The following is a 72089-nucleotide window of genomic DNA, read 5'->3' as shown; positions in this document are numbered from 1 at the left end:
AAAAATGCTGCTAGTGTATTGCCTCGGAAGTAATTTCTGAACTGAATAATACGCACAAGAAGAACCTGCTTTTCCAAAAATGCTGCTTTTATTTATCTTTTAGCATACGACCAAATCAACAGAACCAGAAGCTTATTTGAAAAGGAGTGGAGCGGAGCGGAACCCAACAACTGCCGCGAGAATGAAACTGATGAAGAGAGCTGACTGTCCAACAACACTAACAACAGAGGTGTTTTTGTCCGCGTTTGCAGCAGCGTCAGAGAAGTGACTGAATTGGAAATTTCCTACACGAACAGCAACGACGAAACTGAGAAAGTAATCACCACGGATCATAGTCGAGCTCAGCTGTCCACGGGCGGAGAGATGGAGGAAGAATGTACTACCAATTAAAACATATGTACTGCCTGTACTGTCTAGAAAACGAAACTTGTACTGCCCATAGAAGAGAGAATTGAGAGAGTAGAAGAAACAGGCATCAGCCATGGTCGGGCCCCCTGCAGTTAGGCAGTCGAGATCCCCATGGTGTCTGCGCAGTTGGGGAGGCGGCGGCGAAACTGGCCGGCACAGGCGGCAAGGACTCACGCCGCCGGCCGCGAGACGCGCCAGCCAAAGAGAGCCATGCCGGCCGCCGCGCATCACGAAGACGCCGGAGGTTGCAGGTTGTAGGTGGTGATTTATGAAGGAGAAAATAGAGCAGCTCCGTTCGTGGCCGGCCGCGCCCAACCCGGACGGTGGATCAAATTCTACACGCACGGCGGCCGAGCAGTTGCCCAGCAGTCTCAGTTTTTCTTGCATGCTGATGCGCGTGGAAGACCAGTACGCCATGGAAGCTCAAAGAAACTGGCCAGCGCATCGCGTGAAGGAAGTTCAACCTTCTTATCTCAGCAAGTACAACCATGTTTAGAAACAAACTCATCGGCTAGCTCGGAGGCCTCATCTCAGGTGGAAGTTTCTCGCGGGGTAGCGTTTCTCGATCTCCTTACAGGACACGAGCATCCACGGCAACAAAAGAGATGAGCAGGAGGGGCTTCACGGGAGGAGATGCCAGGGACAACGGACGAAGGAGCAGGGGAGGTAAGGTAATTCGGGGCATGGCTAGCGCCACCCGCAAGAAAGGAGGCCGTTCGGCCACAGCGGATGAAGCAGGCCCTCGGCGGCGGAGGTTCTAGGCGGCAGCAGAGGTTCCAGGCGAGACCGGAACATGCGGCGGAGCTTCCAGGCGAGGCTGGACCTTGCGGCGGCGGCCGGTGAGGAGGTTGGGGAGGGGCGGAGGCACATGCGAGGAGGGGGTAGCAGCGGCGCGTGGCCGGCCGGCCGGCCGGCCGGTCGGCGAGGAGCTTCAGGTGGGATGCGTGGGAACTGGGACATTTCGATGGGGATTGGATCGTGCGGGTGGGTGGGTAGAATCTGGGCATTTTTTTTCCTAAATCCCGTCCGTTCACAATAGATAGATAGATAGATATATATATATATTCTGCACCCGGGTCGAACCGTGCTGGAGAAACCGGCCAACGCATCCGCGTCCCGCTATTTGACTCCCAGGTGCAGAATATTATTCTGCACCCGGGTCGAACCGTGCTGGAGAAACCGGCCAACGCATCCGCGTCCCGCACCCAATCCCGCGTGTTGTAAGAAAATTGCACCGGCCGTAAGAAAATTGCGTTCAAAGACCGAGCGGCCGAACTGCCCCAGGCATCCACGACCCGCACCCAAATCGCTGTGGCCTGAGAAAACTGCATGCAGCTTAAGAAAATTACCAGATGGAACGCTACCCTTCCCTCAAAAAAAGATGGAACGCTACCCTTCGTAACAACTTTTTCTTTTTTTCTAAACAAAAGTAGGTCCAACTTGATGCGATAATTAAGCCCAGCTCCATGAGCCATCAACCATATTAAAATACTGTCAATCTGTGCAAATCGACATAAGAAAATTGTTATTAAGTGAACGTAAGAGAACTTATTTTTAGCAATTGGCCTAAGTTTATTTGTAGGAATCATCTACGGCTTTTTTCCAATCAACCTTTAGCTCCACAAAAGAAAACTTTTGATCTGCTAGCAGATAGAGGTCTTCTAAAATTGGCCGACTTAAGAATTCTGAGAACCTAGACTTGTACATCGGTTCCTTCTTCCAAAGATATTATCATGTCACACAAACGTCCGGCCACATCAAACATGGTATACAGTTGGACATAAAAAAAGGTAGTACAACAATTTAGGATATGTTTTGACGGACCACACTAATACAAGGATCAGATCATGACCCAAGTACATTGGCGGATGTAGAGGGTGGCCAGGGTGGTCCATGGACCACCCTGGAATTTCGATTTGGCCCATATACCATATAGGAAAAAAATGGAAAAGCCCATCTGAGCAAAATTTTGACCCAACAAAGACCACCCAAGCGAGCCCCCATCTTTGGTTCGTTTCTGGACCAGAACGAGCCCCCGTCGCTCGTCCCGTCGCCGCGAGCGCCAGGTGCCCGCCCTGCTCGCCTCGCGCCCTCACCGCCGGCTCGCCTCCAGCACGCCAACGGCCAACCTCCGGCCGGCCGCCGCCACTCCTCGCTGCAATCAGCCTGTCCCGGCCGCGCTTCCCCTGATCCCTTCCCCAGCTCCCCTGCCCCGAAGGCCTGAACCCTAGCAATTAAGAAATTTCAGATTTTTCTCACTGTTATGCCTAATTGTCTAAATGTAAAGTTATGGATAATGAATTGATAAGCTAGAAACAAGGAGGTATATCGTTCATAATTTGGTGTACTTGTTTCTTAAATTGGTATTGCTTTTTCCAGTGACAACAACAAATATTGAAAGAGCATTTTCTACAATGAGTTTTGTCAAGAGCAAGTTGAGAAACAAGATAGGTGTTAGTCTCTTGGACGATTGTCTCCAAAGTAATACCAATGGTCTCAATTACATTTGTTTGTTTGTGTCCAATTTTCTTTTGAAGATGGACCACCCTGATTTAAAATCCTAGATCCGCCAATGCCCAAGTACATTGCAGGGACGGGGACACATGAATATTCAGCTATATACAGAAGTGGCACTTAAGGCTAGAGAGATCTACTACGAAAAGAATACACAGGATATGGGTGTATACCCAGTAATTACATGTGAAGCTACTTAGTGCATACACAATTCAAGTCAGAGATAACTATAGCTCACGCATTAGTGATGTTAAACCCTGACAGAAGAAACTTCAGCTTCATATCACTTTGCTTACCACCGTCTTCCTTCACATCAGTAGATGCATAAAATGGAAATTCATTTGACACTCAATGGAGGGGGACATACGCAGCAGTAGGTTGGGTCAAATCCAATTGTAAATATACCCTGTTTCTTCCATGCCCAACAACGCTCAAAGATAACCGAGATGGGGTCATCCAGATCAGCAACACGCTTTTTCAAAACATGCCAATGACTAGCTGCACAATGAAAAGAAAAACACATAACGTACCTAAGGTATTTTAAAAGATGAAATTTCAGTAAAATTTTGCTGCGCCACATGTACCTTGTTCATTACATAAAAAGTCAAAACTTACAATGATACAAATAATCGTTATATATTTTTATTAACAGATGTTTCTTTCATACACCAAGACAAGGCAATTAACAATACATAAATCCAATTAAAAGACGCAGAGTTTAAACATCTACATTTGTTTTAACCAGCACACCTCAAAAGGCTAAAATATGCTAGTGTTGCCAAAATATTTATATACACCGTTACATGGGACCTAGCTACTGCTGAACTACAAAATTCAGAATATAATCTTCCAATACAGAATAAATAGATTGAGTTATACAGAAACTGTCATATGATTCCGTTCTTTATTACCCAAGCAATCTATAGACTATGATGCACGTGAAGACATGACATCTAGATTCAGAATTTAGTTAATTGATAAGCTTCTAGTCCAAAATAAAAGCATTGATAAGCTAAACAGAAATTGACAAATGAAAAATAATAACATAACCTTAGCTCAAAAAAGGCACAATGGATCAAAATGTTACATGGGCAACAGATGCAATGGATGAACAGCCCGAAAACCCTTTCCCCATGAATACTTATCACAGCATGCATATGAATCCTGCGCAGTGTCACACACAAAATCTGACTCTGTCTCGTAGTGTTGTAACTACTAGGCATACACAAATATTGGTACTTTAACATAGAACCCAGCTGAGCATGCCCACTAGACTGGAGCCAATAAAATAAAAATTATGCAGAAATACTTATCTCAAATTCACTTTTTACAGTAACAAAATTACGTCAAGTAAAACTGAACAATTACGAAGCGAAAAAAGGATGAACAATGGCAGAGAAAACCCATTATAAGTAAACCTACCACTGAACACAAACCATCAAACCAAAATGCGCAAACGAGTCTCTATGGAAAGCTTGAAAATGCAAATATATTTGCAATTTGTTTTTTTAAGAGCAAATTTGCAATTTGCACTTAGGGACTAACTCGAAATTATGGACGCAATAAGCCAAGCTCACTGCACGAAAGCATTACTACTACCAGATATCTGAAGCTGAAATTATAAATAATAGATCATCATGCACACTTCTGATTGCCCATTCCACCCGCCAACCACTCGCCGCTGAGAACGACTGCTATCTCTCCTTGATTTTCCATTTATTGTTATGTAGAGTGTGGGAATTTTACCATGTATCCATGTTGTTAACTTGTTATTGTAATGAAACTGTTCACAGATACATGTATTTGAGGATTATGGCATAGGCTATGGTTTGCTTATGTAATTTTTGTGCGACTGAATAATGAAATCCAAGCGCTGCAACTAAGGGTGATGTGTTGAAAATAGTAGGAACGAGAATTCTGTATTTCACGATGAATGCAACATCAGAGAAATTTCAAAGTGCAAGTTCAGTAGAAATGACAAAACCTAAGCTTGCGTTCAAGGATTGGACTAGGTGCTAATGAAGACGGCAGAAATCTATACCTAATAATAAAGGAAGAAGCGTTTCCGTGGTTCGGTACGTCGTCGTCCGTCCGCAGTGTTTCGTCCGTCGATTGTACGCCTCAACACAAACCCATGAGCCCCGATCGATCACGGTTGCATCGATCGATTGTGAGTACCCGTAGGAGCCCTGACCGGTGACGGCTGTGTACCGTACACGTCCCATACTCCTGTCCCTATATAATCTACACGAACTCAAAGCGAATCGCACAGCACCCATCAAAAAGCAGCCAACACGCGAGCGGACAATCTCTCGGCCTCGCCGCGATCTTCATGAAAACCTGAGAAAAACCCTCGCTTGCTCGTGGCTGCAGCCTTCCTGTCCTCGATCTCTCGTCCTTCCGCGATGCAGCCGCACTCCCGTCCTCCTGCGGCGAGTCACGGCCTCGTTGCAGTCTACCTGATCTTTGGCGTCCCTCCATCTGTGGGTGCAGGAGCTCAAGGACATCGTGATGCCCAGCGGCGACGAGGTCCAATGGTGGTTCGCGGCGGCGCTCCCTGGTTCGTTCGGCGGAAGAGGGCACGCCAGCACGAGGTAATAGATGTAGAAGGAGCAGGAGATCAGCAAGAACACGCCAGAAGTGTTGGAGAATGCATGGAACCACGATAGCAAAGGCTCGTCGTCGGCAGCGATCGACCTAGCGAGCTCAGCTCCAGACGTGCGGGCTTGAGGCGCAACTCCAAAAGGCGAAAGCTTCATGACGTCGTATAGAATGCGAGAAAGTATATGAGGTTGACCAGGACTGAGTGGCAGAAAAGATCAACGACCGGCGGCTGGTCCGCCACCCGTCGCCTAGACGACCACACCCGGAACGGCGACGAAGTTGGGCGGGGAGGTAGAGGCAGAGGAATACAACCCATGGCCGATGCAGTATATCGTGAGGGGTGGATGGAACCCTCTTCCACTCACTGCTCCCGTAATCGTTGAGGGGCGTCAAGCAGATTGGATTCATTAGATGGTTCTCTGAATTCAGTGCTTACTTTGCTTGAATTAGCGCTGATCAGTGGTCAAAAGCAGTGACTGGTTTCACACAGGTTCAGAAATAGAGTTTCATCTGTGTTTGCAAGTCAGTTAACTATAATGGAGCATGGCGAGATTTTGCAGGTCCGACACAGGCAAAACACATAACCAGAGATTCTTTGGATGAGATCAACTTGGACATTGTTACCAAGGTTAGCTATTCGCATACACCACTCTCCCAGAATTAAACATTGTGCTGGCGTTTCTATATGATAATCGTGTGCCAAGTTGGCTCGAAGTTTGTTAAAAAAAAGAAGCTGGCTTGGCAATGGCACCTTGGGAGTTATATATGGGAAACTGTATCATGTAGTGATCTCCATATTACCGATGCTTAATGGGATTTTGTGTTGGTGCTTCAGGCCTTGCGGGCTTGGCGCCGACGCCAATGACGCACTCGACGCGTAGACTATCTTGACCTGAATAGCCGCCGCCATAACCTCCACTTTGCAAGAGGTCCCCGGTCTGGAGCGAGGGCGGACCGAATCCGCAACTTTTAAGCCATTCAACACTATTTTCTGAAATACTCCCTCCGTTTCAATCTATAGTGCCTATAGATTTTCTGCATTTGTTTCATAATATAATAGTATATCTATGTTTATTTGCAAAGAACCCCTTCCACCGAGATGAGCTGAATTGCCGAAAATAAGGAAACAAACTAATCCCGTGCTTCCGTTTTCACTTTTCTTATTTCTCTCCTATTTAAAAAATGACTTGCGCTAATTACCGTGCAGAAAATCTATAGGCACTATAGATTGAAACAAAGGGAGTATTATTTATGTTGACTATTTATAGTACATGTTATGATGAGAAAGTGACTCTTTAGTTATAAGAAACTGATCAAATATACGTTAGTGTAATTTTTAATCACATTTTCACAGCAACAAGCTGCACCCTTTGACGTGCTGAAACTTGGCTGGTTTCTGCGACACGTCATGGTTGTATCAATAAAAACACAGTGTGGTATAACTTTTCTATCCCGTTGCAACGCACGGGTATTTTTCCTAGTATACGACTCATGTAGCATCAGGTGCAAGAAGAAAGTATTCTGCGATCATTTAGAATTCTTTCATATTTCAGATTGGAGTCAAGAAATTATCTCTTCAAAATCCTAGAATATCATCTGGATAATTTCCTTATATCAGCTGGATTTCAGTTTTGGTGATAATATAATGCATTCGTTTCAAGGAAAAAGTAAGGAAGTGTGATGCATATTTAAATGTAAAAAGCAGCTTAATCTGCATCTTCAGCAATTGAAGCTAACCACTAAGCAGGGCATTATTTTGGGGGGCAAAAATAATTTGTTAGTTTTGATCCCTGTCGTCATATCTTGTAATTAACATCCAAAATTTAGTGAAGTTATGAACGCATTGACAAATCCATGTAGTGCAACATAAAAAGACAGGAAGAAGTGCAAGAATGCTAACTAGAAGAAAATAAATGGAAAAAGAGAGGATTGCAGGAATACTGGGAGATGGAAACAGATTCACTAGCGAGACCCAATTCTATCTAGAACGGAATAGCTGCGCACAGGCAATGGAAGAAGTGTGGGCACCATACCTTAATTCGAGACTCACGAGCGTATTCCAGCCATCGTCAATCTCACGCAGGGCTGAGGCCGTACACCGCGATGCCGAGGCCGCTCGCAGCGCCGTCCGCAACCACCACCGCTGAGCTTTGCGAAGAAGATGGCGAATCAGTCCTTTGCCACCACCCGCGGATCAGCACGCCGCCGATTCAGCCGGCTAACCACGGCGCCGCCGATTCCGTCGAAGAAACCAGAGAGGAGAGCACACTCAACCACCACCCGCCGAGCTGTCCGACCAAGATGCCGAATCAGCCCTTTGCCACCACCCGCAGATCAGCACGCCACCATTGCCGCCGATTCAGCCGGTTGACCACGGCGCCGCCGATTCCGTCAGCGGACCACAGCGTCGCCGATTCCGTCGAGGAGACCAGTGCGCAGAGCGCACTCGCAGTTTACCCGCTCGCCCCCTCGCCGCTGCATCGCGCAATTTCAACTGCTCGCCGCCGTATGGGACGATGGAGAAAAAAAGGTGAGGTGACGGGGTTAGTGGGCACCTCCGAAACCCCACGACCGAATCTCTATCTCTATCTCTACCTCTACTATCTAAAAAGGAGGAACTTGTTCTGTTTCCTCCGATCAAAGATTTCGTTCTACATACTTTTCATATGACCATTATACCCTCCCACCAAATCTCTGTATACTACTCCCTCCGTCCTCTCCCCAAAATACCCCTTCGCTCAGTCTTTCCTCCTCCTCGAAAACCTAGCGCCGCCGCCCCGTTGCTTGAATTCTGAGCAACTTCTTTACTGCTCATCTTCCGTCCAGTGGAAGAAGAGGATGGCTTTCCTCCATGTTGTCGTCCGAGCGTGCACCAACCGGAGTTGTGGGCTTGCAGGGAGAGCGTTGCCACGTTCCCGCGATGGTAGGCGAGTGCAGCGGCCTTCCCGCGCTGGTGGGCGACCTTCCCGTGGTGCTTGGCGAGCGCGACGTCCAGCATCGCGTGCACGGCGACCATCCCGTGTTGGGCAAGGACGGCAGCGTCCGTGTGCTTCTGGACGACTGCCGTGGCCTGCCTGACATGGGCGCCGTCCTTCCCGACTTCCCATCCTTGCCGAGTGCGGAGGCCTATCGGTGGCTCTGGAAGGAGCACGAGGCACTACATGGTGTTACCGGCAACGGCGACGGCGTTGACGTGACAGGCGAGCGCGGATCGCGGAGGCGTCCTCGTGGTGCTAGAAGAGCACAACAGTCTGCATGGTGTTGCCGGCGGTGGCGTTGGTGTGTTGGGCGAGCGCGGCGGCCTTCCCATGGTGCCGCACGAGCACGAGGGCCTCCCTTTCATGGATGTAGGGCACGTGCAGGAGGACTGGTTCCTCACGGATTGGGCAAAAAAATCGCAGCGGATCGCCATGCTCATATAATGTTGCATCCTACACGAGAGAGAGGGCACGTTCGAGGAAGGAAATTTGAGGCACCAAGGCAACTTGGGAGAGAATTAAGGAGGAATTAAGGGCTGCATGCAGCACCATGTTTGACTGAACATCAGATGACTACAAATCTCCAGCAATGAGAACTTCGTTGAGTAAGACCATTCGGTTAACTTGGCAGATTGTTTCCCTTGATGTGTTGTTACTTGTTAGTATGGTTCCGATTTGTTTATCGGGCATTCTTTTGGAGAATGCAAAAGCTATGGTACAGTACAGTAGAGCATATGTGCACAATAGATGCTTTGTAACTCTGAAAAATGACGCGACTTGATATCGGTATGCATGTAAATTAATAGCATTTCCAGAAATATGACCTTCAACTTATACATGTACATAGCACTTTCAGATATTGGTATACGCGTGCACGCATACTTTAAAACGTCTCAAAGTGATGTTTATTACCCTTTACAACCTGTAGGCTGTTGGTAGCTTTCTCACAGAAAAGAGGAAGCCAGATAAAGGTTAGCTTGTGCAATATATATAAACTTTTATGGACGTATGTTTCTATTGCTATCCATTTGTACTCCTTCTGGCCTGCCTTTTTCTTTTACCGCAGAAGAACTTGAGGGAATTTTGGTCTGGCATTTAGATTTGCTGCATCTCAACCATTGGAAGATAATGTATAGCCTCCTGGAATTAGGAGGTTAGCTTGGTTCATTATTATTCTATATTGTACATTTTTCATTTGTGACAACTCTTCATTATTTGATAAAACAAATGCGACCTCATGGTATGGCATGTCACATTTTTCAGCCATTATGTAGCTTTTAGGATGCAATTTGAGATGTATTTTCGTCGACACTTGTTTTCACAGCTTATTCGTGTATAATCCTATTGCGCGCAGCAGCGCACCAAATGATTTGTTTTACTACAATTTTCACATACGTTACTAGAAGGTGGCACATAAATATGCAGGATACAACATTGATGTCGCTTATTATGTGATGGGTACCTTACCCATCACAGATTCTGTCAAAATGCACGTTTGACATTCTTTTCCTCCGAAAAGGCTTTGAAATTGCGCGCAGCCACGCACCACTTGATTGATTTTACTACAATTTGCACATACGTTGCTAGAAGGTGGCACATAAATATTCATGATACAACAATGATGACACTTATTGTGTGATGGCTATCTTGCCCATCACAAATTTTGTCAAAATGCACGCTTGCCATCCTTTTCTGTTCTGAAAAAGGTTTTGATCTCTATGTCCACCTCCCGCAATAAACTCTGCTGAGATCTGTGCATGTGTTTTGGTTTTACATGTTTGAGAAATTAACAAGCAATGTAGGACAGCTTCTTGAGAGTCGTCTGTGAGTGACCGGGCCAATCCTGAGCCCTCCCCGGCGGCGCGGCCGGCCGGAGTTGGCAGAGGAACGGCGCCGGAGCCCTGTACATAGTAGGAGTAGGTTGTCTTCCCGTGTTGCTGGTTTTTGGCCTTGTGCTGGTTTGGAGTAGAGCCCCAGGTCTTCTGGGCCAGATCTGGTGCACTTCGGCGATCTCTGCCATCTTTCTCCTTATGTGTTCTAATGCTCTGTGTGTTCTAATGCTATGTTGAATAGAAGACTGTGTAAAACATGTCAGGAGGGAGGTACATGAGATGGATTACGTCGCGCTAGCTCGATCTGTTACGATTGTCAACCTCACTACTGTAGTACTGCTCCTTAAAACTTCTTGCTTTCCCCTCTAATTGCTAAGCAGGGTAGCAGGGCGTCTGGCCGGGTAAGAATAAGATGATGACGTGATGGGATGGTGGATGGGTGGTGTGTGTGCGCCATTCAGCACCATGGGAATTATCTGGATACGAGATTGTTTTAGGTTTTTTTAAATTGGCTATCATGTCTCAACTGCAATTAAGTATGTGTTCTCTCTTCTACCTTTTGAGGCTGATCTTTCCTTGATTGGACAGGTTAATTCAAGAGCATCACTTGCACTCTCGAGTACGTTAGTAGGGATTTGTGTAACCAAGCTAAGGTTCACCAAGGTGAGCTTGGTTTTCTTCTCCTCCCGTATGGATGAAATTATGTCGTGTTTGTTGTATAGCTCATGTCACCTGATTACTCTACCCAGCAGGCTCACATCATGTTTGCGGCGTGATCATATTTGTGCAATAGCATGATATTTCTGAATGGCATGATTACTTTCCCCAATTTATGATTCTAGATCCTATGTTATCTACTACATGGAAGTGGAGTAGGCCAAAGCTTTCCTATATTCTCACAAATTGTAGCGCATTTTGAAGGAGATATGCCCTAGAGGCAATAATAAAGTGGTTATTATTTATATCTTCATGTTTATGATAAATGTTTATATATCATGCTATAATTGTATTAACCGAAACATTAGTACATGTGTGATATGTAGACAAACAAAGAAGTCCCTAGTATGCTTCTTAACTAGCTTGTTGATTAATGGATGATTAGTTTCATAATCATGAACATTGGATGTTATTAATAACAAGGTTATATCATTGTATGAATGATGTAATGGACACACCCAATTAAGCGTAGCATAAGATCTCGTCATTAAGTTATTTGCTATAAGCTTTCGATACATAGTTACCTAGTCCTTATGACCATGAGATCATGTAAATCACTTATACCGGAAAGGTACTTTGATTACACCAAACGCCACTGCGTAAATGGGTGGTTATAAAGGTGGGATTAAGTATCCAGAAAGTATGAGTTGAGGCATATGCATCAACAGTGGGATTTGTCCATCCCGATGACGGATAGATATACTCTGGGCCCTCTCGGTGGAATGTCGTCTAATGTCTTGCAAGCATATGAATGAGTTCATAAGAGACCACATACCACGATACGAGTAAAGAGTACTTGTCAGGAGACGAGGTTGAACAAGGTATAGAGTGATACCGAAGATCAAACCTCGGACAAGTAAAATATCGCGTGACAAAGGGAATTGGTATCGTATGTGAATGGTTCATTCGATCACTAAAGTCATCGTTGAATATGTGGGAGCCATTATGGATCTCCAGATCCCGCTATTGGTTATTGGTCGGAGTGAGTACTCAACCATGTCCACATAGTTCACGAACCGTAGGGTGACACACTTAAAGTTGGATGTTGAAATGGTAGAACTTGAATATGGAATGGAGTTCGAATATTTGTTCGGAGTCCCGGATGAGATCCCGGACATCACGGGGAGTTCCGGAATGGTCCGAAGAATAAGATTCATATATAGGATGTCATTTTATGTGAATTAAAAAGACGCGGAAGGTTCTATGGAAGGTTCTAGAAGGTTCTAGAAAAGTCCGGAAGAAACCACCAAGGAAGGTGGAGTCCACATGGGACTCCACCTCCATGGCCGGCCAACCCTAGTGGGGGTGGAGTCCCAAGTGGACTCCCCCTTAGGGGGCCGGCCACCCCCCCATATGGGAGGTGGAACTCCCACCTCTAGTGGGAGTCCTAGCTTGGGTAGGTTTCCCCACCATATGGAAGGTTTTTGGTTCGGGTCTTATTCGAAGACTTGGAGACCAACACTTGGGGTTCCACCTATATAATGAGGGGCCAAGGGGAGGGGGCCGGCCACCCAAGAACCACAAGGTGGCCGCACCCCTATAGTGGCCGGCGCCCCCTCTCCCCAAACCCTAGCGGCCTCTCTCCTCCACCACGTCCCGCACGCTTAGCGAAGCTCCACCGGACTTCTCCACCACCACCGACACCACGCCGTCGTGTTGTCGGATTCAAGAGGAGCTACTACTTCCGCTGCCCGCTGAAACGGGGAGGTGGACGTCGTCTTCATCAACAACCGAACGTGTGACCGAGTACGGAGGTGCTGCCCGTTCGTGGCGCCGGAAGCGATCGTGATCAAGATCTTCTACGCGCTTTTGCAAGCAGCAAGTGAACGTCTACCGCAGCAACAAGAGCCTCATCTTGTAGGCTTTGGAATCTCTTCAAGGGTGAGACTCGATACCCCCCTCGTTGCTACCGTCTTCTAGATTGCATCTTGGCTTGGATTGCGTGTTCGCGGTAGGAAATTTTTTGTTTTCTATGCAACGTTATCCTACAGATTTCTGCACCATCGGGCTCTTTTCCTTGTTTAAATGTAAGAGATACAGTGCATGGTTGTTGGGGTATGTTACATTTGCTTTGAAAAAAATGATACGCTTCATGGAACAAAACATAATTAACACCTTGCAAATACATGTTTCATGTCTTCAGGCATCTTTCAATGTCCTGGTTATGATATTTTTTCTTAAGTTGGTGGCAAACTTGAGTGACATGTCCAAGTTATTTATTTACTGCGACTGGAACTATGAAGAACTGTAATCCAACGTGACATACAATGGTACAACACATAAGGGTGCTTCTCAACGCGCGAGTTGCCGAAAGATGGTGCCACAACTCGGCTAGCTATCAGCGAACGACGTGGTGACAACCCTTCTGATGGAAATTTGCTTGCCGCCCGATATTAGTGCTTCACATCTGTTGCTTATATTGTCTCACTGCAACTAATTGACTTTATATTTGCTTATGTTGCCTCACTCTTTGTATTTGCATACTGGTTTGCTGCAATTTTGCCTTTTCTAGGTGTCTAGGTAGTTTACAGTATTAGTGTCAAAGGGATGAGCAATTTCTCCGTTAGTTTTTTGCGCTTATTAAAGCCAGTTACTACTCCCATCTGCTAATAAAGCCATACCAAGAGTACATTCTTTCATTATTTAATTTTTTTAAAATAGAAGCATGATATTTGGGACTTACCATTAAATAGGTAAATACATACAAGTTTGAATCTCAACTCCATCCAGCATTTTGCATCAAGAGGCACTCTTTTGAAAACCATCACCCCTCCAGGTACCTTTTTTGTTGGAATGTTTCTTTCCTTTTCTCTTCTGTTTAACTTCCTTTTCACTAAGGTTGTGTTTGGCAACAATGTTCTCTAAAAGTATTCTTTCAGAAATACCATGGTATTGAATACTTTGAGGTGTTCGATTTCAGCAAAAACTACACTTTTGTATACTTCGTTTTTTCACAAAACTGCACTAATTTTGCAGTATAGAAAAAAAGAGCTCTTGACCTCTTTTTCGAAAACTGAAGTATTTATTGCTTAGATAGAAAATACTACAGTTTTACATTACTTTGGTTTTATAAAAGCTTAGATGCCAAACTTAGCCTAATTTTTTTCTGTTGGTAGGTTATCATCTGAAGCTGACTTGGATCATCCAGCCAATACAGGTTACACTTCAGGCCATATATTTCACTTCTGATGTGTATTCTGCCAACAACAGTCTTTTGATGTTTGACTTTTTTTCTACCAAATAGACATTGTGCAAACAAGGTGATTAGTGGTTTCCATTTTCCTACAAGCTTCTGGACTAAAACTTCCCGGTGGATACTAACCCACACCTTACTTCCTACATGCTTGCAAATTTCTTTGAAAAGATGCTGATAATATTTTCTCTATAACACTAGCCTTATTAGGACCTCTTCTTCTCTGATCACCTATTTTCTTGTAATTAACGTATACAATACTTAAATTTCCTAGGATTTTGGAACAATGCGTTGAGTATACCAATCCATGAAAATTACAGGCTGGACAATGTTGTTATGTTACTGCATTCAGTATTATCATGTTGTAGTACATTATGATATCCTTTATTTGTTTTAGAAAAATAGTTAGTTGTTAATTATATATGTGCATTGAGAAAAGAAATTTGAGTACCCGTGGCAACGCACGGGCATTTATACTAGTTAAGAAAAAAGTAAAAAAAAAATGACGTTCGGTGGTGCGAGTCGGTTCGATGGAACAGGTCGTGGTTCGGCTCAGTCGACCGACCCGGGAGTAGAATGACTTATAGCGATTCGTGCTGGCGTTTGTCTCCGTCAACTTCCATTACAACTTGTGGCCGTGACTGTTTTCATCCGGGAAAAAAACGCCTGTGTCCCTGCATTTCAACCAAAACAGCACAGAAAAGATTCTTTCACAGATGAGGACTTGTTCCTGTTCATGTCAAACAAACACAACAACGAACACTCCATATTTGATTGCTTCTATCCAAAAAAATACACATAATAAAAATGACCTCATCGTCAACGGGACTGGCCGGGATCCCAAATCGGCGCTTCCATCTCTAAGTCTGTTATATTACTGAGATCTTTGGACAAGCTCATCGGAAGGGAAAAATCCAGCATGGATAAATGGATCTGCAGCATTGACTTTTTTTCATTTCAATTACACATGGTATCTGATTAAAAAAAAAAATTGGTCCATCGACAACAATCTCTAAAATTAATGCAATGCCGACCAAATTACAAAGAATAAATTGGGGGAAAATCTCTACTTATACTTTAAAAAGGGGACAGTGTTCCGTCATCAGGCCGTCCGTCGTCTCCTTCGTCCAACGTCTGCACGCGACGCTCGTTGGTTGCCATTTTTCATTTTAGTTGAAAGTTGGTAATCAACCTGCACCTTGCAGTCGGCATCTCACTGTCCACCCAAACCCCTCTTTCCTCTAACCGCCGGTGGGCGACGCAAGACGCAGCGGTCGCCGGAGGGAATCCCCTATGCAACCACCCCTGCTTCCTGCCTCCATGGATCCGGGGCCAGCCGCCACCATGCATCCCAGGTCCCAGCTCTCCACCGCCATGGGTCCGGAGCCAGCTGCCACCATGGATCCCAGGTCCCAGCTCTCCACCGCCATGGATCCAGGCCCAGCTAAGACCAAATCGGCGGTACAGACCTCCTCCTCACGGTGATGACGACGACCAAGAAGCTGAAATACTAGGGCATCGGAAGGATTGATCTTGGCGTGGGAGGCCGATTTGGTCACCACCGCTGGGACAATGGCGACGGTCATGACGGCGAAGAAGTCGTTGCAGCCGGCGTGCGGATCCGGCTCCACGCAGGCAACCTGGACGCGCGGGCGTCATCTCTGCAGTTCCATCCAGGATCTGCGCCCGTTACCCCCCGCTGCACGATCACGAATGCGCTTCCATCTCGTTGAAGACCTCACTGCGATGAGTCACCGCTATTCTCCTCCAACCTCTTCTCACAAGGTAGCCATCTCCTAAAAAAATGCTTGCAATGTTCAGTATACATCGCAAATCATGTGGATCTTGTTCTGTATATGCATAATAGAATTATTGTTTGTTGTGATGGCCACATCGCATCCTGTGACACATTGAAGTTTGCTGGCCTTTTCCATTGCAAGTAGATGTGATGTTTGCATTTAGAAGGAATAGATTGGATGGGAAGCAAGCAATATGTGGCGTAGTGGCAGGAATTAGCACATGGGAACTAAACGGATACATGGGATTAATACTAGATGTAGGAATGGTTTGGTCCTTAGCTGAAAAAATCTGAACTAGCTCATGTCTTGGTGATCATGAGCAGCTAAATACATATCAAAATCACACCCTAATTAGGGAACGCAAAAGCACTAAAACAAGTGCGTTTGAATTCCTGCCAACAGTTCTTGGCGGACCGGTGATAGGGAGTTGGTACTGCAGATGCCGGCATCATTCAGTGGACTGATATGTTTGTGCTGCACACGGCGATGGATGTGGAAGAGACCGACACATGTAGGGAAGCAACATGGGGGAAGGGGGAAAGGGATGTAATGTTTGATGCTTGGAAGGCCATGAACCAGAAACTTTGACCTGCGAGAGAGCCAACTAAAGGGATACATGGGATCAATACTAGATGTGTTGATTTGGTGTTGTTGAATACTATGTCAGATTGGCAGTAATGAAACATTGTTGTTCATTCAGTGTTCTGGAACCAAATCATCCATTTCAGCACATTCAGTAGAATAAGCATGGCCGCATGGTTACGCTACCTCTAAATAGCATATGATTACTCATAACCATGCTTCCTTTGTACCATCACATAGATAGGCAGATAACCAGTGATTTCTGGAGACCATGCGGGTGTGTTTGAGTGTTTCATAGTCGTCTCTTTCATCACTAGCGAGTCAGTGGTCCGCAGCTTGCCAGCTTCTCAATTTTGCTTTCCTCAAATGTTCTTTGGTGGTTGCTAGATCCATGCTAGATCGTGGTTGTTGTAGCCTTAGCTAGCTAATTTGATTTGAAGCAAATGTTTCTTTATCCTTCCAATTAGTGTAATTTAGATCTTCAGTTCTCTTCCCGATTGTTATTTAGAGTTCAAATGTTCTGAAAATTTCAGAATGTCTTCGCATATCTCTCCTGGTTATTTTTCTTTCGTAAATTCTGTTATAATCCAATTTTTATAATTTTTTCTAGAAAAGTCCACCTCAAAGCTACATGAATCCATTAATTTTCTTTGAGTTTGCTGTGGAGGTGAGGATACTTGCCAAACAGAATCTTGTTTTTCCAGTTGTGAACTGCTTAGAATTTTCTCAATACATGTAAAGGTGCGAGCAAGTGCAAAAGGGGCTTGACAAGGCGCAGGCGACACAACGGGTGGCACATGAATGGAAGGGGCAGCTCTGGGGCGGTTTTGTGAATTCTTCAGATAGTGGACATGCATGCGGAAGCCACAGCCATAACAACACAAGAATGCTGCCTCTGATCACTTCATATGTTGAGTGCTATTAAGTGAGCTGAGTTAGGAGTGTGGCTATTCAAAATGTTTACTGTTGGTCAGTGCACAAAATCTTGTGCATCTACTCTTTAAATTATATATTCTATGGATGAGGGTGGAGGGGGGACAGGAGGCAACTGCTTAAAATGTCTTCTAAAATAAGATATATTGAGCAGATAAAAAATTGATGAAGTTAATATATGGAGATATATTTTATTCGGATCTCTATTTTCAATTTAGAATTCAAATGCAAATTCATGGAAACTTTCGTATGCTTCGAGAGAGTGGTGTGAAAATAAATTCACACCTTGAGACCCCACCTAAGAGTCCGATCAGAAAACATGCAATGTATACTATTTCATCTAGCCTCTATGAAACGAGAATCTGAAGTTCGACCTTCTAACATCACATTTGTCTCGTACATGTACTATTTATTGAGATGCCAGAGCGGATGAGACATTCACGCTATAGGTTTCCTGTTATAAAATGATATTGTGATATCCACATCCTTATTATGCATCTGTTTTTCTTAATTTTTTGGCAAGTACTATGCTGCAAAAAAGGTTTTGATCTTGTAGCATGCACGAATTTTACAATGGATATGTAGAAATATATATCTGTTTTAACTTTTCAGCTTTCTAGGACAATATGCTTGTATTGATCATTTTCTGTCTTCTCCCTATTCACCACATATCTGTTAACTTTTGCCTCTTCTCCCTTTTAGGGGTTGTGATCTAAGCCATGCATGAAAAAGTATGGTAAGCAGTCAAGCATGGATGTGGATACTACACTAGCAGGACACCAAAGAACTATAGAGAACATGCGAAGATGTGGTGCAATATGTTCCATCATACTGTCTTTCACCAATTGGCATGCTCATTTTTTCTTCTTATACATTGAAAGTGTAGATGTCACATGAAAAGGAATCAACAAGGCTGAATAATGCAATTGTAATTGGGGTCGAAAGCGTCAAAGTTTTGGACAATGCTGAAATTAATCCATGCTGAGTTTGTCAAAGCACTGTTGAAAACTGTAATGTTAATTTGTAACTACGTGCATGCATTTATTTTAATATATACTACGTATATATATATGTTTTAGTTGCTAATTTGGAACATTGATATAGAATTTGGTTTTAAACGTCATGAGCTTTCAAGAGATAATTATGAGTTGTTTCTTTAGATACATATATATGGGCGAGGGTTGTTGTCAGTGGCGGATTTACCGTTCGAGCACCCAGGGCACGTGCCCGGGCTCAATGCTGGCGCTTACCAGCACCCCGGCGAGCTCCCTATGAGAGGTATGTAGCTGGAATGACAATGTTCAAGTGAAAAATACGCTGATAATTACGTGTATCATTGAACTAAGCCAGCTTAGACGTGTTCGGTTGTTCCCCAGCAGGAAATGAGGATTATAGATGCATGGTTTAATAGTTTACATCACAAAATCATCATCTCCCCCTCTCATCGGCACCATCACCAAAAAAATGCAACACGACGCCATCTCCTCCTCCTCTTCCACCATGGCGCCATCAAGCACCTTCATAGGCGCCGGTGGTGGTGTCCTCCACACCGCCATCACCACAACCACTCATCGGAGTGTCACCTCGAAGAGAAGAGGAGGCACTACGGAACATCCTTTTCCTCGCCGCGATGTCCTCCTTGTAGTCCTTCCACCACCTCAATTGGTCTTCATCCATGTCCTTTTTGGACATCATCATGTGCTCATTCTCTTCCAACATGAGTTCTTTCCATGCCTTTGCTTCTTTCATTGCAAGCATCCTCTCCTCCAAGTCGGCCTTGCGCTTGGCTTCTTCACGTCTTGCTTCAACTTGTGCAAGCTTCACCTCTTTCTTCTTGTCGGTGATAAGAAGCTTTGTCTCCAATGTCTTCAATGTCAATGTCTCCCTTGTCTTCATCATAGTCTCCATCTTCTCCCTAATGCTTGACACATCTCCTTCCATCTTCTTCCTAAGCTTTGCCTTCTTGGTTCATAGCATTGTAGGTGCATAGCAAAGTAGATGTAAAAACATGCATATATACTCACATAGTCACTCTCCACGGTACCACTAGGGGGTGCATCAATCACATTTGATATTGCCGCACTCCAACGAGCACATGAGGGCTTCATCAACTCCCACCGGCCTTGAAGCGACCGGAATGTACGAGGAGCGAACCCACCGGTCTTCGGCTTCATCTTCCAATAGGCGTCCTCTATATGTTGCCAATACCTTTTGCCGGTTTGGTCGGTACCGGTGCAAGCATCCATCCCCACCGAGGCCCAAGCCCGAACCAAGATGATATTCTCGGCCTCACTATAGTTTGATGCCTTGCGACGGCCGCCAGCGGCGAAGGCCTCCACACCAATCTCGGTCAACTCGTCCTCCTCTTCTTCTCCTTCTCCCACCTCCTCCTCCTCACCATGCAAGTCATCACCAAACTCAAAGGGGTCGAGAGGAGGAGCCCCAATATCTACCTCGGCATCTTGGACCCTTAAATCCGTAAAAAAGTGGTTGTATACAGATTTAAGGGTTCCATTAGAGATGCTCTAAGTACCTCAAGTCCTCCGTTTCCGGCCGAGTTAGAGTCATACATGAGTTGCACATCGATTTTTGGACTAATAAAATCTCCCTGCAGGCCGACGCCAAGACCACAATGGCACAATCCCCATCGCTACGCCAGCTAGCACAGCCTCCCATCAATTTGTCGCCTGCAATCGTACCGGCTCATCCCGTCCCGGACTTGACTGCGTGCTCTATGCCTCCCGACTGGAACCGCCGATCACACCATCCTAGCCACGCGAGACACCAATCCACAACGTTGAGCTGCCTCCTATGATATGTCGGCGCTGATGAGTAAGGACGAGCGGGAGGGAACCAGAAGAGGGGCAAATCAGGGAGAGATGCTGCTTTTCGTTGTTTGAGATACAGGGAGGGACTAGGAAATTTGAGACAGGAAGCGCTATTTCCTACAGCCCGTCATCGATCGTCGGCGAATCTCCAAATAGGAGGGTTATGCGCGGTGGCCTGGCTTCGTTGGTCAATATGATGAGCAGCATCAGAGCCGTGTGCATGCCGTTCCACAAATACAAAGTTGGAAACAATCTATATGCAAAAGGATAAGATGGCATGCCACCACTATTTACAACAGTTGATTTCAATTTTTGGGTTGAAGACGTCAAAGAGAAGCAAATAATTACTCTTTTTTGCTGATGGCCCTGATGCCCTTCTGCCCAAAATAGTAGGAACAATAGAGCATCTCCAGCAAAAATCGGCGTGCTATACGTAGGTTGCACCGCGCTGTAAATAGATACCGCGCGCTGAGGTGAAAGTTGCCCCGCCGGAAACGATATTTTGCGGGCGCGTGCTCGGGCGGAAAAAGTGCTCCTCCGCCAGGCGCGCCATTATGCAGCGCGCGGCGCGGCACGAACGGCTACTTCGACCGTTTTCGTTTCAAATTAAATCGAACAAATCAAACAAAAGACGAAAATTTAATTGAAATTACGAAATATATTAGAAGTTCGACGATACGAAATACATTTTATTTAAAACTACTCTACCCTACTCCGAATCCCAGTCGAAGTCGGAGGAGTGGCTGCTCGGAATCGTCTCGGACACCGGCGTTGAAGTCCACTCGAAGGAGGAGGAGGAGGAGAGAATGATGGTGGACGGCCCTGCGCCGTTTTTCTTATCCTCCTCCCTCCTCGCCGCCTTCTCGGCCCTCGCCGCGGACTCCGCGCGGCGCTTCTCGCGGCTCGCCTTTTTGAAAGGACACGGATGTCGCCTAGAGGGGGGGTGAATAGGCGATTTAAAACTTTTACGAGATGGGCTTAACAAATGCGGAATAAAACTAGCGTTTACTTTGTCAAGCCCAAAGTCTATATACTATGGTTCACCTATGTGCACCAACAACTTATTCTAAGCAAGGGTTCACCTATGTGCACCAACAACTTATGCTAAGAAAAACAAGCAACTTATGTGATAGCAAGATATATATAACTTCAAGCACGATGGCTATCACAAGGTAAAGTGCATAAGAAAAGAGCTCGGGTATAGAGATAACCGAGGCACGCGGGAGACGAAGATTTATCCCGAAGTTCACACTCTTGCGAGTGCTAATCTCCGTTGGAGAGGTGCGGTGGCTTAGTGCTCCCGAACGCCACAAGAGGCCCACCTTGAGGTGTGGTTGCTCGATGCACACCAACGCCACAAAGGCCTCACCCCAAGATGCGGTACTCACACCACACACCGAACGCCACGAAGGCGCCTCACCTAAATCTCCGGTGACCCTCGCCACAAAGGCCTAGGTCACGGTTCCACTAAGGGATTTCCTTCGAGGCGGAAACCGGGCCTTACACAAAGCTTGGGGCACGCATCCACAACTTAATTGGAGGCTCCGAAGAAATCGCCACAAAGGCCTCAAATCCGTCTAGGGTTCCAAGAACCCAAGAGTAACAACTTTCTTGCTTTCACTTCCACGAATCACCGTGGAGAACTCAAACCGATGCACCAAATGCAATGGCAAGAACACCACAAAGATGCTCAAGTACTTCTCTCCCAAATTCCAACAAAGCTACAAAAGCTATTGGGGGAATAAGAGAGGAAGAACAAATAGGAGGAGGAACACCAAATTTCTCCAAGATTTTGATCTAATGGATTCCCCTCACAAAGAGAGGGATTTGATTGGTGAAGATGTAGATCTAGATCTCCTCTATCTTTCTCTCAAATAGATGCAAGATTCATGGGAGGGAGAGGGAGATAGCAAGCTCAAAGAAGGTCAACAATGGGGGCAAAAACGAGCTCAAACGAATGGGGAACTTTGGGGAAGAAGACCCCCTTAAATAGGGCAAGAGAAATCTGCCCGTTATGCACAAAACTCGTCAAAACCGGAACTTCCGGTCATTTGGGGCGGAACTTCCTCCCCCCGGAAGTACCGGCCAACTTCCGGGTGAAGTAGGGCGTCCCCGGAAAGCTTACAGTATGTTTTCTGCGTGCAGAATCGCCATTTCCGGAAGTTCGGCGGAAGTAGGGCGGAAGTTCCGGCCACCGGAACTTCCGGCCAACTTCCGGCCAAAAAACTGCTTCACGGAAATTTGAATAACTTTTGCATCCGGACTCCGATTTTGATGATCTTGGGCTCGTTTCGAAGCTAGTAAAAAGCTCTACAAGATCATGCAGGGAACCATCATAGTCCAGTAAGTTAGGATAGAAACAAATAATGAAAGGTTTGACCTATCTAAAAAAGACATACCGGTAAAACCTCCAATCTTGAAATTGCAACAAGTTGCCCATGCAAAAACCATTTTCGATGAACTAGAGCTTGTCATGAGAATAAGAACAAGCTCTAAAACGTAACATGGATAAGATCCAAATAAAACCAAGAAAGATGATGAACCAAACTCGAAAACGCAACAAGTGATCTATGCGAAATCCGTTTTCGATGAACTAGAGCTTGTCATGAGAATAAGCACAAGCTCTAAAACATCACATGGATAAGGTCCAAATAACAACCAAGAAAGATGATGCAAGGATGCAAAGGTTTGAGCTCTCTCCGAACGATACGATCAAGTTACTCACTCGAGAGCCCTCTTGATAGAACGGCAACTAAACTATAAACCGGTCTCCAACTACACTATGAGACCGGTGAGAAAGAAACCCTATCAAGAGCAAACCTTATACTTGCGCATTCCACTTGAGCTTGATGACGACGATCTTGACCTCAATCAGATGGAACGCCTTTCTTGCTTGTGCTTGCTTGACGAAGTTTTGTAGATTGCTCCCCCATAATCCACCATGGGAGAGCTTCTTCTTCGGCGCATCTTCACATATCCATGATCACCATATGGATGGCAAGACTCAAGCAAAGGATCTCTTCAAGATGGCTCATCTTGAACTTGCACTTCATTTCTCCATGGCAAGCTTCAAGCTTATTAACTCTTCGAGTTGGCTCATCTTGAACTTGCACTTCATTCTTCATCATGTTGATGTCTTGAAGTAACTTGAGGGCTCACTTCATCTTCATCTTCAAGACATACTTGACACTTGATATCCTTCATCAAATTCTTCTTATTGCAACCTTGAAGCCAACAAATGGTTCAAGAATTGCCTATGGACAACTCCTACAAATATAACTCAATGCAAACATTAGTCCATAGGGATTGTCATTAATTACCAAAACCACACATGGGGCTCCATGCACTTTCAATCTCCCCCATTTTGGTAATTGATGACAATCTCTTTGAGAGGGTTTATATAAGGAATTTAAGTAACAAATAACTTGAATATATAGAGCAAACTCCCCCATAATATATGCATGTATGAATGATCTTGACTTTCATTGCATATATTGGCATTTAAAGCCTAGTGGAGTTTCCTCTAAATATTTAACTATGCAAAGCAACAAGATGCAATGCAATAAAGGCACGTTCTTAAGCACAAAGCAAAGACATAACCAAATTCCCTTAAACCCTCCAAACTTCTCCCCCATTGGCACCAATTGCCGAAATGGGTGAAAATTTTAGAAGGCCAATATAGTGAGAGTTTCTCCATAGCGTGTGCATTTCTCATAATTTGAGTGGAATCAAATGCACATATCCAATGACGAATATTCGGAAGGAATCACACTATAGATAGGATCAAAGATTGCAAAAAGATAACAAAGTCAAGAAGCTTCAACAAATGAAGAAAGCAACCAAATGAACCACAAAGAAGATACCAAAAGAAAGATAGATATTATGATAAGATCAAGAAGATTGCTCTAAATAATATGAGGAAGCTCCCCAAGGTTTGTGCACAAAACTAGACAATTTGCATTGGAGTATAAAGTGCACAAACATGGAATCATCACTCCCATAATATCATTCAAAAACAAAAGATACCAAGTGAATCAAACTCTAATGATCACCACAAGATAGTGCTCTAAATCAAATGAGGAAGCTCCCCAAGGTACATGCATAAAATAAAATGTTGCATTTGAATACAATATGCATAACATGGAATCCTCACTCCCTCATTTAAAACACAAACATTTGTAATAGATTATAGATAGAAAAATAATCTTAACACTTGCAACAAACAAATAGTTGAGCAACAAGTAAGAGGCACCATAAAAAAAGGCTCAACCAAGAGGATATGTGAAAGGCATGATAAAGCATATTATAAGACTATTACAAGGATGAGCAAAAAGCATCATCATAGTCTTCAATGAATTATATTGCTTAGCATGACCAATCAACACGCAATAAATAAATAAGATATCAAAAGGAGATGTATCATCTCTTATGTGTATAAGTTTCTCTAAGTGGGCAATATCACAAAGATATTTATCCACAAAGAAACATGCACACACAAAATAGATACGCAAGAAAAATAGTATGATATCCAAGACGAAGTCATGCAATATACCAATAAGAGTTTTTGCTTAATAGCATGGCCAAAGGCTCAATTTTATCTTATTGTACATTCATGAACTTCAACCACAAACAACTAAAATACATCACAAATATCAACAAGGGATAGAAGATAGTTGGGATGCATTTGAGAAAGGCAACAAGTATCACAAACGAGGGTACCAAAAGAAGTAACTAAATTTGCACTTTCATCTATATTGCACATGTGAGAGCCTTGAGGAATTGATATGCAATAAAATTGCTAGATAGGCATAGTTGGGATGGATGAATCATGAGCATGATTTAAAATACTTCCCAACAAATGCACTCATCTCGAATTACTCACATTCACAATAAAGAGGTTTCATTAAGACTTTTGCAAGAAGCACAACATTTGCAAATCAAGAGATTCATGCCAAGAAGCAACCACATGGTTGGATGCTAGAAAAATATGCATGAGAAGATACTTGTTACCAAGATAGCATTGGTGTGGATGTAGTAGATATGTGTTCGTTGACCATCCTAGCTTGCCTCAAGTTACCATTGAGTCACCACTTATTCCCAAGAGTGAGACAAGCATCCAATGTATATCCATTGTACCTAACACAAAGGTAAGTACAAAAAGGTCCCCAAACTAATTGGGTCCTAAGTAGTTAGACAAACTACAACATATAGGACAAACTCCACAATTCTATGTGCACATAGATATGAAATTGAATTTCATGCACATCTTAGCCAAATTAGGATTTGATGGAGTTTACCCTATATATTGGATCAAAGAAAGTGATACATGTCATAAGATATACATATATTAAATATGCATGCACAATACTTTCAAGAGCCAAATGGAGATACAATTTAGACAAAACACCAAATAAATCAAGAGACAATGGTTGCCCAAATTGTATCAAAGAATCAAATCAACACAAGATTGACTCCAAAGACTTATCTCATTATAAGAAGCTAATTAAGCCTAAATACAAAGGAATGAGATAACCAACTCCCAAGAGAGCAAGGTTCCAACAAATAAACCAAACTCTCGACACTTTTTATGATGGCACAAAGTACCAAAAAAATTATGTCTCCCAAAACCAAATTTTTGATAATGATCAAGAGATGTTAAGCATTCTAACAAATATATAAGAGCTCCCCCAAGATTAGTGCATTATCTAGGATTTTTCATATGAATACAAAATGCACAAAACTAGGATCATCATGCTACCTATATCTACTAAAATGCTAAGAAAGTTTGAAAAGACAAATTAGATCCATGAGATGCAAGGAAGACACATGGGAGTCAAAGCACAACAAATTCATGGCAATAAATAAGGCAATTTAAACACAAGATCCAATGTAGATATGATCAATAAATATCTACCTCATAATTGATTACCAATTGTCCTAGGACAAGAAGTATTAAGAAATATTTTCCGGTGGTAGTTTGTAAGTATACATAAGATCATATTTACAACGAACAAAGCATATGGTAAAAGATAAGAGTTTTCCATCATGCAAAGATAGTTTCTTGAAAGCTTCATTTAGTCATACCAACATGCAAGGCAATTAATAGTATTCATACCAACATGCAAAGCAATTAATAGTATTCATACCAGCATGCAAAGCAATTAATAGTATGACTTGAAGCACATGGTTTTCCAAAAATGTATTGAGGGACACGTTGTGAAAAACCATGCCAAGAAAAACTTTCACAAATAAGATCCACAAAGATATTAGCAATGAAGCCATTTAACCAAATTGGAGCTTGTTTGAGCAAACATGCCACATAGGGGAGAGATAATTTGCGGTATCAATTCTATGTGACACAACCTCAAATGTTCACATTTTCTAGGCTCGTAATATGCACAAAGCTTATTACTCCCCCATAATGTGATAAGGAAATTATTTTCACAAGAGGCAAATAAGATCCAAGTAGAGATATTAATGGACATTAGAATTTGAATTTCTCATGAAGATGGCATACCACATAGCGACTAGATAATCTCGCAATATCAATTCTAAGTGATATTCCTCATGTACACACATTGTTTAGGATCATGAAATTCCCAAAGGAATATCACTCCCCCAAAATGGGATTGTCCATTAATCGCTCATAAGAGCCATATAAGATACAACAAGATGCAAAGAGGCTCCAACACAAACACAAATACATGGTGTGCAACCCAACATGCATAGACTTGATTTCTCAAGCAAAACAATTAGGAAGCACAACATATACAAACACATGTTAGGAACAAAACTAACACATGCAAAGGGGCGATTAACTTTCAATATAAATGAGTTAAGCACATGTTACCGCAAGGAGGAACATTGAATATATGATAGAAGCAAGATAACCAAGACTTGGCTTGAGATAATATAAATGATGAAGATCCCTTAATTTTCATGATGTAGCCAAGTCTCCAATGCCCTCCAACAAGCACCTATTGATCAAGTTTTGGATTGTTGGTCCCCAACTAAGTTGGGTCCTAAGAGGTTAGTCACAATAGGCTTGGCAACCCAAATGGTTCTTTTCTTGACACCACTTTGAGCACCAACATATTTGGCAAACACATTGCTACCCTCATCCTTACGAAGAGAATAAACATCATCAATGGAGATAGAGTTGGATGAGGTACCAATAGTGCAAGAAGAGGAGATGTGGCCCTTCTCACGGCATATGTAGCAAGTTCTTTTCTTCTCCTTCTTCTCACTAGATTTCTCCACAATGGGAGCATTGGCTTGATTCTTCTTGGGAAGTGGCATTTCTTCAACTTGAGGTTGAATATGAGTTTGAGATTGAGGCCGCTTCCCTTTTTTCTTCTTCTTCAAAGGGCAAGATCTAACATGATGCCCTTCAATTTTGCACTTGAAGCAAACAATCTTGGCCGGGTCTTTGACTTGTACTTGGCCATTCTTCTTATTGTTGTTCTTGGACTTGTTCTTGTTGTTGGAGTTGAATCCAAGTCCACTCTTGTCATTGGGGGATTGTTGCACACTCAACATCTTGTCAAGTTTGCATTTCCCTTCATGACTCTTTACCAAGTCGTTCTTCAAAGAAGAGACTTGGGCCTTGAGCTTTTTGATTTCCTCTACATGGTTAGTAACAACACAAGTACTAGAGGAAGTAAAACCTTCATTGTTAGAGCAACAAGGCAAGGAAGATAATTCATCACAAGATTTAGCAATATTATGAGTGGATGAATTACTAGAACTAGCACATGGCAATATAACATTTTGAGTAGTAGTGCTAGTACCCACATGACGCTCATAAGGTGTTTCCTTAGATATTATAGCCTCATGAGCTAACTTTAGCCTATCATGAGAGGCTAGAAGATCCTCATAGGAGCTAGAAAGCTTTCCATGATTTTCTTCCAATTTCCCATAATTGCTAGTTAGCAATTTAAGTTGAGCCCTTAGCTCAACATTCTCCTTCAAGATAGATGCTTCACAAGAAGTAGAGTTAGTAGCACAAGCATCATTATTAATAGAAATGGGAGAAGGCAAGTTGTCATGCTCTTTTAGATAAGAAGCTTTAAGTTGCTCATGCGACTCGGTGAGTTTGGTGAGCACACTCTCAATAACCCTTGAGCCCTTTTTGAGTTGCTCAAAATCCTCAAGGAGTTTAGCATTAACAAACACAAGCTTATCATTTTTTAGCTTTAGTTCATTTGCCACCTCAAGAGCTTTATCATGGTTTTCCTCTTCTCTAGACAATTCTAGAGCAAAGGTTTCCTCAAGAGCTTCCTTGGTGGTTTGTTCTTCTTCAAGTTCATCCTTTAGAGATGCCACATCATTGGCATACTCTCGTTCAAGAGCACCCATTTTATCAATGGTGTTCTCATGCATCCAAATAAGTTTTTGGCTCTCAATAGCGGTAGTCAAGATTTCAAAGAAGTGAGAGCTAGCAATTTTATCTTTGCAAAGAACCTTGAATACACTCTTACCCTTATCGCGTAGAGAGACAACCCAATCATCTTCTTCATATTCCTCCTCATCCTTATCCCCACGAGAAATATTAGGTTCCATGGTAGGAGGTACCGTGGAACCCTTGGCCATAAGGCATATATGAGAACCGTGTGATAAAGATGAGGAGTTACTTGAGGCTCCTTTCAAGATCTTGTCTTGACCAATAGAATCTTTAGTTTCCTCTACATTGTTAGCCACACAGCAACTAGAGGAAATAGAAGCATTTTTATCATGGCCACAAGACAAATCAAGCATATCATCATGAGATTTATTCAAGCAACTTACACATGATATGCAAGGACTATCAACACAAGCATGTAAATCATTTCTAGAGATAGATGTGTCTAAGTCTGAAGATGAAGCATTGCAATGAGATAGAGATGAGGAATCATCAATAGTAAGCTCAATATCAATATTGCAATTTTCATCACCACTCACCATATCATTACCTTGTGTCTTACCACACTTTGGTGAAGTGGATGAAGATGAGAACTCATCACGGCCGGAAGTGGAAGCAATACAATCATCCTCAATAATATTGGACACATCATATTTGTCTTTAAGCTTTGTCCATAATTCATGAGCGCTCCCAAAGGGCATGATTGAAGAAGTAACTAAATTGCTCACAACAATGGAAAACACATGAGAAGCAAGAGCATTGAGGCAAGAGTTTTTCTCCTCCTCAAGAGATAAATTTTGAGGATCCTTAGGAGAAGAAAAACCCATGTCAAGAAATCGCTCCATGTCCGGGGACATACCCCGTACAATTTTAAGCACATAAATTTTCCACAGAGCATAATTTGTGCCATCAAATATAAACAAGTTATTGTGCACTAATCCCCTAACCGACATCTTTACTCTCAAGGCGGTGAAGCCTAAGAATGAGAGACCTTGCTCTGATACCAATTGAAAGGACACGGATGTCGCCTAGAGGGGGGGTGAATAGGCGATTTAAAACTTTTACGAGATGGGCTTAATAAATGCGGAATAAAACTAGCGTTTACTTTGTCAAGCCCAAAGCCTGTATACTATGGTTCACCTATGTGCACCAACAACTTATTCTAAGCAAGGGTTCACCTATGTGCACCAACAACTTATGCTAAGAAAAACAAGCAACTTATGTGATAGCAAGATATATATAACTTCAAGCACGATGGCTATCACAAGGTAAAGTGCATAAGAAAAGAGCTCGGGTATAGAGATAACCGAGGCACGTGGGAGACGAAGATTTATCCCGAAGTTCACACTCTTGCGAGTGCTAATCTCCGTTGGAGAGGTGCGGTGGCTTAGTGCTCCCGAACGCCACAAGAGGCTCACCTTGAGGTGTGGTTGCTCGATGCACACCAACGCCACAAAGGCCTCACCCCAAGATGCGGTACTCACACCACACACCGAACGCCACGAAGGCGCCTCACCTAAATCTCCGGTGACCCTCGCCACAAAGGCCTAGGTCACGGTTCCACTAAGGGATTTCCTTCGAGGCGGAAACCGGGCCTTACACAAAGCTTGGGGCACGCATCCACAACTTAATTGGAGGCTCCGAAGAAATCGCCACAAAGGCCTCAAATCCGTCTAGGGTTCCAAGAACCCAAGAGTAACAACTTTCTTGCTTTCACTTCCACGAATCACCGTGGAGAACTCAAACCGATGCACCAAATGCAATGGCAAGAACACCACAAAGATGCTCAAGTACTTCTCTCCCAAATTCCAACAAAGCTACAAAAGCTATTGGGGGAATAAGAGAGGAAGAACAAATAGGAGGAGAAACACCAAATTTCTCCAAGATCTAGATCTAATGGATTCCCCTCACAAAGAGAGGGATTTGATTGGTGAAGATGTAGATCTAGATCTCCTCTATCTTTCTCTCAAATAGATGCAAGATTCATGGGAGGGAGAGGGAGATAGCAAGCTCAAAGAAGGTCAACAATGGGGGCAAAAACGAGCTCAAACGGATGGGGAACTTTGGGGAAGAAGACCCCCTTAAATAGGGCAAGAGAAATCTGCCCGTTATGCACAAAACTCGTCAAAACCGGAACTTCCGGTCATTTGGGGCGGAACTTCCGCCCCCCGGAAGTACCGGCCAACTTCCGGGTGAAGTAGGGCGTCCCCGGAAAGCTTACAGTATGTTTTCTGCGTGCAGAATCGCCATTTCCGGAAGTTCGGCGGAAGTAGGGCGGAAGTTCCGGCCACCGGAACTTCCGGCCAACTTCCGGCCAAAAAACTGCTTCACGGAAACTTGAATAACTTTTGCATCCGGACTCCGATTTTGATGATCTTGGGCTCGTTTCGAAGCTAGTAAAAAGCTCTACAAGATCATGCAGGGAACCATCATAGTCTAGTAAGTTAGGATAGAAACAAATAATGAAAGGTTTGACCTATCTAAAAAAGACATGCCGGTAAAACCTCCAATCTTGAAATTGCAACAAGTTGCCCATGCAAAAACCATTTTCGATGAACTAGAGCTTGTCATTAGAATAAGAACAAGCTCTAAAACGTAACATGGATAAGATCCAAATAAAACCAAGAAAGATGATGAACCAAACTCGAAAACGCAACAAGTGATCTATGCGAAATCCGTTTTCGATGAACTAGAGCTTGTCATGAGAATAAGCACAAGCTCTAAAACATCACATGGATAAGGTCCAAATAACAATCAAGAAAGATGATGCAAGGATGCAAAGGTTTGAGCTCTCTCCGAACGATACGATCGAGTTACTCACTCGAGAGCCCTCTTGATAGAACGGCAACTAAACTATAAATCGGTCTCCAACTACACTATGAGACCGGTGAGAAAGAAACCCTATCAAGAGCAAACCTTATACTTGCGCATTCCACTTGAGCTTGATGACGACGATCTTGACCTCAATCAGATGGAACGCCTTTCTTGCTTGTGCTTGCTTGACGAAATCTAGTAGATTGCTCCCCCATAATCCACCATGGGAGAGCTTCTTCTTCGGCGCATCTTCACATATCCATGATCACCATATGGATGGCAAGACTCAAGCAAAGGATCTCTTCAAGATGGCTCATCTTGAACTTGCACTTCATTTCTCCATGGCAAGCTTCAAGCTTATTAACTCTTCGAGTTGGCTCATCTTGAACTTGCACTTCATTCTTCATCATGTTGATGTCTTGAAGTAACTTGAGGGCTCACTTCATCTTCATCTTCAAGACATACTTGACACTTGATATCCTTCATCAAATTCTTCTTATTGCAACCTTGAAGCCAACAAATGGTTCAAGAATTGCCTATGGACAACTCCTACAAATACAATGCAAACATTAGTCCATAGGGATTGTCATTAATTACCAAAACCACACATGGGGGCTCCATGCACTTTCACTTTTTCTTCGCCGCCGCCGCCTTCTCCTCCTCCTTCTAATTGTAAAACGCCTCCATCGCGGCGATGTCTTCGGGAAACTGGCGCGCCCACTCGAGGTGGAGGCGTTCGTCGCGCTCGGCGATGAGGAGCCGCTGCTCGAGCTCCCGTCGGCGGCGCTGCTGCTCGCGCGTGATGGCCGGCGATGGCGGCGCGAGTTGCTCCGCCTGCTCCCTCGTCCAGACGTCGTGGAAGTTCATCGTCCGGCGGGAGCGGCCGAGGCGCCAGGCGACGACGTCGTACGCCCGCGCCGCCTCGTGCGCCGTGTCGAATGTCCCGAGGCGGATCCGCTCGTCGCCGGAGCGGATCTCCGCGTCGAACCGGCCGCTTGGCCACGCCCGAACGCCAAAGTAGCCAGAGGCGGAGTGGCGGCGCGGAGGCATCTTGCCGGAGACGGAGACGGAGGCGGAGCGTCAGCGCGGGAGGGAGAGCGGTGGGGGGAGAGAGAGAGAGAGGCGAATCGAAACGCGGAATGTTGAGATGGTTGGCGTGTTCGCGCCTGTCGCGTTTATAGCGCGCGCGGCAGCCTACGCGGCAACTTTCCCGCGCGGAATAGCGCAAACACGCGGGCGTGGCAAAAAATTTAGCGCGCACGCCTTTTTTCCGCATCCGCTGAAGCTTCGCGCGGCGCCCGCGCACGCCAAACTGGCTATTTTTTTTTTTGCCGCGCGCGCCTTTTGCAGCTTGTTGGAGATGCTGTTACCTCAGGTAATTTCTCATACTCATTTACAATTGTGTCCGTATATTTGTTCATACATGAAATTTGGGACTATGGCTATGTACAATTTTTCTGTATAGGTGTAGCTTGGAATTACTATTTTCTAAATTAGCATGGTAGCGTTGTTCGTCACATCTTTCTCTCATGATGCTTGATGTTGTTGATTGCTCGATGGAATGCATGGAGTGATTAAAAGTGGAATGTGGTGGTCTAATATATGAATTCTATCCCACACCCATATTCGCAATTTTACTGCTCATCCTTGAAAGAATACATATGATTCAACCTGAATTTTACAAATAATTTTTTCTTTAGCTATGTTTGTAGAACTATAGTGTAGACGTGAAAATAGGAAACTTAAAATAAGGTTGCATAGAATGTTTAATGAAGTGAGTACTATGTAGTTCTTCACGGTAGAATAATGACTTGTAAAAATAACAGTTTGCTAATCATTCATTTTGTTATGGATGTTGTCTTGTATAGAGAAGGATTGCAAGTGAAAATTGTGTCTAAGACGACTGCCAAATTTGAAATTTCAGGCGGATTTCTACTTTTAGAGAAAAAATCTATTGGAATTTTTTTCTCCCGTCGCAACGCACGGGTATGTTTTCTAGTCTAATATAAAATCACAAGACTTGATATTTAATCTCTGTTAATCATCCTACGTACTGGCAGAATGGCAGTGGCTAAACAAGAGACAGAAAGATGAGAAGATGGTGATTTAGGTATGGGTTAACTGGCGCGCCGGTGGGAAGACTTTGTAGATGATGAGGAAGCAGGGGAGCACAGTGCGGCTGTCGAGCACGACGAGCTCTCCATTGCCCATGTACACGGAGTTGTAGTCCGAGGAGCGGTGCCGGCTGGGCTGGTCTTGGCCATGCGCCGGCCAGATGCGCCCGGCACACCAGCATGGCCCTGCTGCCCGCACCGAACGATGACGCGGCCCTCGCGTGAGCGGCACCACTGCAGGGAAAGGTGCGGGCCGATGGTAGGTGGCAACAGCGGCGCGCCAAAGCAGTCGCCCGTGGCGACGGCGGTCGGGTAGCACTCGAAGCGCATCATCTCGCTGCCATTGGCGCGGTGCGCACGGGCGGCCGCCCTGGCCTCCTCAAACCTCCCCAACGCAACATCAACGAGCCACCTTGTGGATTGGCACCGGCCGCGGCCGGCAAGTGTGATGAGGTGAGGCTCGCGGCTACCGCGTGGTGGGTGCAGAGTGGAGGTACGGGGCGCACGCAACAAGGTGAGGCTCTGGGCGACCGCGCGTGCAGGTGCTGGATGCTGAGGGATGATGGTTGGATCAAATTTGGCGCAAGTAACCTGGGAACAAGAGAATCACAAGATCTAATAAAAAAATGCTTGTCCTAACGAGAGAACATTAAAGAAAAAAAATCAAACATTCACCCTTGAAATGAACATTGGATCTGGATCCGGTACACACCATGTACAAAAAAGTCAAAATAGTAATGAAATCCAGGTAAAAAAATTGGCCGGCAACATGATATCACACCCGCTCACCGACGACACTACACCAAAACCAACAAGTCCCCCAAGTGGACCAATGACGCTGGCTCGAGTTAAAGCGCTACATGATAAGGTGAACTCGCTCCTCACCACCCTTGATCTCGGTACCTCTTTGGATGGAATGCTACCTCATACCGATATGCTTTGTGTCATTAGGTATAAGGTGCGTCAAGACCCCGGAGAGGAGGACAAACCATGGTCAAGGGAAGGAGAGGAGCAGCTGGACGTGAAGATGGGAATGGAGCTGGACGCGATGTCATCCGAAGCCCGCGGAGGAAGGGAGGGAGCCAGCCGGCCTAGGACCCGGTTGACCGGCCCCATAACCGGACCACCCGGTCCCAGGCCCGGTCAACCGGGCACCAAACCGGATGCACCTCGGCGTCAACCGAGCGTCGCACCGGGGCCAACCGGAAGGACATTTGCGACGTTTCCGGTTGGCGCCCGGTCATAGGCCCGGTTTGGACTGGCCTGGCCGGTCACAGGCCCGGTCAGACAGGCCCACGGACCGGCCTGCGCGAACTGACTCGACCCGACCGGCCCGAGTCGACCCCACCTCGTACCTGTTCGACCCATGACGACTTGTAGACTTATATAAGCACTTGTGTTGCCCCTTTTTCTCCTTAGACTTAAATTGAGCTTAAACACTACTTTGAGATTTGTCTCCCTAGAGTTAGCATCCCTTTGTAATCAAGGCACTCTTGTTGTGGATCTGGATATTTGTGAGTGAGATTCTAGTGCAACCCACTCTCTCTCCCTCACCGATCTCCGTCTCCAACATCAATCTCTCACCGGGAATTCAACCTTCGCGTCTCTTCCGGGTGATTCTATTGGCGTGGTCCATCGAGCCACGGGGGTAAGTATCGGGTGTATTGGGTTGCTGTGCGTGTGCTCTTCTCGAGATCTTATCGTGTTCTTCGCGTTCTTCACCTTTCTCACCTTTTCCCCTTGGATTTTGGGTCAAATCGCGAGATCGGGCCAAACCCTAGATCTCAGATCTCATCATATGGTATCAGCAGCTTTTGGTTACCGCGATTTTGACCCTCCACCCACCCAATTTCGTTTCTAGAAAAAAAATTTACAAAATATCCCCAAAAATAGCCCCAAATTGCCTTTGGACGGATCTGCGATTTTGTTGCGTTTTGAGTGGTTTTGGTCCGTGGATTCGGTGTTGTTGTGCTTGATCTACTATTTACCCACCTTTTAGCCTCCAATTCCATTGTTTCCCTTCGATTTGCTCTTTTGGTTTTGGTTTGGGGAAGAACAAGAGAGAGAAATGCGTCGATCCGGTTGAGCACCGGTTGACCGGCCCCCAGACCGGACCAGCCGGCCCAGCACCCGGCCGACCGGGCGCCAAACCGGACAGGCCGGCCCAGAACCCGGTCCAACCGGCCCCCAGACCGAGCGCCACCCCGCGCCCCCTCCGAGCTCGTTTTCCGGCTAACACCACCACCACCACCACCACCAACATCGCAGGTATAACTTGCAGTTTTCCCTTGTAGCCCTCTTCCTTTTGCGATCTACCCTATCGAGCATTGCTTATTTAGTGTTGCGACACATTGCACATGGCCCCGATTGTGAGGTGTGTGTGTAGTGTGGAGTAAAGCTTCTAAGCAAACACTCGTGTGGCAAGATAGCAAAAGCAAGGCTAACGCTAACTTAGTGCGAGAAAAAGCCGCAAAAACACAAAAAGAGTGCAAGTCGCACCATACATACAAAAGAGTACAAGTGCCACCATAGATACAAAAGAGTGCAAGTGCCACCGTATACAAAAGAGTCACAAGCTTTTAAGCAAAAGAGAGGAGAGAAGAGAGGACGCGTGTGAATCTTGTTGTCTCTCCATTGCAACCAAAGTTTTGCCTCTCCTTATGTTAGTGTGACACCGAGCACCCTTACATACACTTTTCCGCTCACTTTTGGTTGCACTAACCCCGCTTATCCCGTGTGTGCGTTCCACAACTTTTTCGTGCTTATAGTGATCTTCACTTTGACACTTGAATTTTTGGACCTCACCCACTTTTAACAACATACTTGATTTTGGATTTCGTCTTTTGGCTTTCCACCATACTCACCTAACACCATATTTGCTAGCTTTTGCGTGTGGCTTTACGTGTGTACCCGATACACTTGGTCTTGCTTTTGGCTTGGTTGATTGCCTCAATACTATCTTACCTAGGGAAGAGTGCGAGGTAGTCTCCTTCCACTAACATACACAACATAGTTCTTGTCTTTCCATCATGGATAGGAATGGAGATGAACCAAGGGATGGAGAAGTCCTCCGCAACACCGAGAGGTTGGCTACCCAACACAACCTATGGACGCAACACCAAGAGTTCAAGGAGCAACTCACCCTCTTCGAGACATGCATCGACGAGCAATACGACGAAGTGGCACACAACTTCTCCGTTGTGAACCAAGACTTGGCTCTCCTTCGCGAAGCTACGGACAACTTGAATTGCCAAATGGCGATCAATGATGCGAACATGGAGCGGCGCATGGACAGCCTCGAGCGCGCCATCACCAACTTGGGTCGTCATCGCCGACACCGCTCTACTTCATCATCATCAAGCTCGTCACAAGATTACTACTCTCATGGTGGCCATTCGTCCTCAAGCTCCACCTCAAGGCATGAAGACCATCCTCAACCTCGTCGCCCACATGCTCGTCATGAAGACTCTCGCTCCAACTCTAGGCGAGGAGAATTCCATCGCCATGCTCGTCCACATGAACGTCCTCCACAAGACCAAGTCCTACACCAAGATCGTCACCAAGCGGATCGCCATGCCCACCATGGGCATGACGACCAACCCCAAGACCAAGGTCCTCAAGATCAACCTCGGCGAGATCTCCGACATCTTCCTCGCCATGACCAACGTGGAAGAGGAGTTCAACAACATGATCAAGATGAGAGGGCCAACATTGAGCATCGTCAACAACCTCATCAAGCTCTTCAACAACATCATCACCGTGAACCAAGTGAAGCTAGTGTCCAACTTGAACGCCAACCCAATGCTATGGTTGGCCGTGGAAGACCTCCTATACCACCTCAAGCCGCAAGAGATGAAGGCATCCGTCCTCGCCGAAGAAATTTGGAGGATGAAGAGAACATGTTTGGAAGGCTCAAGCTCACCATGCCCAAGTTCAAGGGTGAAGAGGATGCCGAAGCCTACCTCTCATGGGCACTCAAGGTTGACAAGATTTTCCACATCCACAACTACTCCGGTGCCAAGAAAGTGGCCATGGCGTCCCTTGAGTTTGAGGATTATGCCAACACTTGGTGGGAGCAAGTTCTCACTCTAAGGGAAGAAAAGGGTGAACCTCCAATTAACACTTGGGAAGGGATGAAGGAAGAGATGCAAGCTCGCTTTGTCCCAACACACTACATGACCGACCTCTTCAACAAGCTCCAAAAGTTGAAGCAAGGCACCAAGACCGTTGAGGAGTTCTTCAAAGAGATGGAGTTAACTATGATGCGAGCCAACATCCAAGAATCCGAGAACCAAACTATTGTGCGATTCTTCAATGGCCTTAACTACCCCATCAAGAGGATTGTGGAGTTCCAACCATATTCCAACATGGTTGAGTTGGTCCACCAAGCATCCAAGGCCGAGCGCCAAGTGAATGAGGACATCAAGTACTCCAAGTCCAAGTCATACTTTTCCTCCAAGCTTGCTACATCAACTCCTACAACAAGTGTCAAGCCCGTCGTGTCCTCTACACCATCCAAGCAACCGACTATCCAAAGTCGCATGAAGCAAACGGTGTCCTCCACCGCCTCCTCAAAGGCCTCTACGAGACCCTCTAATGTCACTTGTTTCAAGTGTGGCACCCAAGGCCACAAATCCTTTGAGTGCAAGAATACCAAGGTCATGATCACTATGGAGAACGTTGACATAGAGACGCTAAGTGAAGATGAATATGAAGCCCTTGTACAAGCCGTCGTCGCCAATGAAGAAGCTTATGTGGAAGAAAGTGGAGAAGACCATCTCTTATGTGAGCATGACCCAAGCCCTTCACTTGTGGTCACAAGGGTGCTAACAACTCAACCTCAAGCTATGGAAGACCAAAGGTGCAACATCTTCCAAACCCGTGTCGGTATTGGTGGCAAGTCGATCAAGGTCATCATCGATGGAGAAAGTTGCCATAACCTTGCAAGCACCGAATTGTGTGAGAAGCTCAACCTCACCCTCCGCAAGCATCCTCATCCTTACCATATCCAATGGTTGAGCGACAAGGGCAACGTCAAGATACAACATACCGTCACCGTCAACTTCAAGATTGGACCTTATGAAGACACTATTGAGTGTGACGTGGTGCCCATGACGGTGTGCCACATGTTGCTTGGCCGCCCTTGGCAATTTGACAAAAAGGCTATACATGATGGACACTCCAATGCATACACCTTCAAGGTCAAGGATAAGAAGTTCGAGCTACGCCTGATGACTCCTAGCCAAATCATCGCGGACAATGCGAAGGCTTTAGCGAGGGCACAACATCACACCCACCATAGTGAGTTGAGAGGAGAGGGAGCGACCCACCACAAAGATAGTGAGCGCCACAAACCATATATGAGTGAGATAAAGCGTGTCCTACTAGCCACCAAAAGTGAGTGGAGAGAGGTCCAAGAGAACCCATCCACCATATTGGACTATGTGCTCATTTGCAAGGGACCATCGTCGGCGACTAACGACTTAACCAACATTCCTTCGTCTTTGTTGTCTCTTTTGAAGGAGTTTCAAGACGTCTTCCCCGATGAGCTCCCTCATGGGCTTCCACCGCTTCGAGGCATAGAGCACCGCATCGATCTCATACCCGGCGCTCCACTCCCAAACCGTGCCGCCTACCGCACCAACCCCGAAGACAGAAAGGAGATTCAACGCCAAATTCAAGATCTCCTCGCCAAAGGGTACGTTCGCGAAAGCCTTAGTCCTTGTGCGGTTCCCGTGATTCTTGTGCCTAAACCGGATGAGACGCAACGAATGTGTATGGATTGTCGCCCCATCAATGCCATTACCGTTCGCTACCGCCATCCCATTCCGCGTTTAGATGACATGCTTGATGAGTTAAGTGGTGCCACGATTTTCTCCAAAGTCGATTTGCGTAGTGGCTACCACCAAATCCGCATGGCCATTGGTGATGAATGGAAAACGGCATTCAAGACCAAGCTTGGTCTCTATGAATGGCTTGTTATGCCATTTGGTCTTTCCAATGCTCCATCAACTTTTATGCGTCTTATGAATCACATCTTGCGACCTCTCATTGGCAAGAGTGTGGTTGTCTATTTTGATGATATTCTCATTTATAGCAAAAATCTCGAGGACCATGTGCAACATGTGAGAGAAGTCTTATGCATCTTGCATCATGAGAAACTTTATGCCAACCTCCCCAAGTGCACCTTTGCTCAAAACAAGTTGGTTTTCCTTGGATTTGTGGTTTCCGCTAATGGGATTGAAGTTGATTCTTCCAAGGTGGAGGCCATCCACAATTGGCCTACTCCTACAAATGTTGGTCAAGTCCGAAGTTTTCATGGACTTGCCGGTTTCTACCGCTGCTTTTTGAAAGATTTTAGCACCATTGTTTGCCCTTTGAATGAGCTTACCAAAAAGAATGTTCCGTTTGTGTGGTGCAAGGCCCAACAAAATGCGTTTGATGAGTTGAAGAAACGCCTTACCAAAGCTCCCCTTCTTGTCCTTCCAAACTTTGCAAAAACTTTTGAGATTGAGTGTGATGCGAGTGGACTTGGTATTGGTGGTGTTCTTATGCAAGATGGCAAACCCGTGGCATATTATAGTGAGAAGTTGGATGGCGCACGCCTCAACTATCCTATTTATGACAAGGAGCTCTATGCTTTGGTTCGTGTTCTTGAAATTTGGCAACACTATCTTTGGCCAAAAGAGTTTATCATTCATTCCGACCACGAGTCTTTAAAGTATTTGAAAAGCCAACACAATTTGAACAAACGACATGCAAAATGGGTCGAGTTCATTGAGTCCTTCCCATATGTAATCAAATACAAGAAGGGCAAGGACAATGTAGTGGCGGATGCTCTTTCCCGCAAAAACACCCTTTTGCTTACTCGCTTGGATTTTCATGTCTTGTGACTTGAGGAGATCAAATAACTCTATCCTTCCGATTCTTTCTTTGCACCGATATTTGAGAAGTGTTCCGTTGAATGAGGATTTGATGATTTCTATTTGCATGATGGCTACTTGTTCAAAGCTAACAAGATTTGCATACCCGAGTCTTCTCTTCGAAAGTTGCTTTTGCAAGAATCTCATGGAGGTGGCCTCATGGGACACTTTGGACGTGACAAGACACTCTCGATGCTATCCACGCATTACTATTGGCCAAAGATGAAGCGAGACGTGGAGCGCCTATGCAACCGTTGCACCACATGCCTTCAAACTAAGTCCACCACCAACCCTTATGGTCTTTACACACCATTACCTATTCCACATGCACCATGGTCCGATATAAGCATGGATTTTGTACTAGGGTTGCCTCGCACCAAACATGGTCATGATTCGATCTTTGTGGTAGTGGATAGGTTCTCTAAGATGGCACATTTCATACCTTGCCATAAGACCGATGATGCTTCACACATTGCTTCATTGTTTTTCAGGGAAATTGTTCGCCTACACGGAATACCGGCAAGCATTGTGTCAGATCGAGACGTCAAGTTCATGAGCTATCTATGGAAGTCGCTCATGGCAAAGTTTGGAGTGAAGCTCTTATTCTCATCATCCTCCCACCCGCAAACAGACGGACAAACGGAAGTGGTCAATAGAAGCCTCTCAACTCTTCTACGCATCCTTGTGAAGAAAAACTTGAAGTCATGGGAAGAGTGCCTTCCGCACGCGGAGTTCGCCTACAATCGAGCCACGCACAAGACAAAATCACGGAGTCCCTTCATGATCGTCTATGGCTTCGACCCTCCCACGGCACTCGACATCCTACCACTACCCCTTCATTAGAGGACAAACATGGACTTCGACAAGCGCACCGCCGCCATGAAGAAACAAGAGCGACAATACAAGAACATGTGCTTCGTCAAGCTGCCCGCCTCAACGCCAAGAAGAAGGAAAGAATATTTGAAGAAGGTGACCTCGTTTGGATCCACCTCCGGAAGGAAAGATTCCCTCATGAACGCAACTCAAAGCTCAAGCCAAGAGGAGATGGCCCCTTCAAGGTCCTCAAACGCATCAACAACAACGCCTACGTCATCGACATCCCGACCTCCAAGTACTTGGTGAGCAACACGTTCAACATCTCGGACTTATCGCCCTATCATGGAGATGAGGAGGAGCACGAGTCGAGGACGACTCTTTCCCAAGGGGGGGGGGAGATGATGTAGCCCCACTCACCGACGACACTACACCAAGACCAACAAGTCCCCCAAGTGGACCAATAACGCGGGCTCGAGTTAAAGCGCTACATGATAAGGTGAACTCTCTCCTCACCACCCTTGATCTCGGTACCCCTTTGGATGGAATGCTACCTCATGCCGATATGCTTTGTGTCATTAGGTACAAGGTGCGTCAAGACCCCGGAGAGGAGGACACACCATGGTCAAGGGAAGGAGATGAGCAGCTGGACGTGAAGATGGGAATGGAGCTGGACGCGACGTCATCCGAAGCCCGCGGAGGAAGGGAGGGAGCCAGCCGGCCCAGGACCCGGTTGACCGGCCCCACAACCGGACCACCCGGTCCCAGGCCCGGTCAACCGGGCGCCAAACCGGATGCACCTCGGCGTCAACCGGGCGTCGCACCGGGGCCAACCGGAAGGACATTTGCGACGTTTCCGGTTGGCGCCCGGTCACAGGCCCGGTTTGGACCGGCCTGGCCGGTCACAGGCCCGGTCAGACCGGCCCACGAACCGGCCTGCGCGAACTGACTCGACCCGACCGGCCCAAGTCGACCCCACCTCGTACCTATTCGACCCATGACGACTTGTAGACCTATATAAGCACTTGTGTTGCCCCTTTTTCTCCTTAGACTTAAATTGAGCTTAAACACTACTTTGAGCTTTGTCTCCCTAGTGTTAGCATCCCTTTGTAATCAAGGCACTCTTGTTGTGGATCTGGATATTTGTGAGTGAGATTCTAGTGTAACTCACTCTCTCTCCCTCACCGATCTTCGTCTCCAACACCAATCTCTCACCAGGAATTCAACCTTCGCGTCTCTTCCGGGTGATTCTATTGGCGTGGTCCATCGAGCCACGGGGGTAAGTATCGGGTGTATCGGGTTGGTGTGCGTGTGCTCTTCTCGAGATCTTATCGTGTTCTTCGCGTTCTTCACCTTTCCCACCTTTTCCCCTTAGATTTTGGGTCAAATCGTGAGATCGGGCCAAACCCTAGATCTCAGATCTCATCAGGTGAGGTGTTGGTGGATTGGTGCCTTGGTGGGGGTCGCACGAGTAGATGCTACCAGTGGATTTTTCGGCGACGGGTCTGTAAACGGCGTCAGTTTAGATGTAGGGTCAAAAATGTTTTATAGGATGATTCAAGGGTTTGATGGAGGTGCGTAGCTATCACCCATGATAGCAGACTATTTTGCATATATATATGGATGTGGTGGCTTTCAATGCGTAGGCTTCACAATATTGATTTTGTTTTGGGCCTCATTATTTGGTTGGATTTAGAATTTGCTAGAACACTTTCGCAACATTCGCATGCATGTACTAGCTAGGTGGACCTATAACCTAGTGTTTAGGTATTGCTAATTTTGGAGTGCCATACTTGCAGCGTACCTCGTTTCAAATACTATTTCTAAAAACATATGAATTGTTGTTTAATTATGTACATAAAGTTCAAATTTGAATTTAGTAGTTTAAAGCTCCAAATTAGATCCATGTATAGTTGCACGTTGAGATAATTAATTTTATCCCCGCACCTTTTGATTTGGCTATCCTAAAGGTTTATCTCATGTGAAAAGCATATAATGATGTAGTCTACAATTAATATGTTTTTTTGGTAGCCACTTACATGAAAACGCACATTTTTTGCCATCTACCTACGCAAATTCAAAAGAAATAAAAAATCACTTTTTCGAGTGCAGAGAAGAAATAAACTATATAGTTGGCAAAGTTGTAGGAGACCCGTGGAAGATGCACATGGATATGTGCCAAAGAAGCAAGTTTGTTGTTGATCCTGCATGAAGCATTTTTAAATGAGCAGAAAGCCAAGCAAAGTCGTACATGCATGGTACGAAACTTTGTGAATGACTTTTGAACACCAAAACATTTACATGTATGACTTGTGTTATAATTGAGATGCACAATAAACGAAGAACGAAAAGTAAAACACTGCAGGGGACACGAGATTTTAACGTGGAAAACCCTTGCAACACACAAGGGAAAAAACCACGGGCGCCAGCCAGCAAAACTTTACTATTTCGGTGGTGTTTACAAACGCCGTGGGTGTACAATGATGCGACAAAACCCTAGCGGCGGCTTACAGGGAATATATATAGACGGTGGCAACGATCCGTACCGCGGGGGGCTGCCGCCCCCCGCACCCCCGCAGGCGTCCCTGTAGGGCACGACGTATAGGCTTCGCCCCAAGCCTCCCGCGACGGGCCTCGCTCCGCTCGTCAGAAGTTAGCCTCCCTCTAGTATATGAATTTGGATCACAATATAACAAACTCCACCTTGAGACAAATTCCTTGTAGCATGAACTTCAACAATCACCTGAACAAAGAAAACACTTGCTGGCGCCAATAGCCACTTGGGCTAAACAGTTATACCAACCAAGCTTGAGCAAAGCTCAAACTTGGACACAGGTACAGGCTTAGTCATCATATCAGCAGGATTATCATGAGTACTAATCTTGCATACCTTCACTTTACCTTTTGCCACCACATCTCTGATTGCGTGGTACTTAATATCAATGTGTTTTGTCCTCTCATGGAACATCTGATCTTTAGTAAGATAAATAGCACTTTGACTGTCACTGAAGATCTTAATGCAAGAATTATCTCCACAAAGCTCAGCATATAAACCTTTCAGCCAAACAGCCTCTTTACCTGCCTCAGCAATAGCCATGTACTCAGCCTCAGTAGTAGATTGTGCAACAGCATCCTGCAAAGTAGCATTCCAGCTAACAGCACATCCACCAACAGTAAACACATAACCTGTGAGGGACCTTCTCTTATCCAAATCGCCAGCATAATCTGAATCCACATATCCGGCGAGCCCCTCACCAATCCTGCCAAATCTCAAGCAAGCTTTTGATGTGCCGCGAAGGTACCTGAAAATCCACTGAACAACTTTCCAATGTTCTTTACCAGGATTAGCCATGTATCGACTGACCAAACTCATAGCATATGACAGATCAGGACGTGAACAAACCATGGCATACATCAAGGAACCAACATCACTAGAATAGGGAACTCGAGACATGTACTCAATATCATCTTCAGAGCTAGGACATTGCAAAGCTGACAACTTGAAATGAGAAGCAATAGGAGTAGTAACTGACTTTGCATCATGCATATTAAAACGATGAAGAACTTTCTCAATGTACTTTTCCTGACTGAGAAACAACAAACTAGACTTTCTGTCCCTTTTAATTTCCATGCCTAGTATTTTCTTAGCAGGACCAAGATCCTTCATCTCAAACTCACTACTTAATTGATTCTTTAAAATAGTGATCTCTTTCATGCTCTTGGAAGCAATCAACATATCATCAACATATAGCAGCAAATAAATAGGTGATCCATTAACAAACTTGATATACACACAACTATCATACTGAGACCTCTCAAAACCATGTGTAAGCATAAATGAATCAAACCTTTTATACCACTGTCGTGGCGACTATTTCAGACCATAAAGGGACCTCTTTAATTTGCAAACAAGATCCTCCTTACCAGGCACAACATAACCTTCAGGTTGGTCCATATATATCTCCTCCTCCAACTCACCATGCAGAAAAGCAGTCTTTACATCTAGCTGCTCAAGCTCAAGATCATGCATAGCAACAATACCAAAGAAAGCACGAATAAAACTATGCTTCACAACCGGGGAGAAAACATCATTATAATCAACACCTGGAATTTGACTGAAACCTTTTGCTACTAACCTTGCCTTAAACCGTGGAGGCTCATTAGGAGACAAACCTTCATTTCTTTTAAATATCCACTTGCAGCGGACAGCCTTCTTTTGTTTAGGCAAGTGCACAACATCCCATGTGCCATTCTTCTCAAGCGATTGCATCTCTTCTTGCATCGCACCTACCCACTTCTCTTTATCAACCGAAGCAATGGCTTCAGTATATGTAGCTGGTTCAATATCATGCTCCACCTGTTTAGCACAACTCAAAGCATAATCAACAATATCACATTCTTGAATTAATCGGGTAGGAGGTGTAATATTTCTCTTAGGGCGGTCAGTAGCAATAGACCGTCCTTGTCACTGAACAAAAGGTGGTGAAGGTGGAACATCATTATCATCATTGTTGGTTTTAGGAACCACATTTTCATTCTCCTTTGCGTGCTCCACCTGCACGCCAATTCTGTGCTGCTCATCATCAGAAACATCAGGAGAATCAATAGCATCAGAAATATCAGTAGACGGACTATCATTAAACATAACCGCCTCATTAAAAACGACATTCCTGCTCAACACAATTTTCTTAGTTTCAGGATTCCATAATCTATATGCCTTAACTCCTGAACCATAACCAAGTAAGATGCACTTAACAGCCCTTGGCTCCAACTTTCCATTATCAACATGAGCGTAAGCAGTGCAACCAAAAACTCTCAAATCTGAATAATCAGCAGGCGAACCAGACCATACCTCAATTGGAGTTTTCTTATCAAGTGGAACAGAAGGTGACCTGTTGATGAGATAACATGCGGTGGAGGCTGCTTCAGCCCAAAAACTTCTATGCATCTTTGCATTAGACAACATACAGCGAGCCCTCGAAATAATGGTCCTGTTCATGCGTTCAGCCACGCCATTCTGTTGAGGGGTGTACGGAATGGTATGATGTCTTACCATCCCATCATTGCTGCAAAACTCATCAAATTCATTTGAACAAAATTCCATACCATTGTCAGAACGGAGTATCTTAACCTTCTTTTCAGTTTGGGTTTCTACCATAACTTTCCACTTCTTAAAAGCATTAAAAACATCAGATTTATGTTTCAGGAAATATGGCCACACTTTCCTTGAGTAATCATCAATAATAGTAAGCATGTAATTAGCACCACCATTAGAAGTTCTACGGGACGGACCCCAAACATCAGCGTGTACATAATCTAAAATGCCTTTGGTGGTATGAACGGAAGCATTAAATTTTACTCTTTTATGCTTACCAAAGATGCAGTGCTCACAGAACTCAAGATTACCTAAATCGCAACCATCAATTAGCTCTCTCTTTGCCAATTCTGCCATGCCAAGCTCACTCATATGTCCAAGACGCTTATGCCAAAGGTTAGTCTTACTAGATTCATCAGAACTAACAGCAGCACCAATACCAGGCAAAGTGCTACCTCTAAGGACATATAATTTCGCAGAATTCATATCACCAATCATAATAATGAGAGAACCTGATGATACCTTCAAAAGTTTTTTCCCACCTTTGTACTTGTACCCGTCACAATCAAGGGTACTCAAAGAGATCAAATTCCTCGCCATGGAGGGTATGTGTTTCACTCCTGTCAACGTGCGTGTCATCCCATCATGGGTGATGAGGTCTAAGACCCCGTGTGTGGCCCGATCTCGCGGATTGACTTCGAAACCAAGAGGGGAGATGGGAAAACGCGAGGAACACGAAGAACACGATGAACACGAGGAACTCCGAGACTCACGCACGCACACCAACCCGATACACCCGATACTTACCCCCGTGGCTCGATGGACCACGCCAATAGAATCACCCGGAAGAGGCACGCGGCAGAATTCCCGGTGAGAGATTGGTGTTGGAGAAAAGGGGATTGGTGAGGGAGAGAGAGTAGCTTGTACTAGAATCTCACTCAACAATATCCAAATCAACAACAAGGATGGCCTTGATTACAGAGGGATGATACCCAAGGGAGACTAAGCTCAAAATTAGGTTTGAGTTCAAAACAAGTCTAAAGAGCTAATGAGGGGTTCCAGCTACTTATATAGTCATACACGGCCAGCAAGGGCGAACAGGTACGCGAATGGATAAGTTAAGGCAGTTTGGTGGGGCATTCTCGTCAGGTCCGGTTTGGGGCCGGTCGGACCGGGCCTGGGACCGGGCTGTCCGGTTTGGGGCCGGTCTGACCGGGCCTGTGACCGGGCCGTCCGGTCATGGGTCCGGTCGACCGGGCGCAAACCGGGAAACTGCGAAGTTTCCGGGCCGGGGTCCGGTGGTCGGCCGGGTCGAGGGCGGTGGCCCGGGTTGCGCCCGGGCGACCCGGCCTATGGCCCGGGCGTCCGGGTGTGGGTCCGGTCTCGACCGGTCCCGGACCGGCCAGCGTCCGTCTCTTCCTTGGAGCGCTTCGTGCGACGTCGGCTTCGGCTTCATGATCATTTCCATGTCGATTGCTTCTCTCCTTCCCTTGACCTTGGCGTCTTCTCCTCTCCGTGGTCTTGACGCGCCTTGTACCTAATGACACATAGCACGTCGGCATGAGGTAGCAATCCATCCAAAGGGGTACCAAGATCAAGGGTGGTGAGGAGCGAGTTCACCTCATCATGAAGAGCTTTGACTCGGGCTCGTGTCATCGGTCCACTAGGGGGACTTGTTGGTCTTGGTGTAGCGACGTCGGTGACCGGGGCTACATCATCTCCCCCCCCTTGGGAAAGAGTCGTCCTCGACTCTTGCGCCTCCTCATCTCCATGATAGGGTGACAAGTCCGAGACGTTGAACGTGTTGCTCACCAAGTACTTGGATGTTGGTATGTCGATGACGTAAGCGTTGTCATTGATGCGCTTGAGGACCTTGAAGGGGCCATCTCCTCTTGGCTTGAGCTTGGAGTTGCGCTCATGGGGAAACCGGTCCTTCCGGAGGTGGATCCAAACGAGGTCTCCTTCTGCGAATATCCTTGCCTTCTTCTTGGCGTTGATGTGGTTGGCTTGACGAAGAACATGTGCTTGTATGGTTGCCCTTGTCTCTTCATGTAGTTTCTTGACGGCGGCGGCGCGCTTGTCGAAGTCCATGTTGATGCGCTCGTGTAGGGGAAGCGGAAGTATGTCGAGTGCCGTGTAAGGTTCGAAGCCGTAGACGACCATGAAGGGGCTCCTTGATGTAGTCTTGTGCTTGGCGCGGTTGTAGGCGAACTCGGCGTGAGGAAGGCACTCCTCCCATGACCTCAAGTTTTTCTTCACGAGGACCCGTAGGAGGGTGGAGAGGCTTCGATTGACCACTTCCGTTTGGCCGTCCGTTTGCGGGTGCGATGATGATGAGAACAAGAGCTTGACTCCAAACTTCGCCATGATCGACTTCCAAAGATAGCTCATGAACTTGACGTCTCGATCCGACACAATGCTTTGCGGTACTCCATGTAGGCGAACGATTTCCACGAAAAACAATGAAGCAATGTGTGAAGCATCGTCGCTCTTATGGCAAGGTATGAAATGAGCCATCTTAGAGAATCTATCCACTACAACAAATATGGAATCATGACCATGCTTAGTGCGAGGCAAGCCTAGAACGAAATCCATGCTAATATCTGTCCATGGTGCAAAAGGAATAGGCAATGGCATGTAGAGACCATAAGGGTTGGAGGTAGACTTAGCTTGTAAGCATGTTGTGCACCGACGGCAAAGGCGCTCCACATCTCGCTTCATCTTTGGCCAATAGTAGTGGGTTGAGAGCATGGCATATGTCTTGTCACGGCCAAAGTGGCCCATAAGACCTCCTCCATGAGACTCTTGCAAAAGCAATTTTCGAAGCGAAGACGCGGGAATGCAAATCTTGTTGGCTTTAAACAAATAGCCATCATGCAAATAGAAATCATCCACTCCTCGCTCAACGGAGCACTTCTCAAAAATGGGAGCAAAGAAAGAATCGGAAGGATAGAGTTCTTTGATCTCTTCAAGTCCCAAAACATGAAAATCCAAACGAGTTAGCAAAAGGGTGTTTTTGCGGAAAGAGCATCCGCCACAACATTGTCCTTGCCCTTCTTGTATTTTATCACATATGGGAAGGACTCAATGAACTCGACCCATTTTGCATGTCGTTTGTTCAAGTTGTGTTGGCTTTTCAAATACTTCAAGGACTCATGATCGGAATGAATGATAAACTCTTTTGGCCAAAGATAGTGTTGCCAAACTTCAAGAACACGAACCAAAGCGTAGAGCTCCTTGTCATATATAGGATAGTTGAGGCGTGCGCCATCTAACTTCTCACTATAGTATGCCACGGGTTTGCCCTCTTGCATAAGAACACCGCCAATACCAAGCCCACTTGCATCACACTCAATCTCAAAAGTTTTGGCAAAATTTGGAAGAACAAGAAGTGGAGCTTCGGTGAAGACGTTTCTTCAACTCATCAAAAGCATTTTGTTGGGCCTTGCCCCAAACAAACGGAACATTCTTCTTGGTAAGCTCATTCAAAGGGCAAGCGATGGTGCTAAAGTCTTTCACAAAGCGGCGATAAAACCCGGCAAGTCCATGGAAGCTTCGGACTTGGCCAACATTTGTAGGGGTAGGCCAATTATGGATGGCCTCCACCTTGGAAGAATCAACTTCAATCCCATTAGCGGAAACCACAAAACCAAGAAAAACCAATTTGTTTTGAGCAAATGTGCATTTGGGGAGGTTAGCATAAAGCTTTTCATGGCGCAAGATGCACAAGACTTCTCTCACATGTTGCACATGGTCCTCGAGGTTTTTGCTATAAATAAGAATATCATCGAAGTAGACAACCACGCTCTTGCCAATGAGAGGACGCAAGATGTGATTCATGAGGCGCATGAAAGTAGATGGTGCATTGGAAAGACCAAAAGGCATAACGAGCCATTCATAGAGACCAAGTTTGGTCTTGAATGCCGTTTTCCATTCGTCACCAATAGCCATGCGGATTTGATGGTAACCACTACGCAAATCGACTTTAGAGAAAATCGTGGCACCACTAAGTTCATCAAGCATGTCATCTAAACGCGGAATGGGATGGCGGTAACGGACGGTAATGGCATTGATGGGGCGACAATCCATACACATCCGTTGCGTCTCATCCGGTTTAGGCACGAGGATCACGGGAACCGCACAAGGGCTAAGGCTTTCACGGACATACCCTTTGGCGAGGAGATCTTGAATTTGGCGGTTGATCTCCTTTGTCTCTTCGGGGTTGGTGCGGTAGGCGGCACGGTTTGGGAGCGGAGCGCCGGGTATTAGGTCGATGCGGTGTTCTATGCCGCGGAGTGGTGGTAGTCCATGAGGGAGCTCGTCGGGGAAGACGTCTTGAAATTCCTGCAAAAGAGACAACAAAGACGGAGGAATGTTGGTTAAGTCGTTAGTTGCCGACGAGGGTCCCTTGCATATGAGCACGTAGTGCAATATGGTGGATGGGTTCTCTTGTAGCTCTCTCCACTCACTCTTGGTGGCTAGAAGGACACTCTTGGACTCACTCATATATGGCTTGTGGTGCTCACTATCTTTGTGGTGGGTCGCTCCCTCTCCTCTCATCTCACTATGGTGGGTGCGGAGTTGTGCCCTCGCTAAAGCCTTCGCATTATCCGCGATGATTTGGCTAGGAGTCATCGGGCGCAACTCGAACTTCTTGTCGTTGACCTTGAAGGTGTATGTGTTGGAGAGTCCATCATGTATAGCCTTCTTGTCATATTGCCAAGGGCGGCCAAGCAACATGTGGCACACCGTCATGGGTACCACGTCACACTCGATGGTGTCCTCATAAGGGCCGATCTTGAAGTTGACGGTGGCGGTATGTTGTATCTTGACGTTGCCCTTGTCACTCAACCATTGGATATGGTAAGGGTGAGGATGCTTGCGGAGAGTGAGGTGGAGCTTCTCACATAACTCGGTGCTCGCAAGGTTGTGGCAACTTCCACCATCGATGATGACCTTGATAGACTTGCCACCAATTCCGGCACGGGTTTGGAAGATGTTGCACCGTTGTTCTTCCATATCATGAGGTTGTGTGGTTAGCACCCTTGTGACCACAAGTGAGGGACTTGGGTCATGCTCACATAAGAGAGGATCTTCTCCACTATCTGGCTCATAAGCTTCTTCACTTTCCACGGCGGCTTGCACAAGGGCTTCATATTCATCCTCATCAAGAGTCTCGATGTCACCATTCTCCATAGTGATCATGACCTTGGTGTTCTTGCACTCAAACGATTTGTGACCTTGGGTGCCACACTTGAAGCAAGTGACACTAGAGGGTCCCGTGGATGCCTTAGAGGAGGCGGTAGAGGAGACCGTTTGCTTCATTCGACTTTGGATAGTCGGCTTCTTGGAAGGTGTAGAGGATGCGTCGGCCTTGGCACTTGTAGCATAAGGAGTTGATGTAGTAGGAGGAGTCGATGTAGCGAGCTTGGAGGAGAAATAGGACTTGGCCTTGGAGTACTTGATGTCCTCAATCACTTGGCGCTCGGCCTTCGATGCTTGGTGGACTAACTCAACCATGTTGGAGTAGGGTTGGAACTCGACAATCCTCTTGATAGGATAAGTAAGGCCATTGAAGAAACGAGCAATTGTTTGTTCCTCGGACTCTTGGATGTTGGCTCGCATCATAGTGAGCTCCATCTCCTTGTAGAACTCCTCAACGGTTTTGGTGCCTTGCTTCAACTTTTGGAGCTTGTTGAAGAGGTCTTTCATGTAGTGCTTTGGGACAAAGCGAGCATGCATCTCCTTTTTCATATCTTCCCAAGTGTCAATAGGAGGTTCACCCTTTTCTTCGCGAAGAGTGAGGACTTGCTCCCACCAAGTGTTGGCGTAGTCTTCAAACTCGAGTGATGCCATAGCCACTTTCTTGGCACCGGAGTAGTTGTGGATGCGGAAGATCTTGTCCACCTTGAGTGCCCATGAGAGGTATGCTTCGCGTCGTCTTCACCTTTGAACTTGGGCATGTTGAACTTGAGCTTGCCATACATGTTCTCTTCATCCTCCAAGTTTCTTCTACGAGGAGGGGCGCCGTCAACTCTTGCGGCTAGAGGTGGAATAGGAGGTCTTCTATGGCCAACCATAGCATTGGGTTGGTGGTGGAGTTGAACACTTGCTTCACTTGGTTCACGGTGAGGATGTGGTTGAAGATCTTGTCGCGGTTGAGGACGATGCTCAATGTTGGGTCTCTCATCTTGATCATGGTGAGGCTCTCCTCGTCCACGTTGGTCATGGCGAGGGTGGCGACGAAGATCTCGCCGAGGTGGATCTTGAGGATCTTGGTCTTGGGGATGGCCATCACGCCCATGGTGAACATGGCGATCCACTTGGTGACGATCTTGTTGAAGGTCTTGAGCTTGTGGAGGACGCTCATGTGGACGAGCATGGCGATGTATTTCTCCACGCCTAGAGTTGGAGTGGGAGTCTTCATGACGAGCATGTGAGCGATGAGGTCGATGATGGTCTTCACGCCTTGAAGAAGAGCTTGGGGACGAAAGGCCACCATGAGAGTAATGGTCTTCATGCCGTGAGGAAGAGCTTGATGAAGAGGAAGTAGACCGGTGTCGACGATGGCGACCCAAGTTGGTGATGGCGCGCTCGAGGCTATCCATGCGCCGCTCCATGTTGGCATCATTGGCCGCCATTTGGCCATTCAAGTTGTCCGTAGCTTCACGAAGAAGGGCCAAGTCGTGGTTCACGGTTGAGAAGTTGTGAGCCACTTCATCGTATTGCTCATCGATGCGCGTCTCGAAGAGGGAGAGTTGCTCCTTGAACTCTTGTCGTTGCGTCCATAGGTTGTGTTGAGTAGCCAGCCTCTCGGTGTTGCGAAGGATCTCTTCATCCCTATTGGTATCTCCGTTCCTATCCATGATGGAAAGACAAGAACTATGTTGTGTATGTTAGTGGAAGGAGACTACCTCGCACTCTTACCAAGGTAAGATAGTATTGAGGCAATCCACCAAACCGAAAGCAAGATCAAGTGTATCGGGGACACACGCAAAACCACACGCAAAAGCTAGCAAATATGGTGTTAGGCGAGTGTTGTGGAAAGCCAAAAGACAAATCCAAGATCGAGTATGTTGTTAAAAGTGGGTAAAGTCCAAAAATCCAAATGTCAATGTGAAGATCACTATAAAAACGGAAAAAGTTGTGGAACACACACACGAGATAAGCGGGGTTAGTGCAACCAAAAGTGAGCGGAAAAGTGTATGTATAAGTGCTCGGTGTCACACTAACACAAGGAGAGCCAAAGCTTTGGTTGCAAAGGAAGAGACAACAAGATTCACACGCGCCTCTCTTCTCCTATCTCTCTTTGCTTAAAAGCTTTTTCTCTTTTGTATATGGCGGCACTTGCACTCGTTTGTATCTTTGGTGGCACGTGGACACTTTGTATGTATGGGCGTATGGATGTATGGTGCTACTCGCACTCTTTTTGTGTTTTTGGGGCTTTTTGACGCACTATGTTAGCGTTAGCCTCGCTTTTGCTATCTTGCCACACGAGTGTTTGCTTGGGTGCCTTACTCAACGCGACACACACACCTCACAATGCGGGGCCACGTGCAATGTCTCGCAACACTAAACAAGCAATGCTCGATGGGATAGATCGCAAAAGGAAGAGGGGTTACAAGGTGACCTGCAAGTTATACCTGCGATGATGGTGGTGGTGGTGGTGGTGGTGGTGGAGATCGCCGGAAGTCGAGGTCGAAGGAGGGCGCGACGATGCGCCCGGCCCTGGGTCCGGTTGGACCGGCTCTGGACCGGCCTGTCCGGTTGCCGCCCGGTCGACCGGGTTCTGTGCTGGCTCGTCTGTCCTGTGGCCCGGTTGACCGGGCCGAAACCGGGTTTCGCGGGATGAAGCTTTCTCTCTCCTGTTCTTCACGAAACCAAGCCAAATCGACCAAATCGAAGGGAAACGATGGAATTGGAGGCTAAAAGTTGGGGAAATAGTAGATCAAGCACAACAACACCAGATCCACGGACCAAAACCACTCAAAACGCAACCAAATCACAGATCGGTCAAGAGGCAATTTAGGGCTATTTTTGGGGATTTTTTGGAAAATTTTCTAGGGACGAAATCGGGTGGGTGGGAGGTCAAATCCGCGGTAACCAAGAGCTGTTGATACCATATGATGAGGTCTAAGACCCCGTGTGTGGCCCGATCTCGCGGATTGACTTCGAAACCAAGAGGGGAGATGGGAAAACGCGAGGAACACGAAGAACACGATGAACACGAGGAACTCCGAGACTCACGCACGCACACCAACCCGATACACCCGATACTTACCCCCGTGGCTCGATGGACCACGCCAATAGAATCACCCGGAAGAGGCACGCGGCAGAATTCCCGGTGAGAGATTGGTGTTGGAGAAAAGGGGATTGGTGAGGGAGAGAGAGTAGCTTGTACTAGAATCTCACTCAACAATATCCAAATCAACAACAAGGATGGCCTTGATTACAGAGGGATGATACCCAAGGGAGACTAAGCTCAAAATTAGGTTTGAGTTCAAAACAAGTCTAAAGAGCTAATGAGGGGTTCCAGCTACTTATATAGTCATACACGGCCAGCAAGGGCGAACAGGTACGCGAATGGATAAGTTAAGGCAGTTTGGTGGGGCATTCTCGTCAGGTCCGGTTTGGGGCCGGTCGGACCGGGCCTGGGACCGGGCTGTCCGGTTTGGGGCCGGTCGACGGGCTCGTGGACCGGCCGTCCGGTCATGGGTCCGGTCGACCGGGCGCAAACCGGGAAACTGCGAAGTTTCCGGTCCTGGGTCCGGTCGTCGTCCGGTACGAGGGAGCTGGCCCGGTTTGCGCCCGGTCGACCGGGCCTATGACCGGGGCGTCCGGTTGTAGGTCCGGTCTGACCGGGTCCTGGACCGGCCAGCGTCCGTCTCTTCCTTGGAGCGCTTCGTGCGACGTCGGCTTCGGCTTCATGATCATTTCCATGTCCAGTTGCTTCTCTCCTTCCCTTGACCTTGGCATCTTCTCCTCTCCGTGGTCTTGACGCGCCTTGTACCTAATGACACATAGCACGTCGGCATGAGGTAGCAATCCATCCAAAGGGGTACCAAGATCAAGGGTGGTGAGGAGCGAGTTCACCTCATCATGAAGAGCTTTGACTCGGGCTCGTGTCATCGGTCCACTAGGGGGACTTGTTGGTCTTGGTGTAGCGACGTCGGTGACCGGGGCTACATCAATGGGTCTTGATCTGAACAGAACCAATGCCAACAATGCTGCACTGGTTGTCATTCCCCACATGCACAAAATCTCCACTCTGCACAGACTCATAAGAACTGAACCAATCTTTGTTACAGCAAATATAAAACGAACATGCAGTATCAAGAATCCATTCATCATCACGTGAAACACATGCAGCCAAGACAACTAAGCAATCTCCATCAGAACTATCACTACCAGCAACAACAGCAGCCTCACCCTTACCGGTGACAACGGTAGCCTTACCATTACCATCATTATTTTTCGGTTGGTAAGTTCCGTTCCTTTTCTCCTTGTTCTGCAGCTTCTAACAATCATCAATATTGTGGTTAGATTTCTTACAATACCTGCAGAACTTGTCACGTCCTTTGGACTTTGAGCGACCTCTGTCGCCCTTGCTCTTATCTCTGTTGTTGTGGTAGTAGTTATCTCGCTGCTCAGGCCTGCCACGGACCTCTAATGCCTCCGCCTTGGAGGACGAACTTTCAGCCTGCACCATAGATTTCATTTTCTCCTTTTGTTGGAGAGCATCATAAACTTCCACGAGAGTTAGTTTGTCACGGCTCAATAATATGGTGTCACGAAAATTACTGAAAGAATTAGGCAGCGAGCATAAAAAAAGAAGACCTAAATCCTCATCCTCATACTTAACTTCTATAGACTGCAAATCAGAAACAATCTCTTTCCAGGAAGATAGGTGATTCATTACCGAACCCCCCTCTTGCAACTTATGCGAGAACAGCTTCATCTTCACGTGCAATCTGCCCGTGAGATCCTTGGACAAACAGATCTCCTCTAGTTTGACCCATAACTCGGCGGTGGTTTTCTCCTGCAGCACTTCCTGCAGAATATTATTGGACAGATGGAGTTGAATCAACGATAAAGCCTTACGGTCTTTCCGCTTCTCCGCATCGGTCCAGGTATCCTTCGCTTTCTCGCCGAAAGCATCGATCGCTGCATCCAGATCTGAAGATTGAGCGAGAATCGCCCTCATCTTCACTTGCCACAAAGCAAATCTTGTGGTGTAATCCAGCTGCGGTAGATCGAACTTCAGTGACGACATCTCGTAAACCCTAGATCCAAAGAACACGGGCTCTGATACCACTTGTTATAATCGAGATGCACAATAAACGAAGAACGAAAAGTAAAACACTGCAGGGGACACGAGATTTTAACGTGGAAAACCCTTGCAACACAAAAGGAAAAAAACCACGGGCGCCAGCCAGCAAAACTTCACTATTTTGGTGGTGTTTACAAACGCCGTGGGTGTACAATGATGCGACAAAACCCTAGCGGCGGCTTACAGGGAATATATATAGACGGTGGCAACGATCCGTACCGCGGGGGGCTGCCGCCCCCCCGCACCCCCCCGCAGGCGTCCCTGTAGGGCACGACGTATGGGCTAACTTCTGACTACGCTACGCTTCATCCAGATCTGAAGATTGAGCGAGAATCGCCCTCATCTTCACTTGCCACAAAGCAAATCTCGTGGTGTAGTCCAGCTGCGGTAGATCGAACTTCAGTGACGACATCTCGTAAACCCTAGATCCAAAGAACACGGGCTCTGATACCACTTGTTATAATCGAGATGTGCAATAAACGAAGAACGAAAAGTAAAACACTGCAGGGGACACGAGATTTTAACGTGAAAAACCCTTGCAACACACAAGGGAAAAAAACCACGGGCGCCAGCCAGCAAAACTTCACTATTTCGGTGGTGTTTACAAACGCCGTGGGTGTACAATGATGCGACAAAACCCTAGCGGCGGCTTACAGGGAATATATATAGACGGTGGCAACGATCCATACCGCGGGGGCTGCCGCCCCCCGCACCCCCCGCAGGCGTCCCTGTAGGGCACGACGTATGGCGCGGGCCTCGCTCCGCTCGTCTGAAGTTAGCCTCCCTTTAGTATATGAATTTGGATCACAATATAACAACTTGTTTGGTATTTTGACTAGGAATCTACAAGCATGTGATGGCTCCAAGCTCGCGTTTAACAATATTTTGATTTTATTAGAACCACATTTGGTTGGTTAGGTTTCAAACTTTGCTCAAACTTCTCGTGTTTGTGGCATGTGTACTACCATGTGAACGAAAATGACCGCGACAAAGAAGGCCAATGTGGCGTACTTAAAAAATTTGGCCTCATCATCTCTTTTTTTTGTTGTTTTTGAAATGGGAGTATGGTCTAGAAGGTCCTAGTTCTGCGATAAACATGCTAAGGGTACAATTTTTACAGAGAGGACCCCATGAAACAGAAAATTACAACTAGACCCTTGATTCTAACAGAAAACACCCTACAGTTGGTCGCGAGAAAGCGATCAAGCCCTTTCACATCTCCCTGCCAGGTGCTGGCCGAGATCAATCTCTAAACAGAAAGACCCTGTAGTTGGTCGCAAAAAAGCAATCAAGCCCTTTAAGATCGCTGCAGGCGGAGATCAACCTCTGAACACCGTAGATGGCCGCCTCTGCCAATGGCGGGACCAGACCACTTGGGTCAGCAAAGACGCAAGGTGCCGCGCCGAGGTAGTAGAAGGTCCTCAATGTACTTCGGAGGAAGAAGCTCGAAACACAAGGTTGTGGAGCACTGCGAGGTCTAGTGGACTCTCCTTCCTCGTCTCCTCGCGAGTAGCCATTCAGATAGGAGTAGTAACGCAGAGTTTTTTTTGAGGTAGAGTAGTAACAAAGAGTTAACCAGTGACTCGATGCCATCTCACAAAACAAAAGAAAAGATGGCACAGACAAATTAGTCGTCACCAATAAATCAAGAAAACATTGCGTCCTCGAATGAAAGCCATGGGCTCACACCCATCACGTCCCATCAGTGAAGCACGTGAGATACGGAGTAAAAAAGAAAAGATTTCCCTTGCACCACCTTCACTAAAGTGGGCCCGCTACAATGTTGTGATAGCACACGTTTTCCAGTCATGTCTTCTTCCCTCCGGTCTTATTCTCTTTCCCCCATGTTTCTCTTCTATGTTTCCTCTTCGGTGCAGGGACAAAAAAAAGTCACAACCTGCCCCCCCCCCCCCCCAAAAAAGTCCATTTGACGGGTGCAAGGTGCGAGCTAAATATGAGTCTTTTCTAGAGAGTGATCGATTCGTAAAAAAAAATTATAGAGTTTGATTTGGATCTTACGTGAGCCAACCTCAAATGGGCAGAAAGCCAAGATACATGTTAGTGTATATATAACCTGAATTTGGACAAATCATTTTGTTATGAATGGAGAATTATTTACAAATTAGAAAATCTGTTTATTAATTTGTTTGAGGCTGGAGCGAGTCCAAAAATGAAATGAAACTTTGCCTTGGAAGAAGTGTCCATGTGAAACCACGAATCCCACTCCACACGCCGTGTCCGTAGGAACTATCTTAGGGGATGACCGGCATGTGCCCTGTGTGCAGGGACAGCTCGCTCTCCTTGTCTCGCAAAGTGCGCAAAATACGAACTGAGTTGAAAAGCGGCCGCCCAATTAACCCGGGTTGCACTTTGATGATGTTGATAACCGCCCAATTAACCTGGGTTGCACTGAGAGCCCAGACTTTCCTCTCGGGTCGACTCGCGCGGGCGGCTCCGAAGTGGAAAATATCTAGTGATACCATACCTTACATGATACCATGATACCACTTCATAAAATTTAAATTTTTAAGTGATAAAAAAATTATAATAAATTTGTGGCTGTTCACAAGATGTGTGTTTACATTGTCTAAAATTTTCAGATCCAAATTTCAAATACACAAAGAGAAACAAAAAAGACAAATATTGCGTGAATAGTGGTATTTTGAGTTTTTGTCTTTACGTGACACTATTCATGCTAGATTTCTGTTTTTTGTTTCTCTAAGGATATTTCGAATCTGGTTATGAAAGTTACAAGGTATGTAAACACACATCTTGTGAACACCCAAAATTTTAGTTCCGAATTTTTTGACATTTACAATTTAAATTTTAAAAAGTGGTATCATGGTATCAAATAAGGTGTGGTATCACTAGATATGTTCTCGGCTCCGGAGGTCCCCTACCCTAACCCTAGAAGGAAGCGGCTCGATCTCCTCCCCTCGGTCGCTGCCGCCGCCGGCGGTGGCGGCCACGCCTGGCCGACGAAGGCGGCGGGTGAGGGCGGGCGCGCCCTGACGGCCCCCCTACGCGCGAAGGTGGGACGTCATCGGGGCGGCGCGGATGGCGGTGCGAGGTTCTGAGGTCCTCGTCGGCGCATGGCGGTGGGCCTGGAGGAGAGGCGGCTCTTGGCGAGGTAGGCATCGAAGGGAAGGAGAGGCGAGGTGCGACAGCTTGGCCTGGAGGCGCTCGCGAGCTCTTGGCTGGGAGGCGGTGGCACGGAGAGTCTCCGCCAAGGAAGAGCCTTGGTGAGCAGAGTTCGTCGCTCCCGTGTCTTGGGCGCGTGAGGAGTTCCGTAGGGAGAGGGAGGAGTCGGTGTGGGCTTGATCTGGGTCTACGGGGCCGATCCAGGCCTTCAGGGCTGGGGCGGCTACTGCATGGATGTCGCCTGGAGCTGGCGACGACCGTGGCGGCCGGCCCTGGCTCGTGCCGGAGATGCGTGGAGGCTGTTGTTCCTTGTCGTGAGGGAGGAGGAAGATGACCGGGCCCTTAGCCATGCGGGTGTGTTAGTACTACGGTTTGCGCCTTCAACGACAAGGTGTTGCGGTGGTGGCGATGTGAGGCATCATGGATGGTTCTGCCCCACTTCCGGGAGCGTGGAAGATGCGCGACGATACGGACGAAAGTCATGTCTAGCTATTATCGGGCTGGCGGCAACGACGCCCGCGGGTGTCGTTCCCCTTCTTGGAGGCGTCGCCGAGGTGTGTTGACATCTCTCCTGCTCGTCTGAAGTTGGTTGTTGTCTTCGGGCGAAAGCCTTGGTCCAAAGCAGGATCCGCACGAGGGCGGCGTCTTCAACGTCGTTTCTCTATTGGAGCATTGTGTGGAAGACACGGCTAAGAGGTCCTATGTTGCATTGCTCTGGCCCTCGTCGTTGTCAAAGGAGGCTGATCGGCAGGGGCACTATGCACACCATAGCTAGCAAGTCCAAGACGACGCCTTCTCGGGACCGTCCATGTTTCGCCATTGATCTTCTGATGGTGTGTCGATAAGGAGGGTTCTTTTGGAGTTGTTGTTCTTCGGAGGTGTCTAGCACCGGTTGAGATGTAGCTTTGTTGCTTAGTTGGGGACATGTTCTTCTGTGTTGTTGCTACTTTGCTTGTGGTAGCTATCTTCGGACTAGCTGGTGTGGAGTGTGTGTCTACGCTCATCGCTTGCAGCGAGTGGTGATGTTCTTTGGTGATGTTCTTGTACTCAAACATCTGTTTTTTATAAAAATATGGTACCCCTTTGGCGTACTCTCTGAAAAAAAAACCTAAGTTGCACTTTGATGATGTTGATAACTACCACGCTCGCACGGCCGATGTAGGTGAATGAGAACAAGCCTTGTTCTCAGTTAGCTGAGCCATAGTCAGTCCCTTTAATTTTATGCAAGACCGACCAGCATGCTTCGTGCGACGATGGGTCCTTGTAGTATTGGTGATTCATTCCGGCGACGACGGTGACCTAGTCGACCAGCATGCACCGTGTTCCCATCGGCGACCATCCCAGGCATGTCCCGGCGATGATGGAGACCTGTCCACGCGTCCCAGGAGACCGACGGTGACCATCCCAGGCATGTCTGAGCCACGCGTCCATGGCGACGACGGGTTGATGCCGCCTGTCCCAGGCGCACCTCAGCTGCCATCCTAGGTGACCATGACGACCTTGTCCGCGTGGGCATGTCCGCCAGTTTCCAGAGGGCGGACGAAATCTATGTCCACCGGCCCACCAAAACAGAAAGTGCAGGCATGCGGACAAACGCCCCCTTTGTCCACCCATGTCGGTGCCAGCAACGGCACTAGGCACCGATTCGGAAAGGGCACCTCCTACATGTTCGTGGATACAGCTGTTAGGTATATAAAAAAATCCATTTTCATGTAAGTTGCAGATGGTTGCATATCTTTATTTGGTTCGTGGAGTAAACTGTGTACCTCCGAGTTGCATACGTTCCTACCTTGTATGTGAACATGTTGGGAGGACAATGAGGTGAATATTGGTTTCGAACCTCTCGAGGATTAAGAGCAGAGTTGGATGCTATTGCAAGGGAGTTTTGGGAGATGCAATGAAAGGAGATAGTGCAACGAAGAAGGCAAGAATAAGCTGCCACTTTGGCCGGTGATGGTGTTGGTTTGGGTGGTGGTGCTGGTTTGGGTGGCGGTGCTGAATAAGGTGATGGAGGTGGCATTATGGTGGGGAGAACTTTTGAATAGGTTGTCGGTGATGACCATGATGCATACATTACCAATTGATCATCGCTATGTTGTTTTCGAATCTTCTATTGCGCTTGCTTTCATTTGACGATCGGAACCATATTAATAATTGTATCATACAATATTCCCAGAATTTTGAACTATTTGTACTCCTATTTATTTGACCTAGATGCCTTAAACCCTAATTTAAAGTACCAGTACGAGTGTCGCAGCATGGGGGGTCTGATCTGACGCGTCTCGTGAGGCACTGGAAAACACGTTTCGGGGGTACCCAATTCAAGTTTTACAGGTTCGGTTTATCTAGGATCTGCTAGAGTTGCTCTTAATAGGATAACAAGGTTTTCAAAGTGACAATGGCTCCATGAATAAATTTTGAAAAAAATAAATCGCTGTCACCAAACGCTTCCCGATACTAATATAGCAATTCCAGTTATCATCCAAGATTTCAAAAACTAGAAAGAGTACTAAACAGAAGCATAATGAGACATGCATAGCTTGGACTAGAATAAATGTAAATGTATAACCTTCAATGTAGATTACAAGTTATGCACTGAATATTATTTTTAAGTATGGACAGAATAACCGGTGTTCCATTTAATTTCATTTTCTAATGTCACAGGGTCAACGGTCAACCTACCTTACACATACATGAAGCTCAATCGGTGCATTAGCAATGAGCTGCATCTGGGGCTTTTTCCAGAATCTGATTACCATATTTACCTGCTGATTGGAAACTAAAAATAATTAATATTTCAGTAAAACATTATGAAAAAGAAGTAAATCAGCACATGCAGCTCACGGTTCAAGTATTCTTGGAGTGAGTTGGAGTAAGCTGTCCAGAACTTCAGTACTCTTGTTCTTTACCATTATAAACAAGTAATTTCACCATGTTACGGCAATCAACTTTCACAAGCAATTCCAATTTGTTGCTGTATATATCTCTTGGACAAGTAACTGACCCTGAAGTACAAAATACAAGAGGCTGGATAAAAAAGAGAAATATGTTGTCGAGTGTACAGGATATACAAAGGTTGTACAAGTGCACTCCCATGAAAAAAAAAGGTTGTACAGGCGCACTGATGAAATTACGTGCATTTGATATCAAATAACAAAGGAAACAACGATGATACAGAGGTACATAGTTTCAAACAAAATGTAATAACACAGCGAAGTCTACTGGCGTCTAGTTGTCGCCGGTGAGGTCGATGACCTCCATCATCTCCAATGGCCTGCGCGGCACCGGTGGCAGCTGATGGTATACCGGCAGCGCAAGACGAGGAGGAGGAAGGGTAGCCGCCGGCGGCGGCTCCGGCCACGGATCCCACACCACGGGAGCAGTAGCAGATGGGCTGCGCATCTGGCGCTCAGAAGTCACCGGAAGTGTTACCGCCGTCCCCTGCGCCAGCGCCGACTCACGAAGCTGGAAGCCAATGCCGTTCCGCTCCGCGAGCTGGTCGAGATCGCTCTGGTCAATGGCAAGCTGGATGGCCTCGTCCTCGGTGAGATAAGGCAGCTGGTGCTCCGGATCCCACACCACGCCGCCGTCGTCAAAGCCCTAGTCCTCGTAGTTATCGCCATCCTCGTCGTTCGGTGGCCTCCTCGTCATCGTCCTCCTCGTCATCCGTGAGGGCGTTCAAGAGTTCGCGCTTGAAGAACCCAGCAAAGCGGGTCAAACTCTCACGTCCCGAACGTGAGCCAATGGTAGGAGTTGAGGTCGAACGCCGAATCTTCGCGCAGATCCGACGGCAGTATGAATCGCCGGCGCCGGACCTCATCGCGCCGCTCTCGTCCTGCACAAGGCACACGAGGCACCGGCACGCGGCGGGAGTTGACGTACCATGGCACCAACCGGTTCGCCTCCCAAAGCTAGCTCGCAAGCTTAATGGGGACGTACCAGCGCTGCTGCGCCTTCTTGCCGCCATGCGAGGAGCTGGCCTCGCCGTCTTGATTCTTCTTGCGGAAGGGCCAGCTTTTTCCTATGGTTTAGGTCGGGAAAAGAGGGCTGCGACTACTAAACACTGGCGATCGCGTGGGTGAGGAAATGGCCACCACCAGTGCCCCTTGAAAAGGCTGGCGAGAGCCTAGCAGCATTGCTGGCGCGCCTCGCCTTCAATGCCCTGGCGTAGAAGCCTAGCGTTGCAGGCGCGCAGATGGTGAGGTGCGCCGTTAGCCTAGAAAGCTGCACAACGCCGCCCGCCCCAGTACTCACCCGCAGAAAGACGAAGCATCCATGGTCGCTAACGGGTGGGCCCAAGTGCGAAGGGCGCAGACACGTGTGCTGACCATGCCGAGTCTGCGCCGACGCATTTCGACCCCAAATTTGGGTCACGTTTGTGTCCCCGCGGAGAGACCAGTCATTTTGCGTCGGGCCGCTGGGGAGGGGGGGCAGACCCATTTTTGGACCGCATGGTTAACAGACGGTTTGCGGCCGCTGGAGATGCCCTAAAATGTGCATCATAAAAGATAAAGAGGAAACAATAGTTGGTAACTGGACGCAACATAAAGAAGATAATTCCAAACATACCTTCTCAGTTCCTGAGACAACAACTACCTTGCTATCTGCAAAATTGAATGCAGGCTGCTCTAGTTCCTCTTCTAGTTGTTGAGAAGCTCCGGCTATCACTGAGAATCTGATGCATGTGACACATAAAGGTCTAGCCAGTGGTTGAAGACAATGAGAGTACACTTATTCTATGTGTAGTTTGTATGGTCTTCTGCAGTGACATTTTTACTCCAAGGGATGAAACAGATCCAACTGAAAGAGCAAGTGACAGTTACAAGAAATGTAAAATGCATTTCTTACTTTCTTGTTGTAATATCATGACAATGACTGTGCCACTACTTTGACAGAAAATGTACAGTAAGCGACTGTGTAGGGATGGAAGCTACAGAAAACCAGTTACAAACAATAAGAGTAGTCAGCCAATTTTGGGAAGCAAAAAAATTGGCAACAGGCAGCAAAATAGGGCACAACAGAATCTGCCAATGTCTAATAAGCCTAATACTAATCTGGTCTGTATTACAGTTCTCAATCAGTATGCCTCGAATAGGCACATTCAAATCTGCTTAATTGCACATTTCAATATTGGGCTTTTCAGAAGAACGACTTAAGGCCCCAGTTTCTATTAGAGAACAAAGAAGCCTGAGCTTAGCTACCCCTGTTTTTATTTTGTTCGTTGACCTCACAATTTTCTTGACACTAGTAAATCAGTAGCTTCTTGGTCACCAATGAGAGTTTATATAGTTCATACTGTTACATAACATCATCCGAGCTGTGTTCTACCTGAATGTTACTAGATTGAATTATTAACATATTCCGCTAGACAACTCACAAAAAATCTATCACATAAAATGACCATGACTTGTCTTAAAGCAGTCATGGCACTAAGCCACCAATAGAATTATAACATTGCTGAGACATAGAAAGGAAACTAAGAATGGCAAGAACATACTTTGGAGCGGAATTGAGAAATTAAAATGCATACCTTGTGCAATAGACCACCAACACACAACAGTTGATTGGTTTATCTAACTTTATCAAGCTGTTTCCTGATCATCATTTGCAACTGTTATTTTACCTGTAAGCCTGGCATACAATGCATCACTAGGGCGATAATCTTCTTCCTCCATCACTGAGAGCAGACTTGAGCACTCAGCAACATTGCCCTTCTGCAATAGACCATCAATCAGAATCCTCCAGACAATTTCATCATAGTTGTATTCCTTCGACAGCATGTCACCAAAAACATGTTTAGCGGTCTTAATGCTTCCTTCCTCACAAAGAGAACAAATAATATGCTTATATGATTCTATATGTGGTAAATAACCACTTTCAATCAATGAATCAAGAAATGTCAAAGCTTCAGCTGGCATTTTTAGTCTGCAACAACACCCTATAATTGAAGTATATACATCCTCACTGGGGGTCAAGTTAGCACTCTGCATCTCAACTAGAAAAACTTTAGTTTCCGCCAATCTATCAACGCGGCATAAAGACCTAAGAAAACAATTATAAATATCAATGTCTGAAGGCAACTGAAGCTTAACCACTTCCTCCAAAAGCCCCTGGAGACATTCCATTTCTGCTATTTTCCATATATCAACGGAGCAGGCAGGCATATCATTAGAGGACTTTTTCTTTACCAATAGCCTAAGAAGAATCGTGTAGGAATCCTCATTTGGCTTGCACCCGGTAGCAACCATGTGCTTGAAAGTTGAAAACGCTTGACTTGCTAGTCCTAAATTGGCATACCCACTTATCAAAGTGTTGTACGTCACTAAGTTAGGGCAAACGCCATGATCAACCATTTGAACCATCATGTGTTCAGCATCTTTCATCCTCCCCTCACAACAGTAGGAGCGAACAAATATTGTGTAGGTGAAAACATCAGGCTTAGTACCTGCTGCAATCATCTTATCAAGTATCTTCTTTGAACCTTCAGATCCTAGCTCCCTAACAAGTTCATCAATTAGAATGGTATATGTGACAACACTGGGTTGTACTCCTTTCAACATCATATCATCCAATACCAACATTGCTCGTGACAACTCTTTTTGCCTGCATAATCCATCAATCAGTGAACTGTATGTATGGGCATCTGGCACAAACCCCTGTGAAACCAATTTCTGCATTAACTTGTCACCAGCACCAACATTTCCTGTCTTGCACAATCCATCAATCAAGCTGGTGTAGACAATCTCATTCACCTTATATCCCTTCTGTATAACAGATGCAAGAAACAACTGCGCTTCTCTAACTCTTCCACGTTTGCACAGAGTATCAATCAACACTGAGCAAGTCCACTCACTAGGAACCAACCCACTGGTCTCCATCGACTCGAGCATCCTAAAAGCACATTCCAAGTGCCCATCACTGCAATGTCCCTGAATTAAGGCCGTGTATGTCACCACATTTGGCAGCAAACCAGCCTGAACCATCCGGTTGAACAGCACCATGGCTCTGTCCACCTTCCTAGATTTGCAGAACCCACATATCAGCTCAGTGTATGTCCGGACATTTGGTGAGCAGCCATTAACATCCATCCTGTCAAAAACATTAACAGCCAGCTTCATGTCCCCAGCATTGCAGTAGCCATCAATCAGCGCATTGTAGACAACCACATTCGGTTCAAAACCATCGGTGATTGCCTCAGCAAGAAGAACTTCCGCCTCACCAGTTCGCCCCACCCCACACAGCCCATGCAACATCGTGGCGTACACGTGCGTGTCAGGGGTGCACCTGTCTGCCCGCATCCCATTAAACACTGACACAGCTTCGCGCAGCATACCAGCGCCACAAAGACCATGGAGCAGGGCAGTGTACGTGAAGGCAGTGCGCGCACACCCTCGGAGCGGCATTAGCACAAACACCCGGCAGGCGTGCGCAAACAGCCCAGCACGGCAGTATCCAAGAACAAAGGAGGTATAAGCATGGGAATCCGGTGCGAGACCGGCGCGGAGTAGGGAAGCAAGATGCCTCTTAGCAGCAGGGAGGTCGCCGGCGAGACAGTATGCGTTGATGAGGGTGGTGTACGTGCGAAGGTTGCGTGCGGGCATGCGGGATGTGAAGGACTCCATGTCCGGGAGCATGCGGTGGCGGGCAAGGGCCATGAGGAAGGTGTTGAGGCAGCGGAGCGGAGGGAGTGGGGCGTAGGGGTTGAGGAGGAGGTGGGAGAGGCGGCGGAGGTCAGCGGGCGAGGAGGCGGCAGCAGAGATGGCGGCGAGGAGGCGGGGGATCGAAATGGTCAGGGGCATCGCGCGAAGAGCTATGTTGCCGTGGGCATTGCGTGGTGGAGTGATGGAGATGGACGGCGGCGGCGGCGGCGGCGGCGAAGGGGGGTGATGAGCAGGAGATGGGAGTTTGGATCTCTAGGGTGGGTTTAGTAAGAAAAACAGGAAACTGGGCGTTGCTGCGAGGAAATTGCACTAAGGGCATTGCGGCGACCCGTTCAGATGGCCCAACCGAACAAAAACGCGGCCCAACGGGTCACGCACCGTAAATGCGAATGGCTGCGGCGTCCGGAACGACGTAAACCCGGCCCAAATCTAGGTTAGGTTTGCGTGGCCGCGGATGGCACGCGGCGTCTGGTCGCATCTTGATGCTCGCCTGCTCGTCTCCCTTGGGCCCACCTATGGGTGACTGCGGCGTCTTATTAAATGTGGACTGGAGGGATCTGTCCCTGTCCAGTCCACTCCCCACTCCAGTCTCCACTCTCTCGACGTGTAATCGCCGCCATGGCCCCGAAGCGACGGTTCGCTCCCGGAGCCAACAACGGTGAGGCCAGCAGCAGTCGCTGTCCTCCGTCGGCGCTGCGGGCCGGAGGAAACCACGACGGTCTCCACATCGGAGAGGCCGCCCGCGGTGGCGCGGCATTGGCGCAACCCGCGCTGTTGCTGCTGCTGCCGAAGCCGGAGTCCCCGGAAGATGACCCCGACCTTCGCGCCGCTCTTGCGCTATCGGCGGCGGAGGAGGAGGCGAAGTGGCCGCAACTCCAAGCGGTCATTCGCACCTCCGCGATGGAGGAGGAGGCCCGACAGGCGGTCGAGGACGCCGAGGCCTGGGCCTTCTTCGACCAGGTCCGCGCGGAGGAGGCAGCGACGCGGCGGCAGGAGGAGGCCAGGCTCCGCCGCGAGGAGCAGATGTGGTAGGAGGTCAGGCGCCGCGCGGAGGAGGAGAGGCGCCAGAAGGCCAGGCGCCTCGCCTGGCACGAGAGGGAGGAGGCGCAGCTCCGGGCTAATGCGGCGGAGCAGCGGGCGGCTCCGGACCCGCACACCGCCTGGGAGGAGGCCCTGTGATCTCCGTGGCCGGAGTCCCCAGCGCGGTCGAGCCGCAACAGTGCCTTTCCGCCCGGGGACGTCGTCGACGTCGACACCGACGACGCCCACAGGGACTAGGCGCACCTGCGGCCACCGCGTCCTCGACCAAACCCTAATAGAGGGTTTTTATATTTGTTTTAAATTTTAAAGCCCATATAGAGGGCTTCTTTTGGTAGTTTATCTGCCCAAAATATGGCTATGTACAAATTTGCCCAAAATAGAGCATATGCTTAATGAAATTTCATTTAAATTTACATTTTTTATTTCTTTTTGATTTTTTGCACATTTGTGTTGCGTCCGCGCGTTGGACTCAACGTGCGACGCAAACGGACATGCGGACGCGAGCCGTTGTCCGGGTGTCCGCGCGGCCACCCAAACAGCCCAAACCGGACGGCCCAGCGCGTCCGTTTGGGTCGCGACGTTCTAGATGCCCTAACACCATGTGTTGGGGCATGTTTTGCGTAGAACCACAACCATGTCTTATTTTTGCACATAACACTATATTTTGTTGTAATTTTTGTACAAAACACTAAATAAGAATATTAGCCAAGTTTTAAAATAGCCTCTTTCAAACGCTATGGACGCTATATCGTGCTAATTTGTGATATATTTCAAACAGCGTTTTGAAAAAAATACCACATGTATCCTAAAAATAAAGGATTTTTCTAAAAATGTTAGATATTTAGTCCAAAAATGACTAAATTACATACATAACCACATACAATAAATAGATCTCCAATTTTCACAAGGTTACCACCAACATTCCACAAGCAACAACATAGTATAATTTTTTCCAGAAGGCTAACATCAGCATTCCAGAAGGCAACATAATGGGGCCTAAGGACACGTGGGATGCCCGATCTCACGAATTGACCGAGGGAAAGACGGGGGAGAGGAAGAACACGAAGAACACGACGATGAACATGATGAACACATGCAAACGCACACCAACCCGATACAATCCGGTTTACTCCCGATAGGCCGAACCACTATCCCGGTAGAATCTCTCAAGAGAAAGACATGCGGTAGAATCCCCGAGAGGAAGATCGGTATACGATCGGTAGAATCACACGAGTGAGAGACCGGTGGTAGAATCACAAGTGTGAGAGACTAATCATATAAGGAGTGCCTTGATACAATAGATGTGATAATCTAAGGAGGGGGTTTCCCTAATCCCAAAGGGATGGTGGAGGCATGAGCCTAATTCTCTCAAGTTCAACTCTGACCCAATGAAGAGGGAGGTGGGAGCCTATATATAGGGAGCCACTAAGGAGGGGCAGTTTAGGCATAGAAGGGGGTACATGGGCCTTGGCCCTAATTGACTTGTGGCTAGCGCTTCACATAGTCCGGAGACTCTCGTGTATGTAGGCCGGAGACTCCGGTCTTGATCTTCATGGGCCGGAGACTCCGGTGTAAGTTGGCGAGGCCAGCGACTCTGGTGTAGCTGCGCCTGGAGCTTCTTCCATGCTTCCACGACCTCGGCCTTGAGTCCTCGAGCATCCATGGCATCCTCCCCATCCTCCGTACTTGGCGATGTATTCCTATCATGGTCATATGACGGAGGATGAAGTAGCATACCATTCCACGTAGGTAATTGTAGGCATGCATAAAGGAGAAGATTCACCTTTGCGTGACGTGTCGGCATCGATGCATATGATGTGGCGAAGACCAAAGGTCGGGCTGCATCATCTCCCCCCACTTGAAAAAGAGTCGTCCTCGACGATGAGTCTTCATGAATGTATAGAGGAGGTAGATGACACAAACGCTCGAATGTCCCTTCACTTGTCAAGAGCCCTATCAATAGCACAAGAAAAGCAAAGGGGCAATCAAAGCGTAGCCAAAGTTCAATGGATTTAGCAAGAGGGCCCAAGTAGAAGGAGGTCACCTTATCAAAGTGTCGGCGTGCTCTCATTGAGAGATCTTGTGTAGTCGAAGTGTGTGGGCGAAACCACTCATTGGAGCTCACTTGTATTATGCTCTCAAGAGCTCTTTTGGTCAACTCGTGCTCAATCGAGGTTGACCTTGTCTTCTGTGTACCTACGCACACAATAGGCAACGCAATGAACATGTGTGCATGGTATATGAACACATCATCCATCATGATGCTCCATTTCTTTTGCACATCACCATTAGCGTTAAGCAAAGCATCATAATAGATATGGTGAATATGTAGGGTAAACACATGAAGATGCTCCTCATGGACATAGCCAAAGTCTCCAAAATTTGAGAGAGCTACGGGGGCAATCTCATTTACAAGCATATTAACACTCACTACAAGAAAAGTTGCCATGGCCGACGAAGTTGAAGTCGCGCCGTGGTTACTGGTGTACCATGGCCGACGATTTTGGGTCTGTCCGTTGTGCATGTCAAAACGTTTTTTTCTCGTTTTTGAGGCCACCTAGCCCGACGAAACCGGCCAAAACGTTGCGTATGGTGGCCCGGGACGTGGTGCATCTCGAATTCTCGGGTTCGCCGGCCGAGTCAACGCAAATCCGCACCGCCGAGGGATGTAGGGCCCAGATGGCAGCCTCTGGCATTGTTTTTTTTCTCGATCGCGCCATCTCGTTCAACGCTCTCCGATCGAGCCGTTTACGATGCAGGATCATGGGTCCCGCATGTCATCCTCTATGAACCGAAATTCTTTCTATTCTTGGATTTTTTTTGACACCCTGATTTCTGGCTACTTCCTTTTTCTTTTGATCCCTTGCCGCCTTGGAAACGTTGAGACCGCTGCTGCTAAATGGGACCCGCATGTCATCCTCTATGAGCAATCAACTTTCTTTTCTTGGAGTTTTTTTTGGCACCTCAAATTTGGTCACTTGCCTTTTTCTTTCGATCCCCTGCCGCCTCTCAAACGGTGATACCGCCGCTAAATGGGACCCGCATGTCATCCTCTATTTACTATAAAACTTTCTTTTCTTGGATTTTTTTGGCACCTCATATTTGGTCACTTACCTTTTTCTTTCGATCCCCTGCCGCCTCTCAAACGGTGAGACCGCTGCTGCTAAATGGGACCCGCATGTCATCCTCTATGTACTATAAAACTTTCTTTTTTAGGATTTTTTTCGGAACCTCATATTTGGTCACTTGCCTTTTTCTTTCGATCCCGTGCAGCCTCTCAAACGGTGATACCGCTGCTGCTAAATGGGACCCGCATGTCATCCTCTATGTACACTCAAGTTTCTTTTCGTGAATTATTTTTGGCTCCT

General features: G+C 46.6%; 2 protein-coding genes and 1 long non-coding RNA gene across 9 annotated transcripts; all 3 read right to left on the bottom strand.

The window, feature by feature from the left end:
- Window positions 1-2159: 2159 nt before the first annotated feature.
- Window positions 2160-8107, bottom strand: LOC127300936 (uncharacterized). Its single transcript, XR_007851694.1, has 2 exons — window positions 7560-8107; window positions 2160-3420 (listed from the first exon to the last, which is right to left on the bottom strand). It is a non-coding gene; the product is annotated as an uncharacterized lncRNA (long non-coding RNA).
- A 24162-nt stretch (window positions 8108-32269) lies between these two features.
- Window positions 32270-32653, bottom strand: LOC127303825 (ethylene-responsive transcription factor ERF071-like). Its single transcript, XM_051334527.1, has one exon. The coding sequence runs from the start codon at window positions 32651-32653 to the stop codon at window positions 32270-32272; it is 384 nt and encodes a 127-aa protein (XP_051190487.1).
- A 912-nt stretch (window positions 32654-33565) lies between these two features.
- On the bottom strand, window positions 33566-67967 carry LOC127300934 (uncharacterized). 7 transcript variants are annotated; one of them, XM_071824727.1, is made up of 5 exons: window positions 65550-67967; window positions 64589-64819; window positions 62864-63024; window positions 62702-62784; window positions 33566-34308 (listed from the first exon to the last, which is right to left on the bottom strand). In XM_071824727.1, the coding sequence occupies exon 1, from the start codon at window positions 67816-67818 to the stop codon at window positions 65602-65604; it is 2217 nt and encodes a 738-aa protein (XP_071680828.1). In that variant the 5' UTR covers window positions 67819-67967; the 3' UTR covers window positions 33566-34308; window positions 62702-62784; window positions 62864-63024; window positions 64589-64819; window positions 65550-65601. The 7 variants fall into 7 exon arrangements, with proteins under 7 accessions (XP_071680828.1, XP_051187090.1, XP_051187087.1 ...); XM_051331130.2 differs by lacking the exon at window positions 33566-34308 and adding an exon at window positions 61133-61680 and having other exon boundaries at window positions 62702-62787; XM_051331127.2 differs by lacking the exon at window positions 33566-34308 and adding an exon at window positions 61133-61680.
- Window positions 67968-72089: the final 4122 nt, after the last annotated feature.

The sequence above is a fragment of the Lolium perenne genome, chromosome 7, assembly GCF_019359855.2.
Source record: "Lolium perenne isolate Kyuss_39 chromosome 7, Kyuss_2.0, whole genome shotgun sequence".
In the NCBI taxonomy this organism is placed as follows: Eukaryota; Viridiplantae; Streptophyta; class Magnoliopsida; order Poales; family Poaceae; genus Lolium; species Lolium perenne.
This window is presented reverse-complemented; position numbering and strand designations above follow the sequence as displayed.

Excerpts from the sequence above, each read along its gene's own strand:
- LOC127303825 (XM_051334527.1), bottom strand. The coding sequence starts at position 32,653 with ATGCCTCCGCGCCGCCACTCCGCCTCTGGCTACTTTGGCGTTCGGGCG.
- LOC127300934 (XM_071824727.1), bottom strand. The coding sequence starts at position 67,818 with ATGCCCCTGACCATTTCGATCCCCCGCCTCCTCGCCGCCATCTCTGCT.